Source organism: Salvelinus alpinus, chromosome 27, assembly GCF_045679555.1.
Source record: "Salvelinus alpinus chromosome 27, SLU_Salpinus.1, whole genome shotgun sequence".
In the NCBI taxonomy this organism is placed as follows: domain Eukaryota; kingdom Metazoa; phylum Chordata; class Actinopteri; order Salmoniformes; family Salmonidae; genus Salvelinus; species Salvelinus alpinus.
In genome coordinates this window covers 35,870,654-35,942,742 of record NC_092112.1, presented here as the reverse complement: position 1 = coordinate 35,942,742, position 72,089 = coordinate 35,870,654, and the positions used below count along the sequence as shown (strand labels likewise).

Sequence of the window (72,089 nt, the reverse complement as noted above, 5' to 3'; positions counted from 1 at the left end):
CTTTCCGAGTTGGTCCTGCCGTACATACCTACACGTACGCTACGGTCACAAGACGCAGGCCTCCTAATTGTCCCTAGAATTTCTAAGCAAACAGCTGGAGGCAGGGCTTTCTCCTATAGATCTCCATTTTTATGGAATGGTCTGCCTACCCATGTGAGAGACGCAGACTCGGTCTCAACCTTTAAGTCTTTATTGAAGACTTATCTCTTCAGTAGGTCATATGATTGAGTGTAGTCTGGCCCAGGAGTGTGACGGTGAACGGAAAGGCTCTGGAGCAACGAACCGCCCTTGCTGTCTCTGTCTGGCCGGTTTCCCTCTCTCCACTGGGATTCTCTGCCTCTAACCCTATTACAGGGGCTGAGTCACTGGCTTACTGGTGCTCTTTCATGCCGTCCCTAGGAGGGGTGCGTCACTTGAGTGGGTTGAGTTACTGACGTGATCTTCCTGCCTGGGTTGGCGCCCCCCCCTTGGTTTGTGCTGTGGTGGAGATCTTTGTGGGCTATACTCGGCCTTGTCTCAGGATTGTAAGTTGGTGGTTGAAGATATCCCTCTAGTGGTGCGGGGGCTGTGCTTTGGCAAAGTGGGTGGGGTTATATCCTTCCTGTTTGGCCCTGTCCGGGGGTATCATTGGATGGGGCCACAGTGTCTCCTGACCCCTCCTGTCTCAGCCTCCAGTATTTATGCTGCAGTAGTTTATGTGTCGGGGGGCTAGGGTCAGTTGGTTATATCTGGAGTACTTCTCCTGTCTTATCCGGTGTCCTGTGTGAATTTAAGTATGCTCTCTCTAATTCTCTCCTTCTCTCTTTCTTTCTCTCTCTCGGAGGACCTGAGCCCTAGGACCATGCGTCAAGACTACCGGGCATGATGACTCCTTGCTGTCCCCAGTCCACCTGGCCTTGCTGCTGTTCCAGTTTCAACTGTTCTGCCTGCGGCTATGGAACCCTGACCTGTCCACCGGACGTGCTACCTGTCCCAGACCTTCTGTTTTCAACTCTCTAGAGACTGCAGGAGCGGTAGAGATACTCTTAATGATCGGCTATGAAAAGCCAACTGACATTTACTCCTGAGGTGCTGACTTGCTACACCCTCGATAACTACTGTGATTATTATTATTTGACCATGCTGGTCATCTATGAACATTTGAACATCTTGGCCATGTTCTGTTATAATCTCCACCCGGCACAGCCAGAAGAGGACTGGCCACCCCTCATAGCCTGGTTCCTCTCTAGGTTTCTTCCTAGGTTTTGACCTTTCTAGGGAGTTTTTCCTAGCCACCGTGCTTCTACACCTGCATTGCTTGCTGTTTGGGGTTTTAGGCTAGGTTTCTGTACAGCACTTCGAGATAATAGCTGATGTACGAAGGGCTATATAAAATAAACTTGATTTGATTTGATTTTGCCAGTTTGAGCAGGCTGGATTTAGGACTGCAAAGACACCACAGATCTTGCAGAGAGGCTGTGTGAAGACAAAGCTTCTGAAAGGCTGGCGTATAGGACCAGCACGGTAAAGATGAATAGAGGCAGCTGCTGTCCGTGGTGCACTTTTTTTCGAGTTGTAAAAGCAAGCAGAGCAGAAACTGGCTACTCTTTAGTTGACTGATCTAGCTAATTTCCCTTCCTAACTGCTGTTTGACAGAAAAATATATATACAGTTGAAGTCGGAAGTTTACATACACCTTAGCCAAATACATTTAAACTAAACTTTTTCACAATTCCTGACATTTAATCCTAGTAAAAATTCCCTGTTTTAGGTCAGTTAAGATCACCACTTTATTTTAAGAATGTGTAATGTCAGAATAATAGTAGAGAGAATGATTTATTTCAGCTTTTATTTCTTTCATCACATTCCCAGTGGGTCAGAAGTTTACATATACTCAATTAGTATTTGGTAGCATTGCCTTTAAATTGTTTAACTTGGGTCAAACATTTCGGGTAGCCTTCCACAAGCTTCCCACAATAAGTTGGGTGAATTTTGGCCCATTCCTCCTGACAGAGCTGGTGTAACTGAGTCAGGTTTGTAGACCTCCTTGCTCGCACACGCTTTTTCAGTTCTGCCCACAAATGTTATATGGGATTGAGGTCAGGGCTTTGTGATGGCCACTCCAATACCTTGACTTTGTTGTCCTTAAGCCATTTTTCCACAACTTTGGAAGTCATTGTCCATTTGGAAGACCCATTTATGACCAAGTTTTAACTTCCTGACTGATGTCTTGAAATGTTGCTTCAATATATCCACATAATTTCCCTTTCTCATGATGCCATCTATTTTGTGAAGTGCACCAGTCCCTCCTGCAGCAAAGCACCCCCACAACATGATGCTGCCACCCCCGTGCTTCACGGTTGGGATGGTGTTCTTCAGCTTGCAAGCATCCCCCTTTATCCTTCAAACATAAAGATGGTCATTATGGCCAAACAGTTCTATTTTTGTTTCATCAGACCAGAGGACATTTCTCTAAAAAGTACGATCTTTGTCCCCATGTGCAGTTGCAAACAGTAGTCTGGCTTTTTTATGGCGGTTTTGGAGCAGTGGCTTCTTCCTTGCTGAACGGCCTTTCAGGTTATGTCGATATAGGACTCGTTTTACTGTGGATATAGATACTTTTGTACCTGTTTCCTCCAGCATCTTCACAAGGTCCTTTGCTGTTGTTCTGGGATTGATTTGCACTTTTCGCACCAAGGTACTTTCATCTCTAGGAGACAGAAAGCGTCTCCTTCCTGAGCGGTATGACGGCTGCGTGGTTCCATGGTGTTTATACTTGCGGACTATTGTTTGTACAGATGAACATGGTACCTTCAGGCGTTTGGAAATTGCTCCCAAGAATGAACCAGACTTGTGGAGTTCTACAATTGTTTTTCTGAGGTCTTGGCTGATTTCTTTTGATTTTCAAGCAAAGAGGCACTGAGTTTGAAGGTAGGCATTGAAATACATCCACAGGTACACCACCAATTAACTCAAATTATGTCAATTAGCCTATCAGAAGCTTCTACAGCCATGACATCATTTTCTGAAATTTTCCAAGCTGTTTAAAGGCACAGTTAACTTAGTGAAAAATTACTTCTGTCATGCACAAAGTAGATGTCCTAACCGACTTGCCAAAACTATAGTTTGTTAACAAGAAATTTGTGGAGTGGTTGAAAAACTAGTTTTAATGACTCCAACCTAAGTGTACGTAAACTACCAACTTCAACTGCATATTCCCAGTGTTGAGCTAGTAGTGTAACTGACATGTTACAACGTTAGCTAATGTTTCATCCCCTCTCGACTGAAGTGAATGAACTACTAGCAGCTAGCTAGTAGCTACCACAGCCAGTTCAGCTCTAGTTAACCTCTAGCTATCTGTCAGGTAGCAGTATCTAACAGCTGTTGTGTGTATGGAAATGTTTTGTAGCCTTTGTTTTGTCTTAATTCAACAGAAGTAAATGTGATGATGTACCATAGCTAGCAGAGCTAAGTTGGTTAACGCTAGCTAGCTCACTAACTTTTGCTATTATTTTGCCTCAATCACACTAGACCTGAATCAAACGACCATGCTTGACAGATGGCGTCAAGCACTCCAGCATGTTTTCATTTTTTCTTCGTCTCACGAATGTTATTCTTTGTGATCCGAACACCTCAAACTTAGATTTGTCTGTCCATAACACTGTCCAGTGTCTGTGTTATTTTGCCCACCTTAATCTTTTATTTTTATTGACCAGTCTGAGATATTGCTTTTACTTTGCAACTCTGCTTAGAAGGCCATCATCCCAGAGTCGCCTCTTCACTGTTGACGTTGAGACTGGTGTTTTGCGGGTACTATTTAATGAAGCTGCCAGTTGAGGACTTGTGAGACGTCTGTTTCTCAAACTAGACAATCTAATGTACTTGTCCTCTTGCTCAGTTGTCTACCGGGGCCTCCCACTCCTCTTTCTATTCTGGTTAGCGCCAGTTTGCGCTATTCTGTGAAGGGAGTAGTACACAGTTGTACAAGATCTTCAGTTTCTTGGCAATTTCTCGCATGGGATAGCCTTCATTTCTCAGAACAAGAATAGACTGACGAGTTTCAGAAGAAAGGTCTTTGTTTCTGGCCATTTTGAGCCTGTAGTCGAACCCACAAATGCTGATGCTCCAGATACTCAACTAGTCTGAAGAAAGCCAGTTGTATTACTTATTTTAATCAGAACAACCGTTTTTAGCTGTGCTAACATAATTGCAAAAGGGTTTTCTAATAATCAATTAGCCTTTTGGATTATTTTGGATTAGCTAACACAACGTGCCATTGGAACACAGGAGTGATGGTTGCTGATAATTATCCTCTGTACGCCTATGTAGATATTCCATAAAAAATCTGCCGTTTCCAGCTACAATAGTCATTTACATCATTAACAATGTTACACTGTTTTTCTGAGCAATTATTTTAATGGACAAAAAATATGCTTTTCTTCAAAGACAAGGACATTTCTAAGTGACTCCAAACTTTTGAACGGTAGTGTACATTTGAAAACACTTAGTTTAGAATATCTACATAAATTCAACAATTGCATTCCTCTCATTACTCTGTAGGCTACTGACATATTCAAAGCTTCCTCCGGCATCTCACCATACATCTGCCTGTAGTTATTGAACTCAACCTGCAGGAGGATTGTTTGTTGTGATTGAGTGAGGGGAAACAGCTGCGGGCAAGGTTCTGACAGATGGGTGTGACGTGGTGGTGGCAAGAACATATCCAAGAAATATCCACATCAAACAACACCCACAAGCCAACTCACGTTTGGCTTCTATCATGGTCGCCAGCTTTTCTTGAGGAGCAAGCCAAAACAACAAGGCCATATCGGCGGGTGCAGTTCCCCTTAAAGCTTCGGGTGACATTTCAATTGATACATGCGTAGGCCTACAGTAAACTCATGATACTCCAAATACAGCATGTTGTTCCAAATGCTAGCTACACTATATATGCAAAAGTATGTAGAGACCCCTTCAAATTTGTGGATTTGGCTGTTTCAGCCACACCCGTTGCTGACAGGTGTATAAAATCGAGCACACAGCCCTGCAATCTCCGTAGACAAACATTGGCAGTATAGTGGCCTTCCTGAAGAGCTTAGTGACTTTCAATGTGGCACCATTCAACTGTAAATGCTGTTATTGTGAATTGGAAACATCCAGGAGCAACAAATGCTCAGCCATGAAGTGGTAGGCCACACAAGCTCACAGAACAGGACCGCCGCTGAAGCGCGTAGCATGTAAAAATCGTCTATCATTAGTTGCAATATTCCCTTCTGAGTTCCAAACTCCCTCTGGAAGCAACGTCAGCAAAATAAGTGTTTGTTGGGAGCTTCATGAAATGAGTTTCCGTGGCCGAGCATCTGCACTCAAGCCTAAGATCACCATGCGCAATGCCAAGCGTCGGCTGGAGTGGTGTAAGGAGAACGCCAGGGGAACACTATCCGCCCCAATGCATAGTGCATACTGTAAAGTTTGGTGGAGGTCTTAATGGTCTGGGGCTGTTTTTCATGCTTCATGATTGGCCCCTTAGTTCCAGTGAAGGGAAATCTTAACGCTGCAGCATACAATGACATTCTAGACGATTCTGTGCTTCCAACTTTGTGGCAACAGTTTGGGGAAGGCCCTTTTCTGTTTCAGCATGACAATGTCCCTGTGCTCAAAGCGAGGTCCATACAGAAATAGTTTGTTGAGATTGGTGTGGATGAACTAGACTGGCCTGCACAGAGCCCTACCCTCAACCCCATCAAACACCTTTGGGATGAATTGGAATGCCAACTGTGAGCCTGGCCTAATCGCCCAATGTCAGTGCCCAAACTCACTAATGCTCTTGTGCTTGAATTGAAGCAAGTCCCCGCAGCAATGTTCCAACATCTATTGGAAAGCCTTCCCAGAAGAGTGGAGGCTGTTACTACAGCAAAGGGGGGACCAACTCCATATTAATGCTCATGATTTTGGAATGAGATGTTTGACGACGAGGTGTCCACATACTTTTGGTCATGTAGTGTACTTCGCTAACGTTAGGCAAAAGGAACAACACGAAGGGTCACTGTGTGGGGCTACAGACGATACTTTCCATATGACACTGTAACTGATCCTAGAGCTCTGACTTCCCTGACTGTAAGATCACCGAAGTCACAATTTTTCCCAGTCTGAGTTCGTTTTGTCTAAACGCTGCCTAAAAGTAGTACATTTTGCTTGTGGCATACTGAATACTTTTTACTAAACAGTATGTGCTAAATCAGGGGTGGGCAACTCCAGTCCTCGAGGGCCTGATTGGTGTCACACTTTTTCTACATCCCTAGCAAACACAGCTGATTAATCAAATTGAATTCTAAACTAAGATCATGATTAGGTGATTATTGGAGTCAGGTGTGTTAGCTGGGGCTGGGACAAAACTGTGACACCACAATAGTACATTGTACGATTAGTACACAGTATGCAGTTGAAGTGGTAGTAGGCAAGCCAGATTTCGAGACACAATCCCTGTGTCTGGAATGTGTTTCAAAGACACTCATTTTACAACGCCTTGCTACGTTCTAACAACGCCTTGCTACGAAAGTAGCTTGCAACTTACTTTCAACATTTTCTCATGTCATGCAACTGTGGAAAGGATATCAACTACTGCAAATTGAATCCCTGTGGTCCTCAGTCAGCTCAGCAGTCCCACAACACAATATTCTATAACGGGCTAGTTTTGCCTTGTCCTTCAAGTCATTGCATTTTCCTCAATTGGATTGAGGTCGGGTGATTGTGGAGGCCAGGTCATCTGATGCAGCACTCCATCACTCTCCTTGGTCAAGTAGCCTTTACACAGCCTGGAGGTTTTGGGTCATTGTCCTGTTGAAAAACAAATGATAGTCCCACTAAGTGCAAACCAGATGGGATGGTGTATCGCTGCAGAATGCTGTGGTAACCATGATGGTTAAGTGTGCCTTGAAATCTAAATAAATCACTGACAGTGTCATCAGCAAAGCACCGTCACACCTCCTCCTCCATGCTTCATGTGGGAACCACACATTCAGAGAACATCCGTTCACCTACTCTGCGTCTCACAAAGACACGGCAGTTGGAACCAAAAATCAGACCAAAGGACAGGTTTCCATCGGTCTAATGTCTATTGCTCATGTTTCTTGGCCCAAGCAAGTCTCTTCTTATTGGTGTCCTTTAGTAGTGGTTTCTTTGCAGCAATTTAACCATGAAGGCCTGATTCACGCAGTCTCCTCTGAACAGTTGATGTTGATGTTTCTGTTACTTGAACTCTGTGAGGCATGTATTTGCGCTGCAATCTGAGGTGCAACTCTAATGAACTTATCCTCTGCAGCAGAGGTAACTCTGGGTCTTTCTGTGGCGGTCCTCATGAGAGCAAGTTTCATCATAGCGCTTGATGTTTTTTTCCGACTGTTCTTGAAATTTCCTTAATTGACTGACCTTCATGTCTTAAAGTAATGATGGACTGTTGTTTCTCTTTGCTTATTTGAGCTGTTCTTGCCATGACATGGACTTGGTCTTTAACCAAATAGGGCTATCTTCTGTATACCACCCCTACCTTGTCACAACACAACTGATTGGCTCAAACGCATTAAGAAGGAAGGAAATTCCACAAATACATTTTTAACAAGGCACACCTGTTAATTGAAATAAATTCCAGGTGACTACCTCGTGAAGCTGGTTGAGAGAATGCCAAGAGTGTGCAAAGCTGTCATCAAGGCAAAGGGTGGCTACTTTGAATAATATAAAATACATTTTGATGTTTAACAGTTTTTTGGTTACTACATGATTCCATGTGTTATTGCATAGTTTTGATGTCTTCACTATTATTCTACAATGTAGAAAATAGTACAAATAAAGAAAAACCCTTGAATGAGTAGGTGTGTTCAAACTTTGATATTTGAATTGATTATTTAATTAATAAATGTGCAAAAACTTCTAAAAACCTATTTCTTCATTATGGGGTATTGTGTGTAGATTGATGACGGGGGGGGGGGGACAATTTAATCCATGTTAGAATAAGGCTGTAACGTAACAAAATGTGAAAAAAGTGAAAGGGTCTGAATACTTTCCGAAGGCACTGTTAAAAAGCCCAGTGCAGACAAAAAGTAGATTTCCCGTGTTTTATATATATTTACACACTATGAGGTTGGAATAATACTGTGCAAATTATGATAATGCCTTTTTAGTGGAAGAGCTGTTTGAAAAGAAATGTCAGTCTGTTTTGGTGGGATGCCTGGTGACATCACTGGGCAGTAAATTGTTGAATAGACCAATAAGAAAGAGAGTTCCAAACCTCTGCCAATAACAGTTAGTTTTTTATTTTTCCCTAGCAAAATTATTGCTTGAGAAATTGCTATTTGCTAAGAAGCTTCTTTTTTTTTTCTTTTTTTTTCTTGAAAAGAATCAGAGTACTTAATGGCTGCATTGTTCTTTTAACATTGTATAAGTCATGGGAAAATGTGTATAATTGCAGGAAATTAGCTGTAAAACTGCAACAACAACAAAAATGATGTAAACCAAACATTTTTTACCATTCGTGAATAAAATACTTTTTCTGAGGATCCCTCTGTTTTTAATCCCCGTGCTGGGTTAATGTGTAGTGGCTAATTGTATAGTTAATAGGCTATATGTTTGTAGATTGACTGAGGTGAAGGAAGCTACAGGAACCAGTGTGATACTGTCTGGGGTAATTTTTGCTTGTTTTTTGCAGTTCTCCAAATAGCCAGGGACCTCACCAAATCTCAGACCCTGGCTACGGCCCTGGATGTGCTCAAACTAAACAGTGGACCAAATTATTCAAATGTTTTATTTTTTATTCAACTACCATCACGCAACACGATTTTCTCCTCTCCCTTCTCGCTTTCTGTGTGTGTGTGTGCGTGTGCGTGTGCGTGTGTGTACGTGTACGTGTACCAATGACTGTATACATTGAGTGGACAAAACATTAGGAACAACTTGGGTTGCACCCCCTTTTGCCCTCAGAAAAGCCTCAATTCGTCAGGGCATGGCTCTACAAAGTGTCTGAAGCATTCCACAGTGATGTTGGCCCATGTTGACTCCAATGCTTCCCACAGTTGTGTCAAGTTGGCTGGATGTCCTTTGGGTGGTGGATCATTGTTGATACAAACGGAATACTGTTGTGCATGAAAAGCCGAGCAGCATTGCAGTTCTTGACACACTCAAACCTACTACCATACCCCGTTCAAAGGCACTTAAATCTTTTGTCTTGCCCATTCCCCTTCTAAATGGCACATATACACAATCCATGTCTCAATTGTCTTAAGGCTTACGAATCCCATTTTAATCAACATGTCTTCTCCTCTTCATCTACACTGATTGAAGTGGATTTTACAAGTGACATCAATAACGGATCATAGCTTTCACCTAGTCAGTGTATGTCATGAAAAGAACAGGTGTTCCTAATGCATTGTACACTCAGTGTATATGAATGGACAAAGCCATCGATCATGTGACACCATTCATTCCTATGTGAAGATTCAATACCGCGTTGAAGCCTAATGAGGTCGGTTAAGATGGCGTCTCATGGAGACACAACATGGTTGTCACTAGTTACTACAGCCACAAAGTCATAAACCCTGCCTATTTCTTCAATTTCTTCATTTTAAGCCTAACCCTATCTTTAACCACACTGCTAACCTTATTCATAACTTTAACGTTAAATGAAGACCAAAAAGCTAATAGCCACTTTGTGACTGTGGTAACTAACGGAAACAACATAACATGCTCAGTTTGAGCTACTTTAGGAAGTGACGTTGAGGCTAGCTCAGTGCTGCCACCTCTCATTGGGTAACTCAAGTTGAAGGCCAAACAGGGTATTGCAGGCTGCAATTAGCAACTACATTAGCCTTCCAACTTCTTCTGTGTGCGATTTAAATAGAATCATCGGTTCAAGCACATACATGTGGTACCAATTATTGCTTCTAATACACCATTGTCTTCTGAATTTGTATTTATTTACACGAAGATTGACCACGAAGATGGCTACTTTGCCATTCCATATAATGGAGGATCCTGTTTTCTGCTAACAATGCAGTACCGCGGTCGGCCTTAAATTTACGTGGCTTCAATGACAGTGGGCAGTCGTTCTCCCTTGGTGTGTATTGTGTGTGGCCCAAACAGAATCTCTGTGGTATGGCCAAAGTGCTGTTACCACAGCAACGTCAGAGACTCCACTCAAGGAATTTAAAATTACTTAACTCCACACTCAGGCAGACGATCTGCAGATTGAACATGGTGAGATTGTAGACTCGTAAATTGATAGTGCAGTTTGTTTAGGAGATATCACAGCTAGGTAGCTACTTCACATGCTGATATTGACTTTGGTATTATTGTGTTTAGTTAAGTTTGCTAGCTAACTACCTAGCTAGCTTAGCCTGGTTGCCAGTCACTGTAACATTACACTCCTTGTTGAACTGGTTGCCAGTCTGTTTCGTTAACATTCCACTCCTTGTACTGCATGTCATGTGCCCAAGAGACTGACCTTTCGGTAATCTCAACGTTCAATATGCAGCTGGATTGTGTGTGCGATCACTGATTAGTTGTTAACATAAATAATTCCATGACAAAATGTGTGATGAATTTCTGTGTTCATATGTGTTAGAATTTGAGAGAGAGTTCAGAGTTCCACCCTGGCAAGAGGAAATTCCCAGTCCCCCCTTATGATCCATGTGGGTAAAGGCAGGAGGCACTCAGGGCGAAGAAGTTTAAGTACCACCTTTGCCCAATCCTGATACATCCAAATAACCAGTGATGAAAACCCCAAAAACTGAACTAATAGTGCTCAGATCTCACATATTCCCATTCAGTCCTGGCAGATTCTCTCGATCTACATCCAGAATCTGCCCATTAGAATTATAACAACAAAGTCAAAAACAATAATTTCGCTGTTAGCTAGGCAAGTTGTTTTATTTTGCGGCTTAAAATCAAATCTAAACTGTTTTATGGTTGGAATTGCAGTATGTATTTAGTTTGAGAATGTTGATGTGAGCTAGCAATTTTTGACAGACTATTTTCATCTGGACCAACAACAAATGGTTGCCTAGCAACTGAACACCAACATGATCTGTGAAAACCAAAGATTTATATAATTAACCCAAGATACACCACAGCCTGTTGTTTCCAATGGGAGCAAATTATTAATAGTGGGCAGAACAAGCAAGGAGGTGGGCAGAGCAAGCACAAGAGATCCTATTGGCACTTTCTAGCATGTATTTGCATATTTCCGTTCGGGAACGCCCACTCTGAAGTGCGCTTGTGCAATAACTCAATTTGCCCTTGCACTCCTTCTAAACAACACCATTCTTTAAAGCTTTGGCAAAGGGTAAAGTCTACAAAACAGTCCATTCTGTTCGTAACAGATTCTAGTTTTGGGAACAAAAACTGTATTGTGATCAAATGTTTAATCAATGAGAAAATGTGCAGAATGTCAGCCAAAATCCATCTCGGTCTATCTTCTCCCACTGCCGGCCACTGGGCTTCCTCTCATCATCATATTTGGTGGTGAGTTGAAATGTCAGCCAGATGCTTCATATTTATACATCTGGTGAAACATACACGTAGCTGTGAGTGTTATTGAATCAAGATCAAATCCTCTGTTCTCCTCAAGCTCATTAATGAGAAATTGTTCATATTCGAAGATTGCAGAAAGGCCAGTGGCAAGGAGTGGAATGATAGCTAAACAGACTGGTAACACAGAGTTTCTAAACCCAGAGGCGCAACATTGCGAGACTTCTGCGAACACTTGCGAAGCAGACTCGGCAGATTAGATCGATGTTTGAGAAGTCTGAGAGTAGTGAAAAATCTTTCTTTAGTTGTTAATTTTCTTGATTTCTAAAGGTACAACCTAGACTCGCGCCAATGTCTTAAGTAGCTGAACTTGTTATTACTCCAACCTTGTGAAAGTGACAAATTGACACGTTTTCATGATTGCCAAAAACAACTTTGGGTGTGTTCGAAAATTCACTCTGGAGTGCATGAGCACGCTCAGAATATGCTCTGGGTGCCCAATCCAACTGGCTAAAGTTGGCTAGCTTGCTAGCTATATCCAGACACAAATGAGAGAACACCTCACTCTGACCATTTCACTCGCCTTAGCAGAGCTGGTTAGGCTGTTTTCATGTTATCTAGAGCATTGGTGACTGTAACTGTGCTGCTGGCAACAATTTTAATTAAAAAAAAAATTGCAGACGTTGACTGACGTCGATCATATTCAACGGGTATTGTTTGCTCGTAAATTCCTCAGTTATTCTGCGCTCTGGCACACAGATGAGAATGCTCTGAAATCGGAGTAGATAGCATGAGTGAATTTACAAACACACCCTTTTATATTGAAGGCGTGCCCTTGATTTGACCGCATGCACATGCAAAGTTTTTTTTTATTTTTTATGCACATGCAAAGTTTGACAGGACCGTTCGACCCGATGACGTGTTTCTGCCTATGAGTTTAGCTAGCTAACGTCGCCATGACATCGCCTACAAGCGTGGTCTGGGATTTCTATTGAAGATCCAGTTTCTAGATATCTTCATACTAAACCCTCTTTGCTGGTACCCAGACTATAGCTAGCTAGCTAGCCAGTCGAGAGAGACTATAAGGACACTGCTGAGGCTTAAACCAACTAGCAAAAACCTCAAACTAACCCTTACCTTACCTTAACCAAACCCTTAACCCTGACTCTAACTTAATTTTTATCAATTCTGAAATTAAATATTGGTTTGGGCGTCAGGCGTGTCCTTATAGACGGGTTGGCTGTTTAGCAACAAAACCGACTTGTGTGCAACTATAGGACAAAACAGATGGGGTTGGCTTAGATTGTTGAAAACGTGTCAACTGTATTTCGTCTTCAATGTTTATTGAAAACATAAATACATTTACACAATGAGCGCTTGTTGTCTCTCAAATACATTGTTACAGTTGTTGGAATTTTTGCCATATTAGCATAGATGTGGTCCCGTGTGGCTCAGTTGGTAGAGCATGGCGCTTGCAACGCCAGGGTTGTGGGTTCATTCCCCACGGGGGGACCAGGATGAATATGTATGAACTTTCCAATTTGTAAGTCGCTCTGGATAAGAGCGTCTGCTAAATGACTTAAATGTAAATGTAGATGTAACAACAGACAAGACATGGTATCAAGAACAAGATAAAACTATCTGAAACGAACCACCTATCCAGAATCACAACACACAGACTTCTGCCCCATTGAAGCGTGCGCTTCGTTTTCGTGGTGTTTTCAGCTAACCCTTTTCCCTAGCCTTTTCCTAGCCAGCTCAGAGAGACAGCATTGCGATGTGGGTTTTGTAGTCAACTTGAGCTGCAACAGATTTTCACAATGATTTTCACATGTTGCTACCAACCTTATTATAATGACAAGATTAAATATTTGTTCACAAAAAAGATTGTTCTCACATATTAGTGTTATTTAACATTGTGTAAATCATAGGAATTAGTGGTTTTCGTTTAAATGTAATCATTAGGCCAGTTACACTAGTTATAAAACTGTAGATAATTGGTGGATCAATTTTACCAATTCGTTCACCGCCTTTCAAAGTGTGTTGCATTATAGGGATAAAAATTGCCTGACTTGTGTCTACACGTCAACTGCATGAACTTTACAAAAACCATGTGAGCAAAGGTTGTGCAGTTTTTGATTAAATCGCCTTCAAGTCGCTGCAGTTGCTTCTCACCAAGCAGCACCATCCAGCCATCCCCTGGCTAGTCAACCTGGTCTCAGAGCATTTAGTATTATTCTGTACATAAATCCGAGACACTACGTTTAGTATGATATGTTACATTTGGTATGGTTACATAAGACAGATAAGACTTAAGGCAAACACAAAAGTAAGGTGGCTGGTCGGGCATAAAATCCAAAGGTTGAAAGTTCAATTCTCATCACAGACAACTTTAGCATTTTAGCTAATTAGCAACTTTTCAACTACTGACTACTTTTTAAATACTTTGTAACTACTTGGCATGTTAGCTAACCCTAACCCTTTTAGCTAACCCTTCACCTAACCCTAACCCTTTTAGCTAACCCTTCCCCTAACTCTAACCTTAACCCTTTAACCTAACTCCTAAACCTTTAATCCTAACCTTAACCCTAACCCAGCTACCTAGACACAGCTAGAATTCATAACATATCATGCGTTTTGCAAATTCGTAACATATACGTTAGCAAATTAGTAACATATTGTATGTTTTGCAAATTTGTAACATATATGAAACAGGAACCAACTTTGTTGTGATTCTAAAACCTACACGGGATACAAATGAAAGTGATATTTAAGACCTCTCCCGAAACAATTAATTGTACACCCATTATGTTTTCAGTTTGTGAGTGTGTGATATGGGGTATAGAACAGTTTATTAACACATGTATAAAGAAAAATATTTATAACCAATAACAGCTATGGTGACACTGTCATGTTGATCTGAGTTTTGCTGTTGGAAAACCACTACAGGGTCCGCCTTTCGGCTATCTGCAGATGCACCTCCCCCGACTTCCCTGGTCGACTTTAGTCTAAAGTCAGCTTTGTTAGCCTTACTACTCGAACACACCCAATGTGAGTCATTCATTAGAACAGTACTCCCTATGTATTTTATTCATGTATTTCTATTCAGTTTCACCAAAATACTCTTTACACAAGCATCCTATTCAGGGACAACTAGCTCAGCGAGTGGATGTAAGGGAATCTTTTTTTCTAATTCAAATAGGAACTGCCTGTATGAGTCTCCTTGGAAAAATCCTTGACACTTTTCCTTTTTGCTAATTGCTCAAGGCCAAAGTCCTCTACACACAGGTAAGGTAATAGGTCACGGGGAAAGAAGTCGTCACGGTTTCACCCACTACAGGGAGAGGAAGAGGCGAAGCAAGAGGGTTTATTCTGCCAATAATCTGTCCATTAAAATATAACCACGAATTGAGGGATTTTTGTATGGAGGTCAATGGGATTGTCGAATTTGGTCAACAAAAAATGTAATTGCTAATTTGCTACGTGAGGCTTATTTGATCGAATAGTAGTTTTGTAATGGTTAGGTTGTTACGAATGCAGTGATATACTGTAAGTGGAAGCACGTGGTATTTTGTCAACAAAAAAAAGACTATCGAAGTTGTGCCTGTTGTTGACGCGCGTATCTGCCCTCTCATTGGCTAGAATGGTCCCACCTGATCTCGCCTGCTTTCATCTTTGAGGAAATGCTAAAACTATTGTTTTGCCACAAGATGACCTGTATTTCTCTATGGTAGTCTCATATTACATCATTTGCAGTGGGCGTCTCCCACAGCGCCACTTGTAGTTTTTTTATTTATTTTTTATTTCACCTTTATTTAACCAGGTAGGCTAGTTTAGAACAAGTTCTCATCTCCACCCTCGGCCGTGGCCAAGATAAAGCAAAGCAGTGTGACACAAACAACAACACAGTTACACATGAAATAAACAAACATACAGTCAATAATACAGTAGAGAAAGTCTGTATACAGTGTGTACAAATGTAGGATAAGGGGGGTGAGGCAAAAAATAGGCCATAGTGGCGAAATTGTTACAGTATGGCAAATTAAACACTGGAGTGATAGATGTGCAGAAGATGGGTGTGCAAGTAGCGGTACTGAGGTACAAAGGAGCAAAATAAATAACAATATGTTGATGAGGTAGTTGGATGGGCTATTTACAGATTGGCTATGTACAGGTACAGTGATCTGTGAGCTGCTCTGACAGCTGGTGCTTAAAGCTAGTGAGGGAGATATGAGTCTCCAGCTCCAGTGATTTTTGCAGTTCGTTCCAGTCATTGGCAGCAGAGAACTGTAAGGAAAGGCGGCCGAAGGAGAAATTGGCTTTGGGGGTGACCTGTGAAATATACCTGCTGGAGTGCGTGCTGTGGGTGGGTGCTGCTATGGTGACAAGTGGGGTGAGATAAGGTGGTGCTTACCTAGCAACGCCTTATAGTTGACCTGGAGCCAGTGGGTTTGGCGACGGATATGAAGCGAGGGCCAGCCAACAAGAGCGTACAGGTCGCAGTGGTGGGTAGTATATGGGGCTTTGGTGACAAAAACAATGGCACTGTGATAGACTGCATCCAATTTGCTGAGTAGAGTGTTGGAGGCTATTTTGTAAATGACATCGCCGAAGTCAAGGATCGGTAGGATAGTCAGTTTTACTAGGGTATGTTTGGCAGCATGAGTGAAGGATGCTTTGTTGCGGAATAGGAAGCCGATTCTAGATTTAATTTTGGATTGGAGATGCTTAATGTGAGACTGGAAGGAGAGTTTACAGTCTAACGAGACACCTAGATATTTGTAGTTGTCCACATATTCTAAGTCAGAACCGTCCAGAGTAGTGATGCTGGACGGGTGGGTAGGTGTGGGCAGCGATCGGTTGAAGAGCATGCATTTAGTTTTGCTTGCATTTAAGAGCAGTTGGAGGCCACGGAAGGTGAGTTGTATGGCACTTGTCTGGAGGTTAGTTAGCACAGTGTCCAAAGAAGGGACAGAAGTATACAGAATGGTGTCGTCTGCGTAGAGGTGGATCAGAGAATCACCAGCAGCAAGAGGGACATCATTGATGTATACAGAGAAGAGAGTCGGTCCGAGGATTGAACCCTGTGGCACCCCCAAAGAGACTGCAAGAGGTCCGGACAACAGGCCCTCCGATTTGACACACTGAATTCTGTATGAGAAGTAGTTGGTGAACCAGGCGAGGCAGTCATTTGAGAAAGCAAGGCTGTTGAGTCTGCCGATAAGAATGTGGTGATTGACAGAGTCGAAAGCCTTGATGAATACAGCTGCACGGTATTGTCTCTTATCGATGGCGGTTATGATATCCATATGAACCTACTCAATAGTCTGCTAAACTTAAATTGCTCTCTTGTGCTGGGCAACGGGTTTAGTAGAGAGTGCTGGTGACTCCTTACTCCACCCATTCATTCACTGCAATACAATACACTCTATATTGGAAACTTACTGGGTTGTAAAGAAACTACTACCTCATATAAACTGGCTTGGGAAATACTCAGTCGGGTCTCCACTAACCAAATACGTTTAGTTTTTGAGGGGGATTGTGTCGCACGGCCCACTGCTGGCTTTTCGCTCCGCCCCCTCCATAACCCACAATGCAATTCACTGTTTTAGACTGTATACTTTTCAACCTGTCTCAGCTAAAGTGGGATTAAAAATACTCAAATATGGTTCGTTTTGTAAGAGGGACTGTGTCGTGCATATCCAGCAGCACTTCAATATCCACCCCCTCCATAGCCTACAATGCAATACACTATAATATGGCATACATATTAGGTTGTAGAGATAACTTTTCTACTTATGTCAGCTAAAGTGGGCAGGGAAATACTCAGTAGGGTCTCCGCTAACCAAATATGGTTCATTTTTTAGGGAGACTGCATCGCACGGCCTGCTGCTGGTTTTTCACTCAGCCGCCTCCATAGCAATTCACTTTAATAGAATGTACATGGGAATGGGATACATATTGGTTGGAGAGAGAGAACTTTTCTACCTATCTCAGCTAAAGTCGGGTGGGAAATACTCAGTAGGGTCTCTACTAACCAAATATGTGTAGTTTTGGAGGGGGACTGTGTTGTATGTACCTAGCAGCACTTCGTTCTCCACCCACCGATACAACACGATACACATCGTGTTGGAGAGAGAACTACCAACTTTAGCTAAAACGGGTAGAAAAGTTTTCTCTCTACAAGCCAATATGTAACCCATGTACAGTGTATTATGGTGTATTGCATTGGGGGCTATGGAGGGGGTGGAGAACGAAGTGCTGCTGGATATGTACGACACAGTCCTCCTGCAAAACTACACATATTTGGTTAGTAGAGACCCTACTGAGTATTTTCCACTGCACTTTAGCTGAGACAGGTAAAAACGTTTTCTCTCTACAGCCCAATATTCTCAACATACCAGTGTCAACATTGTATTTTTTAATTATTGGTCTTAATACATTTTTTCTTCATAAATTACTTATTGGATTTTCTTGTTAGCACAATAAAAGTGGCCTTTGATTAAAATTCAATGTCTTTTGAATTAGTTATCCACTTTGCAATGTTTTGAAATGCGTCCTTTTATTTTGAAGGCTTCTTCATTACCATACGAATGTGACGTCGTTGTTTGTGCTGCTGGCAGAATGCTAGTGCCGGCATTAACGGAGAAGAGAAGAGTCCCTGGGTGAACAAGTATACAACCGGGATATTCAAGCGAATAAATGGCACCAAGTATGACTGAGAGCTCGGCGAATAAGTTGATAAATGGAGATGTTTGCCACCGGACCGCAAACGGTAAAAAAACTTCGGGAAGGAACGGTTTCGTGAAGAATCATTGTTTGTTCCAACAACCGCAACAGAAGAAGTATCGGCGCCCGAGTGAGAAGGTGAGGCCCACCCGTCAACGCTACATAGGAATAGGGAAGAAACACTTGCCTTTGTATACAAGTAGATTGAAAAACCACAGCCCAACGAAGTATCAAACAGTTAAAAAATTCGCTACATTTTGGAGCTTTTATTACCTAGTCGTAGTTGTATTATTATAAGTTTGATAGGGTGGATGTTTTCTTACTAAATGATCAAGCCTCAGAATTTGTGTGTACTGAGGGATAGGTTATGGGTGTTGTCAGATAGCAGCCTATGATTAGGCTATGTTTCATTGATGAAAGTGAATATGAAAGTTTACAGTACACAATCGACCACATCCGTGACTAATTTTGAACATTGGTTTTATTTAGTTTTCCCAAAAGCCATTTTTAAACTAATCATTGACATCATAAATTCACTCTTTTAAACTCAAAACACCTATGTTTTTTTCTACCTGATGACGTGATAATACTGGTATGTGTGTATTAGTACAGCACTTAGCAATAACTCGTGTGTGTGTGTGTGTGTGTGTGTGTGTGTGTGTGTGTGTGTGTGTGTGTGTGTGTGTGTGTGTGTGTGTGTGTGTGTGTGTGTGTGTGTGTGTGTGTGTGTGTGTGTGTGTGTGTGTGTGTGTGTGTGTGTGTGTGTGTGTGTGTGAGAGAGAGAGAGATTGTAGAAGGGCTGGTCTCTGTTTACACTGACACTACTATGGAGAATACCAGTCAGCATGGGGAGGCAGAGCTTTTGTTGTGTAACAACTAGACAGGAGTACTTTGTCTCCCAGAAAAACACACACACCCCTCCCCGGGCAGCACACAAGGCTGCACCTGGGGAGAATGGCTGCTGGCTATGGGAGTGGGCCCTGGCAGTGCAGGAATGTCTCTGAGGAGAAAGATATGGAAGAGAGGGACATGGTGGCAGTTGAGACAAATTAGTCATTGAAGTTGTTAGGTTTGTGTCCCATCCTATATCCTGATATTACCAGGTTCTGACCACTAAATGGTGCTGTTTCTACTTTTAGGTGATATTTGTTATCAGGATAGTTCACCCAAATTCCAAAATGACATTGGTTTCCTTACCCTGTAAGCAGTTTATGGACAAGGTATGACAGCAACCTACGCTTTGGTTTTGTTTACTTGGACACTGTTTAAAAAGCTAACTTTTAAGCGTTTGTGGCACAAATCCAATGCAAGTCGATTTCTTTTGACCATGTCTTTGGATTCCTTGTTTCTAACTCATTGTTAAAAAAAACGTCAAATTGTATGTCAGATATTATATTTATTTAATATTATATGAATCCTCTAAATTAAAATGTCAAATTTGGGTGCAGTCAATTAGCTTAATTTCTCAGAGACAAAATAATGTTGCAGTAATGCTAATCTTATCTGTTTCTAACAACAGAAACGATTTCAGAACAATTTGAGATGGTGGATGTTGAAATCCTCTTGTGCTTTTTGAGGTGCAACGGCCCACATACTGTACTGTAGGCTACATTTGCAGTTTCCACCCCAGGTTCAAAGCAGTCTCTTCTCACATGACAGTTGGTCTTAGGACCGTTGCTAATGCACAGCTATAAATGGTGCTCAAATAAGATCTGTCTGTTTTTAGTAGTCTGTGGTAGTGGACGTAGGGCCTAGGACACTAACTGCTTTCTCTGAAAGGCATTTTTCACTTTAAACTGAAGCAACTCTCTCTGTCTGTGTCTGTCTGTCTCTCTGTGTCTGTCTGTCTCTCTGTGTCTGTCTGTCTCTCTGTCTGTCTGTGCATTTCAGTTAGCTTAAAGGTCTAGTTGTTAGCCGTCAGACCTCAGGGTGTATGTTGGTTAGAGGGCTATTTCCTCATGTTCGTTCCCCGTGGGAGACTGACCTGGTAGCCGGTTTGACCAGTTCTGAGCTCAGTTGAGCACAGCCTGTACGTGTGCAAACACATACACCACAAAGGTATTTCAGAGAGGGGCATGACTGGGTCACGTGTGGTTGCTAAGCAGCCAGGGGTTTAATGGGGGACGAGGCTGACTGACTTCAGGTCATTTGATTTCAGAGTATAGTTTTCAGGACAATAAGGCACAGTTCAGCTCAGCCTTAATTGGAAACCTATGGATAACCCTCTGAGCCTAGGGGCTGTGTGATCTGGCTTTTTACGGGGGGGAACAACCGCACTCATTCACTTATGTTTTTATTTTTATATTTTTTTTATTATATAACTTGAAATGGTCTTGGTCTGTTTTTGTCCCTCTGTGTTTTTAACAAACGATCTCTGAATAAAGAAGACTTGGGCCTATTTTTCCTCATGTTTCCCACTGAGTTGTTTTAATGTCCATAGAAATGCTCGACAAGCCTCTTAAATGTTGTTGTTAGACTCTCTCTTGATCTGGAAGCCAAGCTAAACACCTTTTTTAAATGTTCACTCTCACAAATCACACTAGAGTCTATCCCTGGCCTATGTAATCAAAGAGATGATAAGTTCACTCAGATGTCACTCGTTAATATTTTTCTCACCTTGGCTGTCACCCATGGGACAGAAGTAACTTCAACTGCCATTAGGGTACGCTTTGCTAAGCAACAACTAGGCCTACCCCAAAAACAATGGTGGTTCCGTGTCACCTTGTTTGGCGTTAACCGAATTTCATGCAAAGATCAACACAAAATCACTTTGAGTAAGTAACACCACCGTCTTTGTCCGTGTATTTCTTCTTCTCCAGAACAACCATGTTGTGCGTAACGCCAGCCTGTACAACAAGCCGTTTGTGGAGCAATTTGAGGAGACTCCTCTGCTTGTGGCGGTTCTCACCTACGTGGGCTACGGCATCCTCACCATCTTCGGGTACCTCAGAGACTTCCTGCGGAACTGGGGCGTCGAGAAATGCCACGTGGCCAGAGAGAGGGACGAACAGATGGTAAGAGATGCAGACACTACTTATGTTATATTTACTGTTGCATTTTGGTCATTTATCCAGACTCTCTATACATTTTGTTTGTATTTTTCTAAAGAATAAGGTATTTGCCACTAACCACTGATCTGGGATCAGATTACCTCACCGGCCCACCCCCCAATCCTAACCTAATTAAGATCTGACCCTGTATCAGTGGTTAGGGATAACTTCTACAGACTCCCTTCTCACCACTCTCACTCTGCTCCCACCCTAACTGGCTTTTACTGGATTCGTTGCTTTGATGTAGACCCAACTATTACAATTCTAATATTTACTCAAGCGCTGTGTGAATAAGGTGTGTCTCCTTGGCGACAATCCTATTCGGATGTGGTAATATTAGACATCTTTCAATTTTAACTTCATTGAAGTTGGTGGCTACTACTGGTTTCAGATCTCAACCGAGAGAAATTGTCTGCCCTGTTTTGTGTTCTGGTAAGGGCTCTGAGTGATGTCACGCACCCAAGAATGCTCAACCAATCACCCGACGGACATGACTTTTCTTCCGGCTATCCTACGAAAGGAAATGTTGCCATGTAACACAGGAATGTGTGAAAAAGCTAACTCAAGGCAGATTCCACAAGAGCTTTTTCACGACCATTATGCTCAGTGCAACCGTTATGTCCTAACAATTACTCAAGGAAGGTTATAGAACAGAGTAAGCGTTTCCCAAACCTGTTATTTGTAAACGGCAATGCTCAGTGCAAGCGTAAGCTATGTCAAACAAACTCTCTGAAAGCGTGAATGAAAGACACACCTGTGCACTTGCATTGTTCCAGACCTAGCTAATCATTCTAACGTCTGACAGTGATCTCTCTCGCTCACTCTGTCTGTGTTGTAGGACTTTGTTCCGCTGTACCAGGACTTTGAGAACTTCTACACCAGGAATCTATACATGCGTATCCGTGACAACTGGAACAGGCCTATCTGCAGTGTCCCTGGAGCCAAGATGGACCTGGTGGAGAGAACCTCCAAAGACTACAACTGGACCTTTGAGTGAGTTGCGCACCCTAACATCCCTGACAGGGCTTACTTATAGTGTGTGGGGGCTACTACGAGACCATTAGTTTGTCGCTGTAGCCTAGGGCCCAGCGCTAGAAAATCATGGGAGTAGCTCGGGGAGACAAGATGTGTGTGGATGGATGGGTTGGTTCTTCTATCCTTGTGGGGACATAAAATGCCACAAAAGTAAAACAAGGAAAATTCTCCCTTGTGGGGACATTTCCCACATCCCCTTGAGGATAAAGGCTATTTTAAGCTTAGGTTTAGGGTTACAATTAGGAGTACAATTAGGGTTAGGGTAAGAGGAAGAATAGTGCTTATGGGTTGGGTTACTGGTTAAGGTTTAGAGTTAGGGAAATAGGATTTTGAATGGAAATACATTTTAGGTCCTGACAAGGATAGAAGAACAAAATGTTGGTGTCCTTACCTACCTATGTCATGGAAGGCATGGCTCTATCATGCCCCCTCTATCACCCTTCAGGTCGTTGCCCTACTTAAAGGGCAAATCCACTCAAAAACGATATTTTTTGGTAAGTTTCACTGGTGACACTTGGCTTCTTGGAAGAGTATTTTAACTTGACTGCTGAAATGCCAAACATTTTAGGACCGTATCAAAAGACTAATGAAAAAAAAAAAATCAAAATAGATATATATTTTTTTGCTTTTTGTGAGGGGAGACTGTCGGGACAAATGTGCTGAATAGAAACCACCAACTGTATTTAGCACATGTTATTGTGTGTTAATGGTTGACCTCTTTCACTCTTAGCTAGGCCCCATTTGATTTATGAGCTTATTTTCACAACCAAATGTAAGTGTTCGGGAACCCATCACGTCAAGATGCAGTTAAAAACCAAACCTATTCAAACACGTTTAGCCAGTAAGGTATTTCATTTAGCTGCCTGGCAAAAATGAGAAGTACTGTATAAAACAAAGGAAAACCCTTCATAGTGTCATGGGTATGTTCTCTTTTTTGACACTGGTTTGTTTAATACTTCCGCCCATGTCTTGTCAGAGTTTCTCAAAGTTGTCTTTGTCTGCCAGACACACAGGCAAGGTGGTGAAAGACGTGATCAACATGGGTTCTTATAACTACCTGGGCTTTGCTGAGAACACTGGGAGGTGTGCTGACAGTGCCACCGGGTCGACACACAAGTACGGTGTGGGAGTGGGCAGCACCCGCTCTGAGATGGGTAAGACATGGTTATAATAACCTTCTTGTGGGGGGAAAAGGGACATTTGCTTCGATACACTCATATCTGTGGACCTCTGTAGCTCAGGTATAGCATGGCCCTTGCAATGGCTGTATGGTGGGTTCGATTCCCGATACCGCCCGAACACAGTCTCTTCACGCATGTCTGTAAGTCGCTTTGGATAAAAGCGTCTGCTAAATGGCATATGCTATCTAAAACGAAGCACAGATATGAAACATGCACTAGTACAGACAAGCTGCTCCGCTCATTTTGTTGTCGGTCTGTTTCTCCCGTATTCTTTGTGGTTTTGTCATTTTTTAAAGAAACAAGGAAACAAAAGGCACGTCATCTGTTATTATGTACCACACAATGACAGAGCACCGAATATAATGACATGTTGGATATACACTGAGTGTACAAAACATTAGGAACACCTGCTCTTTCCATGACCGTCTGACCAGGGGAAAGCTATGATCCCTTATTGATGTCATTTGTTAAATCCACTTCAGTCAGTGTAGATGAAGGGGAGGAGACCAATAATCTGAACTAAAAACCACACGTATTTTGGAATTTCTGTGCATCCTTGACAATATATCCGCTAATCAATATCTAAAAACAGCCCCCTTTTTTTTTTTTTTTTTTTTTCTTGAACTTGCACATCATCTCCTCTCTTTTGTGGCACCAATGTGAAGGTTGGGAGGGGAAACGGTGTTGCATTAGTCTAGTGTGTGGTGTGGGAATAATGACAAGCGACTCTGGAGAGCTTTGCGTTCACATTGCCCTAAAAAGGGAATCGGACCGCAAACTGACATCCGACTACCTCCGAGATGGTCTCAGTTCGGTTCAAGGACTCTTTTGAGTGATCCGAGTTCCTTTTGAAGTGTACACACTGCACAAAAATTGTCTGAAAGGGACCAAGTGTGAAAACGCCCATAGATCATCACTGTTACTGATATGGATAGTTATGTTTGTGCATCTTTATTGATGTCATGCACTTTATGTTGACATGAACACTTGTTCATAGACTCAGCGATATGATGTAGATGCAGTGAGTAAACAGCATAGGGGGTCAATTTCAAAGTGGGAGGCTCAACTTCTCCTCTGTTTTGGTGCCCTGGCTACCACGCTGTGAACCTGTGCACATGCGTAGATACTGTGTGAGAGCGAAGTCTTGCATCTCGCTTATCTCAATGTCTGCGGTGCTGCTGGTGGCAATGTCATTTAGCTGAGTTTACCTTTTTAAAGTAAGGCCTTATTCTATTGACATGTTCTGCTGTCTCCAGGTAACCTGGACATCCATGAGGAGTTGGAGCAGTTGGTTGCTAGGTTCCTGGGGGTGGAGTCATCCATGGCGTTTGGGATGGGCTTCGCTACCAACTCCATGAACATTCCTGCTCTCGCTGGGAAGGTAGGAATTCGGCTGGAATGCCTCGCCACATTTCCATCCACAGTTTTAATGCAAGTAAAGTACTACCATATAAAAAACACGAAAGGTGTGATGGAAGTTTTGGTACACTCTTTTTATGTCGGTAACATTAATTATGCGAGAAATAGCGATGGAAGCGCCTTTATGCTCAAATATTTATTTAATGACCATCATATCGAAGTAAACTTTGAGTCACGCGATCTGGTGTGTAGTACGCTTACTACGATTCAGGAAAGCATGCAGTTTATTAGGCTACAGATTAAATATATGATGATGAACTTCACAGGGAGGTGAAAGTGCAAGGTGATGAGCTTGATGCTCCTTTCCAATAAATATCCAGGGTCTTATTCTGGTGACATGATGATCGATGCTTTTCCATAATAATCTCATCATGTAGACTACGCTCACAGCCTATCCGCTCACAGCCTATCCGCTCACAGCCTATCCGCTCACAGCCTATCCGCTCACAGCCTATCCGCTCACAGCCTATCCGCTCACAGCCTATCCGCTCACAGCCTATCCGCTCACAGCCTATCCGCTCACAGCCTATCCGCTCACAGCCTATCCGCTCACAGCCTATCCGCTCACAGCCTATCCGCTCACAGCCTATCCGCTCACAGCCTATCCGCTCACAGCCTATCCGCTCACAGCCTATCCGCTCACAGCCTATCCGCTCACAGCCTATCCGCTCACAGCCTATCCGCTCACAGCCTATCCGCTCACAGCCTATCCGCTCACAGCCTATACGCTCACAGCCTATCCGCTCACAGCCTATCCGCTCACAGCCTATACGCTCACAGCCTATCCGCTCACAGCCTATCCGCTCACAGCCTATCCGCTCACAGCCTATCCGCTCACAGCCTATCCGCTCACAGCCTATCCGCTCACAGCCTATCCGCTCACAGCCTATCCGCTCACAGCCTATCCGCTCACAGCCTATCCGCTCACAGCCTATCCGCTCACAGCCTATCCGCTCACAGCCTATCCGCTCACAGCCTATCCGCTCACAGCCTATCCGCTCACAGCCTATCCGCTCACAGCCTATCCGCTCACAGCCTATCCGCTCACAGCCTATCCGCTCACAGCCTATCTGCACTGTATCTGCAAGCTGTTGGCTAGAGTGAAGTTGCCAAGGCCGGAGTAGACACAGTTGCTAATTAACGCAACAGTTTTTGTGACAAAACTATCAGTAGGGTTGAAACGTGCATATTTCTTTATGCGGATTGTAGGATATTTGCACGAAAATCTGTCGCCAATTGGATGTAAACCTAGCTTATGTATCACTTTTATCCGTCGAACTGTCTCTGCGTGTGTGTGTGTGCCTTTCGATCTCACTTTCTCTCTCACTCTTTCCTCTCACTTTCTGTAAGTCAATGTATTAAAGTAACCTTTCCTTCCCTGAAATGATCGCTGTTGGGCACACAGCGTATTTCCTTTTGGTGGTGAAAACATGTTATGTTTTCATTCACCAGTTGTACGTTGGTCTTAAAGGGTTAACGCCATTCCAAAACAATCTAGTTTCCTCCATGTGTTCTCAAAACATTGAGATACGGGGTAGTCAATTGTCATAATGCCTGACGACACCAATGGCCCTGAGGGTAGTAGCATAGGAAGTAGGGTCGGGCGACGTTATGATAGCATCGTCGATCAACGATGATTGACAGCCATTGTTGATGGTGACGACTTTGTGATGTGACAGACAATAGTTTAGCCTATTTGAACTTGACTGGCGCTGCTCAGTAAAAAACGGAGTCTCGGATTGCAGGGCAGTACCCAAGATACAGTTGAAGTTGGAAATTTACATACACCATAGCCAAATATATTTAATCTCAGTTTTTCACAATTCCTGACATTTAATCCTAGGTCAGTTAGGATCACCACTTTATTTTAGAATGTGAAATGTCAGAATAATAGTAGAGAATTATTTATTTCAACTTTTATTTCTTTCATCACATTCCCAGTGGGTCAGAAGTTTACATGCTACCAAATACTAATTGAGTGTATTGCCTTTAAATTGTTTAACTTGGGTCAAACGTTTCGGGTAGCCTTCCACAAGCTTCCCACAAAAAGTTGGGTGAATTTTGGCCCATTCCTCCTGACAGAGCTGGTGTAACTGAGTCAGGTTTGTAGGCCTCCTTGCTCGCACATGCTTTTTCAGTTCTGCACACAAATGTTCTATAGGATTAAGACAGGGAATTTTTACTTCGATTAAATGTTAGGAATTGTGAACAACTGAGTTTTTAAATGTATTTGGCTAAGGTGTATGTAAACCTCCGGCTTCAGCTGCATCTCCTACTAGGCCTATAATAAAAGCCTTAAGACAACTTAAAGTTATGAACAGTAGCTTATTTCCCAAATATTCTAGGCTATATTAAGGTGTTGCCCTAAAGTTGTTGTGACTTTCAAGAATGAAGGTCTATAGCCTAGTCATAGGCTTCTCAATCACAGCTTTATGAGAGATGGCACAAACAAGTATTCATTGTTCTATTATTTTGAGGCAAATAAAGCCCATGATGTATAACTTAATTCTCTACGGTAAGACTGTAACTCATCAGACAGTCACTGCTCCATCATGTGCGTGCCACGCACACACACACCCGTTCTGCTTTTCCACCGGAAAGGAATATTTGAAAACATTTGCTATTGCCTGTACTTAGCCTCTTCCCAGGCTTTCAACAACATTATATTTCACCATGATTTGTCCAGTTAAATTCGATTTCGCGCTACAGCCTAACTGTCGTTTTAGCCGAGCTTTTTGGTTATGTTTGAGTTTTTTTATGTATTGAAATGGCCAATGGGGGCGATGGCATCGTATATCACTGATTTATGGTACACAATCATCATCGGACAAAGGTTGACATCGCCGAACCCTACCTCCTTGCTCTGACTCTACTCATAACTACGTTATTGAGGAAAAATGTACTTTATATGCCTGTGATAAGTGGTTGTCCCACCTAGCTATCTTAAGATGAATACACTAACTTTAAGTCTCTCTGGATAAGAGCGTCTGCTAAATGACTACAATGTGAAATGTAGGAAGCGCTCTGTGTCAGACACATTCACTCTCTCGCTCTGTGTGTGTGTTTTGACAGAAAGTAAAATTAAATGACCTCAGGGTACTTTAACTGTGACTTTTCGGGAGACTAAAGAAAAGATGAGCACTCTGTTTCTGTGTAAAGCTGATGTATTTATTAACGGGACAAACAAACAATAGGCTCACGTTTTGCCATGAATCCCCTTCATCAGAGCCTTGAGAAGGATTTAGGGAGGCACCTATATCACCTCGCAGGGGAGTGTCCCGCTCGTCATGTCAATCAAACATGTCAGTAGTAACAGCAACTACACAAGTTATTCAAACAATAGTATGATTGATTCAAGATTCCTACACATACATTCCACTTGAGTAACAAAAGACGGCGAAGTAAACAAAGAAAAACGTCTTTACAGAAAAAGATGAGGGAGAGCTGTTCATTCAGACCATTTGGCTCGACGCAATCTATGCAGTCGATCCAAAGTGCCTCTCTCTGTAACTATTGCCTCCTCTGGAGGAAAGAGAAACCGTCTCAATTACCCAGAATTTCAAGGTTGAGACTGCACCGTGATTGGCATTCACGTATTTATTATTTTTATTTTATTTTACCGGATAAGTTGACTGAGAACACATTTTATAGCAACGACTTGGGGAATAGTTACAGGGGAGAGGAGGGGGGATGAATGAGCCAATTGGAAGGGAAGCTGGGGATGATTAGGTGACCATGATGGTATGAGGGCCAGTTTGGGAATTTAGCCAGGACCCCGGGGTTAACACCCCTATTCTTATGATAAGTGCCATGGGATTTTTAGTGACCACAGAGAGTCAGGACACCTGTTTAACGTCCCATCTTAAAGACCGCACCCTACATAAGGCAATGTCCCCAATCACTGCCCTGGAGCATTGGGATATTATTATTTATTTATTTTTGGACCAGAGGAAAGAGTGCCTCCTACTGGCCCTCCAACACCACTTCCAGCAGCATTTGGTCTCCCATCCTGGGACGTAGTGCCGCGCGATCGCACAGTCCGTATTTTTGGTGCGGATAGCTGTTTTGTTTTCAGCTACTCTTCATTTGAGTGAGTGTTTCATCTGACCAATGTGAACAAGCCCACATGGGCATTTGAGCGTGTAAATAGCATGTGTTGTACCCTCTCTTACACACACATGGTCGTCCTCGTGAGAGTAAAAACACACATTTCCTGTCCTGACGGACATCGGAACCACTAGTTAGAGAGGAGGTAAAGGTCCAGAAGTCTTAAACCCAGTCGGTCTCTCTCTCTCTCGTTTTTCCTCCTTTCCCCGCTTCTTCTTGTAAATTGCGTCATTGAATAATGAGCTCATTCTGCTCAATCATTCATTCACTAGATGATTAAGTTGTGTAACCTGTCCTGAGGTAACTATGCAACGGTGTGTGGTGTCATGTGTCGTCGCGTGATGGCTGAAGTGTCACTGACTGTGAGACTGTCTGTAAAGCCAACCCCTTCAGGGAAGCTGTCCTCTATACCACTTTAGTTCTTCAGTATATTGTAATACTATGTAAATACATTTGATTAATATTAAGTCATTCTAGGGCTGTTTGATGTAATATATTGTATGAGTTACTTGATTTAAGACAATGGCTCCTATAAGGAGTCTATGCCATTGAATGTCCTCCATCGCTCTGTAAGGGGCAAGGTTGAATATGTTGTATGAAATACTTTCTGTAAATTCATTTGTTATTTCCAGGGCTGTTTGATTCTGAGTGATGAGTTGAACCATGCCTCTCTGGTGCTGGGGGCCCGCCTCTCTGGCGCCACCATCCGCGTCTTCAAACACAACAGTGAGTACACCAAAACTAGTTCAACTCAACTACCCCCAAGGCCACTACACACTGGGGGAAACTAGACATTAAGAATTCCACAAAGGCTCTGTGCTTTGGTGTCGGTTTTACCTTGCACAGTAGTGCCCGTTAGCGACACCCGTCACACACGTTTACCGCTACATCATCTACTGTTCCTCCCTTTGTAATCAGTTAGGTGTGTCACGTAATAGAACCGTTACCGATAGTCTGCTCCTTTTCATGCCAGCGTTTTTGTTTTCGACTGCTCTGAGACTGGGTGCCAGTCTGTGTTAGTCAGTTGGTTGTCTTATCATGGATAAAATGTAGCATTGTTGAACGTCAAAAAAACGTTCAGGTATTCCGGCTGCATTATTCACACCCTGTCTATGTCCTAGTCTTCTCTAACACCGATCTGTCGGTCTCCGCTCCCAGATATGGTGAGTCTAGAGAAGCTGTTGAGAGATGCCATTGTTCACGGCCAGCCCAGAACACACAGGCCCTGGAAGAAGATGCTCATTCTGGTCGAGGGAATCTACAGGTAGTCTACTTTTTTTTTTTTTTTAAGACTAACAGATTCTAACCCTTTGAACTCTCATATGTAGGGCAAGATGGATTCTGTGGAGGCATGTTATTTATAAAAAATAAAAATAAAAATACAGGTGAAATGAATCAAACCGATTTATGCGGATACGCTCTTTCTAGCACCCAGAATTGATTGATGTAGAGTGAATCATACTGCAGTGCATTCAGACTTTGCGTAGAAGTGGACATAAAAAGTGTGTGGCTTGAGTTCTTCGTGAGGTACTTACCGTAAAAAGTCAACCAATCCATAATGATCAATATGGTTGTTAGTAAAGCTGCCTCTCCCTAATCAATATAATTCACTAATGTGTAGTTAAAATGGTCTGACACACCCTTAGGGAACTTAAGATAAACAGTCATTGTCTTCCCACTGCAAACAAAGATCAAGGAGTTGCAAATAAGATACACTCAGTGGCTAATTTATTTGGTACACCACGCCGTTCCTACAGACGGAGTCATTGTGGCCGAGGCTTGGTGTATAAAGCAGGTAAACAGGCATGGAGGCATTCAGTTACTGTTCCATTGAACGTTAGAACAAGTGACTTTAAGCGTGGTATGATAGTCTGCGCCAGGCGCATCGGTTCCAGTATCTCAGAAACGGCCTCCTGGGCTTTTCACGCATGACAGTGTCTAGGGTTTACCGAGAATGGTGCGACAAACCAAAACGCATCCTGTCCGTGGCTGAAAACAGCTTGTTGATGAGAGGTCGAATCAGAATGGCAAGAATCGTGCAAGCTAACAGGCGGGCCACAAACAGGCATATAACGGGGGAGTACAACAGTGGTGTGCAGAACGGCATCTCGGAACGCACAACTCGTCGATCCTTGTCACGGATGGACATTGCAGCAGATGACCACACCGGGTTCCACTCCTATCAGCTAAAAACAAGAAGCGGCAGCTCCAGTGGGCACGCAATCACCAACACTGGACAATTGAGGAGTGGAAAAACATTGCCTGGTTCGACAAATCCCAGTTCCTGTTGCGTCATGCTGATGGCAGTCAGGATTTGGCGTAAGCAGCATGAGTCAATGGCCCCATCCTGCCTGATGTCAACGGTACAGCCTCGTAGCGGTGGTGTAATGGTGTGGGGAATAAACATCCTGGCACACGTTAGGAAAATAATTCAGGCTGTTCTGGAGGCAAAGGGGGGTCTGACCCAGTACCAAATGGGTATACCTAATAAACTGCCCACTGAGTGTACAGTACATTGTTTAGAGACTATACCTAGGGTGAACTAATCATCCGTCTTTGTAGGTGAATTAACATAAGGTGAAAAGTACAGTTAACTGACCCATCGTTTTAGTGTGCATGTGTTAGTCTTGAACGTGTGTGTGTGTCTCTCTCCTCCCTCCACCTCTCACCATTCTCCTCTCCTTCCCCAGTATGGAGGGCTCTATAGTACGTCTGCCTGAGGTGATAGCCCTGAAGAAGCATTATAAGGCATATCTGTACCTGGATGAGGCCCATAGCATCGGAGCTCTCGGACCACGAGGTGGAGGGGTGGTGGACTACTTTGGTCTGGACCCCAAAGACGTTGACATCATGATGGGAACATTCACGAAGAGCTTTGGTGCTGCTGGAGGGTACATCGGAGGGAAGAGGGTGAGTTTGTTGTCTGCTCTAAAGCAACCTTGATTTCCTGCTGTCTTCACATCTGCCAATTCTGGTAACAGAGTGAATACGAGACTAGGAAGTAGGGCAACGTGTGACTCTCACCAAAGGGTCACGGGTTAGGAGAAATGTTCTTGGCAGGATACCAAGGTTCCCAAAGCTATGTTCAGGGCAGTAAATGTTCTAAAACATTCCATTACAACAAAGCTAGGTGTGTGTGTATAGATAACAGGCACTGACACTGACATCATATTTATATTGACCTTTAAGATTTCCGGGATGGTTTCTGATACAGTTTACTGGGACAGTTTTAGGTGTGGAGGTTTAGTCATCAACAAGACAAACTGGTTTTATCATTGCCCCATGATGTGTGAAATTCTCTAAGGGCTGAATCCTATCTTGAGATCCTAACTCCGAGTGTCACATATATCATGCTTTCACATCAATAGGAGACTTGTAAAGAAATTTGAGACTTTCACGATCTGAAGTTCGACCTTTTATGTAGTATTATTGTAACTATAAAACCCATTTTATATTGACAATGGTGTTTTATTGTATCTCTCCCCCATAGGAGTTGATAGACTACCTGCGCTCCCACTCCCACAGTTCAATCTATGCCACGGCCATGTCCCCTCCCGTGTCACAACAGATCATCACCTCTATGAAGATCATCATGGGAGAGGACGACACCACTCTGGGTGAGTTTACACAGCAAGCCTCCACTTCAGCTGGGACCACACTGTGTTGTTGATTGAAAACTAGTTTAGTATCCGTTTAGGTAGTTCTTTTCATCTCTGGTCCTGGAGAGCTACAGGGTGTTATAAACTGGGTAGTTCGAGCGTTGAATGCTGATTGGCTGACGGCCGTGGTATACCACGGGTGTGACAAAACGCTTATTTTTTTTATAGGCTCGTGTTCTTGCCTGGCACTGAAAAACATGATTCAATCATCAAACGTTTGATGTGTTGAATCTAAGCCAGAGGGTTGATGACTGCTATACAGTACAAAAGGTATTTCGCTTGCATTAGGCAGTAACTGACACCACAGTGTCATTACCATCAGTAGCCACAAGATGGCAGTATAGACCTGGAAAGCTTAGGAGCTGTTTTGCCCACTGTTGAGTTGACCTAAACCCTGCTGCTTGGTTAATCTTGTCACGCGAAGTCATTGCCCTCTCCAACAGATGACAGCTCAGAGGTGGGAGCTTAATGTCATGTAGGGTTTGTATAGATTTTCCTCACCAGCTTTAAACTGGTCTGATCTGTACTTTGACTCAGGGAGTGGCAATTACTCACCTACAGCCAAGTGATGAAGGCTGTATAATACATTTCTAAGTGGCTAACAGAGAAAGGTAAACAAAGGAGAGTCTGGATAATAATCCTTCTAGAATGGCACATATAGTTGCCATGGCACTATTCCTGTTTGGACTCCCCCGACAGACACAGACAACCACGCACACAGCCTTATTGGTGACTAAAAGTAAAGTGGCCGACGTTGAAAGAATCTATTTCCCTGTTCAATAACAGCAGATTTTAGCTCATCTCACTCAGGCTAGCATTAGTTGTTGATCTTGTTGTTGTTTATGTGGATAGGTAACTGAGGGAGAGAGCGCCAACCTGTTCATGGTTGTTTGATCAATAGGCGTGTGAAGATCCCTAATGTAAGAGGACTATACTGGTATTTTCATATTTGCAGAAATCCATTCGGGTGTATTTTGGCGATTTCTTTCTAATGATCTAAAGTCGTGCTCTTGCTACTGCCTGTAAAATGATGTCAGGCAAACGGATTATTTGCATATAGGCCTACTGTAGCTCTGATTGGTTATGACGTGCTGGTCCTGGACAAGACTGATGTTTTTATTGGGTTTAATTTACTGCAGTGTCTAATAATTGTCCTAAACGCAACGCCGCTTTCCAACTCTATATTGCTATAGAATTTTCACAAATGCCTGACTATGCATCATTCCCAAACATTCTATGAATTTATGAAAATGTGAACATGACCATCTAAGTGGTCGTTTTTTTTACTGTACTTTTTGCCTCATTTGACAACGAAATCTGAAAATACTGAAGATGCGTTCACTAACATGATAAGAATGTTCTTGGAGAATTTTGGGGTAGGTGTCACACAAGGTAAAAAACAGTGACAAGGGATTGAGTGAGAGGTCTAACTGGTGTCTCCAAGTGGCCACCCACCTCTCCAAAGTGTGCGCAGTTCCTAAGTAATTCCAATACACTTTTATGACTCAAAGATGTTTTGTTTGGAACACAGCCCCGCATCACCGCCTTTACACAATTACCGTTGTTTACGCAATCCAAAAACAGTCCATTATAAATCGCAGTCTGGGTCAGGGTGGGCATAATTTGAAAGCTTGTTCTATTGCCAACATGACTAGCTACATTTTCAAATACAATCTTAGTGTTAGGCTTTCACTAGGCAATTCAGAGTACCAAATTGTATACTGAACAAAAATATAAGTGCAACATGCAACTATTTCAAAGGTTTTACTGAGTTACAGTTCATATAAGGAAATAAATTCATTCGGAACTAATCTATAGATTTCACATGACTGGACAAGGGCGCAGCCATGGGTGGGCCTAGGAGTGCATAGGCCCACCCACTTGGAAGCCAGGCCTACCCACTGGGGAGGTCCTCAGCTGGCATGGTTACACGTGGTCTGCGGTTGAGGCTTATGGTAGAGAAATGAACAATCAATTCTCTGGCAACAGCTCTGGTGGACATTCCTGCAGTCCACGTGCCAGTTGCACCCACCCTCAACTTGAGACATCTGTGGTATTGTATTGTGTGACAAAATTGCACATTTTAGAGGCCTTTTGTCCCCAGCACAAGGTGCACCTGTGTAATGATCAGGGATGTAAACAAATTTGTGCTCAATTTGAAATAAGCTTTTTTGTGCATATGAAACATTTCTGGGATCTTTTATTTCAACTTTACATGTTGCGTTTTATAATTTTGTTCAGTTTAATGTTGGTGCGTATAGAATGGAGTCGTGAGTGCATTCGGATGCCTGTTTCCGGGGGAACTATTTTTTACACAATAAACAGGTTCATTCTGTTCAGGACAACTGTCAACACAACCCAGTGTATAACGCCATGTTGTCTTGTAACTGGACATGTAAACATGGTGATCATAAACGATGACACGGTATATGACATGAGCTTTATGATATGGAAATGTGAAGTGTACATTTGGACTCATGGGTCTTTGGCTTGCTTGTATGACATCCAAGCGGTATTTATTATAATCCTCAACATGTCATCTTTCAAAATACTGTACATCGAGTTCTCAATGTACAGCATTTCCCTGACTCAGACGACAAAACATTAGCAAAAGTTGCCCAATTAGCAGCAGGGATTGGGGCAACTTCTTGTCACACGCGGTGCTCAAGTTCAGAACAGCTGTCAGTCCAATCCCATACAGCGCTGTGGAGCCTGAGGTCTGACGTCATGTATAGCATGTTACTGTGAAGCCACTGCGTTCCAATTTAGGCGCTTATCAGTGTCCAAATCTGCCATTTTCAATCCGTATACAGGTACGAGTGTAAAGGGATACGACCACCAACTATCACTCAAAAACTAAAGGCAATGCATGTTAAATGGAGTGGAGTTAAGGAGATCAACTGTGTTGACAGTCACTCCTACACACACAGCAGAGCACATCCCCCTCTCAGTAGCACCAGGCTGGGATAAAACCTCCGGACAGTCCCCTGCATCCCTCAGAGGGCTCTGACTGATTGAAGCCTGTGAAGTGGTAGCATGGACTTTCCCCACATAGAGCTTTAATAGGTTTCAGATGTCTGTGTGTTGGAGCTCCGTAGTGTCTGTGCAGAAGTGTTTGTCTTCTATCTGGGTACAAAGCAGCCTGCCGCTGGGGGTTAGAGTTCTAGGTGGCTCCCCTGACCTTCAGGGCTTCAGAGAACGAGCTGTGGTAAAACAGATTCAAACAACATAGCCCAGTGAGGGTCCGGGTCACTCCAGGGTTGTTACTATAACAGGGAGGTTCCTCCCGTCTCCCACCAAGGTACAAGTTGCGTTTAACCACAGATCCAGGATCAGATTACTCTATAGCCCAACATTACCCATTGGGGGATGAAAACATTATCTCACCCGGTATCAGTGGATAGGGACAAGTTCCTCCCAGGTGGGCCACAGTACAGCAAGGTTGTATTCATTAGGGCATGCAATGAGAAACGTTTTACAACGGGAAATGAACAATTCCTATTGGATCAAGTCCAAGTAGGGCCTCACAGTTTCAGTCCATTTACTTCTGTTTGGTCCTCAATGAATATGAGCCTGATCTAGCAGCTATGTTCAAACCATCACAATGCTCCAGACCATTCTCTGACAAGCAGATGGATGGAAATGGCTGATCTCACGGCCTTGTCTAAATCACTTGACAGTTTTCTCAGGAAAGAGTAACATTGGCAGTTCGATGGTTCCCAGCTCCATGCGGGTTTGAGATTCAAGCCTTTGAAGTGTAGTCACTGCCAATAGCTGCATAACTAGCAGTGGCATCGAGGCTGCTAACGTTTTGGCCGGTGTGTCATGTGCCAGAATGACTGACTGGGGTTCGACGCTTGGAGAGTTAATAAGTGTTGAGTGTCTCAGGCAAGGTTGCTCATCATATTGAGTGTGGTTCAGGGAACCACCTCCTTAACCCAACCAGAATTACTTTATCTGGTTTGAAGCTCAAATCAAATATGTGGATGAGACCGGAGACAGGACATTCCTACCAGGGAGCCCCTCAATATGAAAGGAATTTCAAACAAGTGGAACGCAATTCCTTCTCCTGATAGCATCACTCTCTTTTTTTTCAGCCTATACGTTTATCATTCTACAATTCTCTCAGAATGGCTTTGAATTCCAAAGCCAGGGCCCAGGGGAAACGACTGTCTGTGTGAAATTAATTTCATTTCAGACTTGAGCCTGGAATGCTTTACGTTTTCAGCTCTGTGTTTCAAAATGAAATGGCAGATGCTGTTTTTTTGAGTTTGAGCTCCTAGATGTATCCCGTCCTTTCAGTCAACAAGGAAGTTAGGCCTAAGGTTGTGGGCTGAAGTAGTGTGTAAATGCCACAGTCCTTTCAATGGTTGTGGTTTACCTGTTCATGTTCTTACTAGTTAATGGTTGTAATCACTAATGGTTTAACAGGTTAATAGATTAATTAGCTAATTTAATTGGTTGTTAATGGTTCCAGGGGCGGAGCGTCTAAAGCAGTTGTCAGAAAATACCATATACTTCAGAAGGAAACTCCGAGAGATGGGATTCATCATCTACGGAAACAATGACTCTCCTGTCGTACCCATGATGCTCTACATGCCCGCCAAAATAGGGTAGGTCTGGTAACCGCTAGTTCGTGATGTTTACAAAAACACAAACCTCAGCTAAGATGGAGTAGGTTTGATCAGTCAGCCAAGTCACACATCTTGGTCAACTAACACCAGTTGTTGAGTAAATAACCACAGTGAACATGATCAGATTGTTTCTGTTATATTCACTTTTCTCTCACACGATCAACATGACATTGCTCAGTCAGCCAGCCAGCCATAGAATAGGCAGATTGTTAACACATTGGTCACGTGGTCCATAATCCTGATCTCTGATTGGTTCGCTCTCAGGGCGTTTGGCAGGGAGATGCTGAAGAGGAACATTGGGACGGTGGTGGTTGGCTTCCCTGCCACACCCATCATAGAGTCCAGGGCCAGGTTCTGTGTGTCTGCCGCACACACCAGGGACATGCTGGACACGGTGAGTCACCGATCAGAGACACACACACACACACACACACACGCATGCATCAGACATGCTTGACACAGTGAGTCAACTAATCACAGTACAGAGTAGTCAAAGGACTCCTCCCTCTCTCCATGGAGCCATCTCTATCTGGCTCTCGCTGGTACTTTTTCAAAAGTGTAGACTTGTTTTGTCAGTCTGTCTCACTCAATAGGATTTGTGTTCAGAATTATTTATATTCTATTCAACTCTCTTTTATCTTAGTATAGGATGAAAGGAGGAGGAAGGATACTAGGTGAGGAGACTACATTTAAGTATTGAGATGTACCCAAAGTTTCTATGTGGTCCTAGAATTGGGTCCAGTCCAATTGATGGGAATGGTTATGGTTAGTTACAAAAGTAGGTGCATTGTTAGAATGTATGGTGAAGACTTTATTTTTCCCTTGAGACATCACCATCATCCTTTGATAGCTGATGGAATTCCTCCACATGTCTTCGTCTCCTCAAAGTAGTTACAGTGACTGACAGACTGACTGTCTCCCAGCAGTGAGTCAGTCATGCCTGGCTTCTGACTGTCAGGGCTGATGTGCTGCAGGCATGGAGGACAGGAAAGGCATTTCAATACATGCTTTATTAGAGGGGCGGGGGTGTGAGAGAACACCTGGGTTCAGCAAGTGTTTGTTTTCTTCAAATACTTAAGCTGAGCTCGCCTGGCGCAACAGAACCAACAAAATCATCCCACCCATCTGGCAATCCCAGGGAGACTCAATTATGTGTTCAAAGTATTTGGAAGAACACAAATACTATTTGAACCCTGGTGTGGGAGTCTTGGAAGGAAGACCGCACAGTGCCATAACTATGGTGGAGCAGCAAGCTCAGATTTAGTTTTATTTGGGCATGTGCGTTGTCTGTCCAAGGACAGTCATTTATCTTTTGGAAGAGCATGTCAACACTGTTTTTAATGCTCCATTTAAAGCACATCAGCTTCACTTTGTTAAAATGCATGAAGCCACTTTTTTTCTTCTTTGGAAATCTCTTCTCCCTCTTTACTCAAAGTTCAGAGAAGGTGTTGGAAAAAAGAGAAAATCAAGGAAGGTAAATTGTTTCCAGGTGGGTTGCGGACCGATGGTATCGCAACACAGAAAGTCTCTTGTGGAAAGTGGTGTAGGCCAATTTAGTTTTTTTTTGTTCTCAGTTGTGTTTTAGTTTTACCCAAGTAGACTCCATTTTTCTCCACTAACAATTTCGTCAGGTGAATGTCATGGTTCAGCAACCCTCACAATGGTGTAAGAAGCACACCTCTCCCCATTCAGTCTCTATGATCAGCAGGAATTACTCATGGTTCTTAATACTCACAATATGCTGCTGTTGTGAGCTACTCAACCTCTCCCCTCTTTCCTCAGAATAGAATCCCACTTCTGACTCCAAGTGTAGTAAACATAATGTCTTCTGTTGTTATCTTCTCATCTCTCCTTTCTTCCCCCAGGCATTGGAGGCCATCGGTGAGGTTGGGGATGTGTTGCAGCTGAAGTTCTCCAGACATCATGATTTCCCCTCCTCCCTGGGTCCATGGTCCTCTGCGGAGAGTCTGCTCCTGGAGCCCAGCCACGTCAAGTCTTCTTGTCATATAACTAACTGAACCAGCTACACCAGGCATACTTGCACGTTTGTTTGTTTTTGCACTTACCTGGTGCACCGGCTCTAAATCAGTCCCTGACTAAAGAATGAAAATGTAGAAGTGGAACTTAGTGGATTTGAGTATCTCTTGACCTACACTACAGTGGGGCAGGGATGAAAAAAGTCACCAAGGTCCTATCGTGTGTGTTCGTTTCGAAGTGTGTAAGCCCCTATCGTTGTCTTAATGTATCTTAACTTATTGTGAATTCATTTTTTTGTGTTGGACCTAAATGTTGAATCTTATTTCCGTGTGCACACTGCATTATGGGGGCTTCTAGTGCAATAATAACAAGATGGGGAGGAAGAGTAGAACAAGACATGGATTTCTATTGCCATTCAAATATACAATTTGTTTGGTTGTACCAATGGAGTTAATGATTCAGAGAAATGGAATCCCTAGAACCGGGATCTACATTTTGTTCTAGGGATTATATTTCTAGGATAACAGCAGAAGTTATAATGCAAGAAAGAAGTAAATAAATAATATATATCATTCATGACTAGTAGGGCAACATATAGACTTCATATCAAATGAGGTACATCGTCAAGTGTAGCTTATTTTATATTAAACTTCCCACTCTGATCGGTGTGTTAGACTATAATATTGTCACTGGGGTTCTTTCCCTGACCATTGTTGATATTATCTGCTGTTTACACAGTAAATGAACAGGTAAAATCTCAATGTCTTAGACCTATTATCAGAGCTAATCCTCTCTCGCTCTCTCTCTCTCTCTCTCACTCTGTGTGTGTGTAAGCTACATATTACACCTGTTTAGAAGAATAGGGTAAGAACCCTTTTGAATAGCTGCCATGTTGTGAATATTTCTTATATATATATATTACAGCTTTTTTCCCTATGATTCTTCAGCCTTTAATATTTAGTGTTTATGCCTGCACTCGAATGACTTAAGCCCAAATCTCTTAAACATTTCTATACGCTCTAGAGTATTTAACATATCTATACGCTCTAGCGTATTTAACATATCTATACGCTCTAGCGTATTTAACATATCTATACGCTCTAGCGTATTTAACATGTCTATACGCTCTAGCGTATTTAACATATCTATACGCTCTAGCGTATTTAACATGTCTATACGCTCTAGCGTATTTAACATGTCTATACGCTCTAGCGTATTTAACATATCTATACGCTCTAGCGTATTTAACATGTCTATACGCTCTAGCGTGTTTAACATGTCTATACGCTCTAGCGTGTTTAACATGTCTATACGCTCTAGCGTGTTTAACATGTCTATACGCTCTAGCGTGTTTAACATGTCTATACGCTCTAGCGTGTTTAACATGTCTATACGCTCTAGCGTGTTTAACATGTCTATACGCTCTAGCGTGTTTAACATGTCTATACGCTCTAGCGTGTTTAACATGTCTATCGCTGAAGAGTCTTTCATATTTCTATAAGCTTGATAAGAGTCGTGTGAAGTGTTTCTCTTGGGGTTGGTATCACAGACACTGATTTTTAGGCTAGTCCTGGACTGGAAAACGATTTGAAATGAGATTCTTGGCTTAATCTGTGTCCGGGAAACTGATCCTTACTGAAGAGCCACGTGGTTTGAGTCTCTAACTGTATATCTTCTAAGTGCTTATGTTAATAACCAGCGTTGATGTCTTAGTAAACTATGACACGCTGGCCATAATATGACCCACCTGTTTATCTGTATGTATGAAGATGATGCATCCTAGCCATGCTTCTCTGATGTACAGATATGTCCTTATTTGGTAAAACTTCCTATTGATACCCTCATCACAGTGCATTATAAGTGCATTTATAGTGCCTTATGAGCTATATATAATGCACGACATAGACATACAGGAAGTTTTACGCCTTTATTTATTACAAATGTCATATCGTTTTTCAATCTGCTCTATTTTGTGGAAGATGTTTCTAATATAATGTCTCTGTGGCAGCTCTAAATATTTTCTACACCTTTTTTGGGGGGGGGGTTTACCAAGAACCGTAAAGGGTTCTTTGTTATTTCTGTATAATCCTTTTTTGGTTCCAGGTAGAACCTTTTTTTTGGTTCCAGAACCTTTAACCAAAAGGTTATTTTGAGGGTTCTTTATTGGGTGAAAGAGTTCTGCCTGGAAGCAAAACGGTTCTACAGGGACAGCAGAAGAAACCTTTAGGAACACTTTTGATGGAGTATGTGTGTCTTTAATAACAGACGGACCACGTCTTCAGTGCTAGTACTACTGACAGGCATTGGAAATGCACAGATGATGTAGCCTCACTGAAATGACAGGCTTTACGGCTGGCTAACTGACGCTGGGTTTAAAGGAAGCGTCTTTTCCCGCCAGCTGTCTCTCACAATGATTCTTCTCTAATATGGCATTCCAGAATTCGCTGATTTTTGTTTTAATTTGAGTTTGTTTTGTTTAAATGTTATGTTTGACTTTCCATGGCTCAATTTATGGGTCAGTTCAAGTATAATATTGTCTTTAGTCAAATATCCAGTTTGTAGTGTGTGTGAGTACATCATTTTTTATTTGTATTGGAAGTAGAAATATGTGGAACAGAGCTGCGGTTAGCACTGTGATCATTCCACTACTACAAACTCCTTATTAAACTATGGCTGAGATTTAAAGTGTCTATAATTTGTCCAGACGTAACATTTTAAACTTGCTACTTGTCTGTTGTGTTTAGTTAAATCTGGGTGGGCCCATGTAGTCTGTCTTCATCCCAAATGGCAATATTCCCTATAGTGCAGTGCACTACTCTTGACCAGAGCCCTAGTCAAAATGGTGCACTATACTGGGAATAGGGTGCTATTTGGGACTCACCCTGTGTATCCTGTTCCCATCTCCTTTCTATTGAGGCATGATGTGATTGCTGACATCCAGTAACATGACCATTTATCTCAGGAAGGCTGTTTAGATTTCAATAATACTATAAACATATGAAATTAATCATTATCTGACTCAAAGTAAATGTTTTTTTAAATGAAAAGATTAAAAATCCCTTTGATGTAACATTACATCGTTTAACTTGCAATGGAAAGAGAGCTGTGATCTGACCTACTCTGTAAATGCATATACACCTGTATGTTATCAGTCGGCTTTTACTCTTGGCAAGTTCAATGTTTGAAGATAAACCACTTGATGGGGTTTTTGAAGCTATGGTTTGTGTTGACTGTGCTGTTGGAAACAGTGCTGAGATTAAATCAGTCTTTGTTTGTTTCACCTCTTGGTTAGATTTGTCTTCTACAAAGGTCTATCTATATACATATACACAATGTGTAACACGATCTATCGGGAAGACTTTACACAATGAATAGCATTAAATGACTTACCACTTGTTTCTATCTGAAAGAAAGCATATGATTTATCCTGTTTATATAAAAGTACACACACAGCAAAGAGCGATAGGGAGAGCGTGGACACACAAAAGCCAACCTCTTAAATATATTCATATAGTAAAATAGGTGAATAACTGGGGCAATATCGGCATGTAAAACTGTGGATCTGTTACTGGAGAGTGACGCCTCTTGCCGTGAAGTTTGCGTTGACGCACCATATTTTTACATGAAGAGTAGTAGTGTGAAAGTAGACCTATCATCAGCTGTGATCAGCGCCTTTGCTCAGAGGGAATGTTTTCTTGATGTGTGACACCTAATGTGCCTAATGAATGTGTTGGCTCCCTGGTAATCCGTTTAATACAGTCTACAAAGTCACTTATCTCCTCTTCCATTATGCGCGTGCCAATTTATCAGTCGTTTCTGAATCCCGGTCACATCTCCAAAGGGCTCTCTCCCTCTCTATTTGGATAACTAGATCCGCGAGACACCCCCTCTTAAGCATCACTCTTCTCTTCAACAGTGTAGAAGGTGTGAAGACGTGCGTATCCGAACCAGTGCGACTCAGACACTGATTGATTTGGACAAACCTGCGTTGTGGATAATCGACTGACTTCAATTGGATAATGGATTAACGCGTCAGAGATAACGCAAACAGGCTATTCTCAACTCCAGATGTCAATGTATTGGAAGAAAGCACTCACCCATCCATAAGGAAGTGTACCCAACTCTTTTAACCTAGTTGAATAAACCGTTCACCGGTGCGCACTGAGAGAGTGCGTGGGTGTGTGTGTCTTTTGTACTTATAGCCCAAGTTGGTCTGGTTAAATGGGGAGGCTTGAAGAACCTAGACATTGACCTAGACGCAACATACAGGCAGGCAGACAGACAGTGAAAGGATAAATCAGTCGCTTTGAGAGTCGGAGTGGTCAGAGTTGCGTCGAAGTGCGGCAGAGGGATATGGATTGTGCGTCGGATGCCATCGGACATCAGCGCGCATCTCTATCAAGAGGAAGACTCTAAAGCTGTTGTTGCTGGTCGAATAGGTGACCTGCTCGTAAGGAAACAAGTTCTGGAAAAGAGAAGCTCTGATGAGGACAGAAAACAACGTTTCTCTCGCTACGTAAAGAATATACAAGTTAGGGATAGATTGGAGACTTCAAATTACTTTTTAGTTCTCACTTCAATGGAGAAAATGATTCAAGTCGGAGGGAGATGTCTGACAATATTGATGATCTTTTTAGTACTTTTCGTTGGATTGGTGATGGGCTTTCCCACCAAACAGCACAACAAACTGCATAACGGCGTGTCTTTGGAGGTAAGCAAATGTATTTTCTTGATTATTTTCATATTCAAAGATTTGGCCAATTCCGTGCCATGCGTTCCAAATGTAACAAGAGTTAAATGTGATGCAAATTGTATTTAAATTAATTGAGCAAATGTCAATTATTTAATATTTAATTACTACAATATTTGAATATATTACAAAATCATGTCTACATGTAAATTACAGTATGACTTCTTTTGATGCCATCATGCCAATTATTTATTTAAGTCAAATTAAATGTGATAACTTAATTAGTTTCCAGAAAAGAACTACTGCTCTCCTGCCAAAAACATTCTGCATTATCATTCACATCATTCAAAGGTTTACTTGATAGCAAACCATAATCACGGCATCACAGACAGACTTACAATGCTGTGCACTCATAGCAGACTGTCATTGCCCATTCCCTGTTCATGAACCTAAGGAAACTTGTTTCAATAAAGCTCTAGGGCCTTGGGGCAAAGTGTTGTTCTGTGTTTCTCCATGTATAGTAAGGTATCTGAGCATCCAGAGAAGGTCAGCCTGAGCTAAGCAGCATAGCATTACACAGCAGCTACAATACATTCAAAGGCTGTATTCCCTTTGAACACACACACCTTGCTCACATCTGTAACCGGATCCAATAGAGGTATTTGTGCGGCTCATGGACGTGTGTGTATAGAGGGCTTGAAGGTCACCATGAACAGAATCAGATGTACGAATGAAAGAAAGGTGCAAACAGACAGATTCCAGATCTGTGTTATGAAGTCGTTCCTTTGTACTTTCTCTCCCCTGGCTCTCCTCCAGTGGGTGCCCTATTGATGTCCCGATGCCTATAACTGATGGATGATTCATGTCAGTTGGATGTCAAACTAGGGAGAGAGAAACTGAGAGGGAGGGAATGAGAGACAGAGAGGAAGAGTGTGACTGGTGGTGCTGAATGTGCGTTTTGGGCACCAGCGAGTATGACCCTATGTCACCTTTCTGTGTGACCTGTTAGATGCCTGTGTAAGTGGATAGAGGAGGGGCTGGTTTGTACAGTAGGGGGACAAGAGGCACAATAACAAGGGCTTACATAACCAAGTGGGGTAAAAGGAACCCTCAGCAGCTCTCTCTCACACTGGAATAAGGTCAGAGGTCAGGCTGGTTGATTGTTTATGTTGGCTCTTTACTGAGTTAATGTGGAATTTCCTGTTTTTGGTTTCCCCCTCATCATGGGGGGCAGAGGAGGGGTGTGAAGTGTGCGTGGCCTCATTCCCAAATATTGAGACCTGTTTGCTTTATTTATCTGTTCGGTTTCACCCCCCTCCTCTCCTTTCCTCTCTCCCTCTTTCAAGCGCTTGCACTTGTTTTTTCTTTTTTCTTTTCCACATTTTCAGAGGCGATCAAAGGACCCCATAGTTTATTGTTCTTCTGTAATGGTTTGAAAATGGCCAAGTGCAGAGGCCTTTGATATCTGTGGACACATAAATCAGGCCTGCCTGCCTGCCACACCACCCGCCCGCCTGCCTGCCTGCCTGTTTTCCTCTCCTCTGCTTCATCATCCATACAGTACTGTACATCCACCTCCCCTCCTTTCCTCTTCTGTCCCCGCTGAATGTGTGTCACCACCGACTACTAGGCCGACCTAAATGCCACCCCCTACAAAGGACACTAAGCTTTGTTTCATGACGGAAGAGGAATTTATTGGTAATTCCTTTGTTGTGTGTCGGAAAGGCCAGGGCTCCCACTGCTGCACATCCATAGTGGCTCGTAAAGACAGACCGCATACCATCAACCAATAGGCCTTTGATCATCAGGGGAGCCCCTCTGTAGAGAGAGAGAGAGAGAGAGAGAGGAGAGAGTGGGATCAGAGAGAAAGAGGAGGAGGGAGAGAGGAGGAGGAGACTGAATACAGAATCCAGATGTGTAAAAAAGACAAGATGAGGAAGGTGTGAAAATATGTGGTCCTTCATGACTCCAATCTTAAAGTCTTGTCGGTGTATATCTTTGTGTGTCAGGAGTATCTTATATGAGCTCCTTTAACTAGATCTAACTTCTGACAATACTTCTCTAGTCAGACTATGATACAAGTGGTAGAAACGATGCAATGAAGATCTTTTAATGCTAACCTTCAGAGGGACCTGCCTAGACCCCAGGGGAAGCCTTCCTGATCCCCCTCTGACTCTCTCTCCTCGTCAGAATCCTCTGTTTACTCTTTCTCATTCCCCTTTCTCTCTCCCCGTCTTCCTCTCCGGTCCTCATGCTGTTTGACAGGAGTTACCTCTAAATGGTGACCATGTGTTCTCATGGTTGGATCTGATTTGATGGACTTTTTTTATGGGACAATTGCAGCCACTGAAAAAGTATGGTCTGTTTTCGGCCCCATAACCACAATTGCTCAACCGTTTTGTCACAGCTCCAGATTTTTTCCCCCCTCATTGTTTTAAATGGCACCACATTTTCGACCGCAAACTGGCATGGCTCCAGACACTGAGGCCCCGTCAGATGTTTGGGCTATTTATTTATAGATGCTGGCTGAATTAAAAGCTTAGAGTAGTAGAAGTTACCCTTAGGCATTGATCTAGAATCAGCTCACCCTCCCTAAATTCGAACTTTAACTATAAGAGTGGAGAAACGTCAAACTGACCTTAGCTCAGAATTAGGGGAAAACTTCATCCTACTTTCTGATGAGCTTCAATTTAGAAAAAGACATAGACAGGTGTCTGATGGTTGGAATCTGACTGGGGAGGACCCCTACAGCATGTGTCTGTTTATAGCGGGTAGCTGTGTGGCAGCACGGCAGGTTGAGACACACAAGGCCAGCCTGCCCACCGTCCCAGGGGTCCCACGACTCCGAGGCTCTCTCATTAAAACTAGAGAATCTGGCACAGTCTCCTCTTTGTCAAAGACCTGGATGCCAGGGCTTTGGCTGCTGTGGGAAAAAAGAGAAATGGATGGACTAGGGTTGGTTGGTTGGTTGGTTGGTTGGTTGGTTGGTTGGTTGGTTGGTTGAACTCATGGTTTTCAGAACGGTCTAACAACATGGACAGTGGAAACATGATAGTAACATGGTGGAAATGTTATAGGGGGTTGACAATGAAAACCCCAATGTTTTTAAGCTTCCACATAACAACCTGCTAAATTAAACTAGCAAGTTAACCTATGTAGCTTTAAACCAGCCAGTAGCAAATGTACTCACTGTGTGTTATTCATGTCAGCCAAGTCTTCAGAATGGTCCAATCCACTGTGTTTCATCATGATGCTTAATTGAGGTCTCCTATCTTTTTACTCAGACTCGTGCTCAGTCGCCCGTCAGTGGGGTCCATCGTGGACTGGAGGCCCTGGAGCAGCAGAACCAGGTCCAGAGCCTCCTTCCCCCTGACACGGAGCACCGCCACAAGAGGAGGTGGTCTCACTCTCAGCATCGCTCCGTAGGGGTTCTGCCCCAGCCTGAGCCGGAGGAGGAGATGAAACCCTTCGTTCTGGACCTCAAGAACTTCCCTGAGCTCGCCAACGCAGACATCAGCTCTCAGAACCCCAACATCCAGGTGAGTGGGATGATTATTGATTGGATATTTGAAAGAAATTCTCACTCTCAAAGAGATTTTTCACTCTTTCCGTTGTAGGGCGGGAAACTCATCCAATGTGTGGCGGAGTGCCCACTTGGTTAGGCAGTATAGAGATCTGTTACCTTAATTCATTTCTATGGTGTTGATTTTCTCTGTGGCATGATGAGTGGGATATTTCATCAAATTTCAGCAGAAGGACAAGTCAGCTCCACATCACATAAATCTACCTCTAGTAGAAAATCCGCTTCATTCCTCCCATTTCCTGTGATTTCTCCAGCGATTAGCCTCAATGTCTTCAGCATGCCCTTCCGTTCAACTCATCTCAATCTCACGGTAGTTGGTTACATCTTCTGGTTGATTCCAGGATGTGGTTAGCAGGAGCTGCATGTAATGACCTCAGGCTGGCTCTGCCCTCTAATGGGGATGGAAGTCCCTCGCTATAGCCCCCCTGTTGCCTGGTCCTCACATCCTCTACTATGTAGACTGTGGCCAAAATAGCACCCTATTCCCTGGGGCTCAAAAGTAGTGCACTATATAGAGGATAGGCTGCCAATTGGAGCTTTAATGTACAGGATGAGTCTTACAGTAGTCACCGATCAGTCTAATGAGTAGTCATCTACCAGTCTAATGAGTAGTCACCTATCAGTCTAATGAGTAGTCATCTACCAGTCTAATGAGTAGTCACCTACCAGTCTAATGAGTAGTCACCTACCAGTCTAATGAGGAGTCACCTACCAGTCTAATGAGTAGTCATCTACCAGTCTAATGAGTAGTCATCTACCAGTCTAATGAGGAGTCACCTACCAGTCTAATGAGTAGTCATCTACCAGTCTAATGAGTAGTCATCTACCAGTCTAATGAGTAGTCACCTACCAGTCTAATGAGTAGTCATCTACCAGTCTAATGAGTAGTCATCTACCAGTCTAATGAGTAGTCACCTACCAGTCTAATGAGTAGTCACCTACCAGTCTAATGAGTAGTCATCTACCAGTCTAATGAGTAGTCACCTATCAGTCTAATGAGTAGTCATCTACCAGTCTAATGAGTAGTCACCTACCAGTCTAATGAGTAGTCACCTACCAGTCTAATGAGTAGTCACCTACCAGTCTAATGAGTAGTCATCTACCAGTCTAATGAGTAGTCACCTATCAGTCTAATGAGTAGTCATCTACCAGTCTAATGAGTAGTCACCTACCAGTCTAATGAGTAGTCATCTACCAGTCTAATGAGGAGTCATCTACCAGTCTAATGAGTAGTCATCTACCAGTCTAATGAGTAGTCACCTACCAGTCTAATGAGTAGTCATCTACCAGTCTAATGAGGAGTCACCTACCAGTCTAATAAGTAGTCACCTACCAGTCTAATGAGTAGTCATCTACCAGTCTAATGAGTAGTCATCTACCAGTCTAATGAGTAGTCACCTACCAGTCTAATGAGTAGTCATCTACCAGTCTAATGAGGAGTCACCTACCAGTCTAATAAGTAGTCACCTACCAGTCTAATGAGGAGTCACCTACCAGTCTAATGAGGAGTCATCTACCAGTCTAATAAGTAGTCACCTATCAGTCTAATGAGTAGTCACCTACCAGTCTGATGAGGAGTCACCTATCAGTCTGATGAGGAGTCACCTATCAGTCTGATGAAGAGTCACCTATCAGTCTGATGAGGAGTCACCTATCAGTCTAATGAGGAGTCACCTATCAGTCTAATGAGGAGTCACCTATCAGTCTAATGAGGAGTCACCTACCAGTCTAATGAGGAGTCACCTACCAGTCTAATGTGTAGTCACCTACCAGTCTAATGAGGAGTCACCTACCAGTCTAATGAGGAGTCACCTACCAGTCTGATGAGGAGTCACCTACCAGTCTGATGAGGAGTCACCTACCAGTCTGATGAGGAGTCACCTACCAGTCTGATGAGGAGTCACCTATCAGTCTGATGAGGAGTCACCTATCAGTCTGATGAGGAGTCACCTATCAGTCTGATGAGGAGTCACCTATCAGTCTGATGAGGAGTCACCTATCAGTCTGATGAGGAGTCACCTATCAGTCTGATGAGGAGTCACCTACCAGTCTAATGAGGAGTCACCTACCAGTCTAATGTGTAGTCACCTACCAGTCTAATGAGTAGTCACCTACCAGTCTAATGAGTAGTCACCTACCAGTCTAATGAGGAGTCACCTACCAGTCTAATGAGGAGTCACCTACCAGTCTAATGAGGAGTCACCTACCAGTCTAATGAGTAGTCACCTACCAGTCTAATGAGTAGTCACCTACCAGTCTAATGAGTAGTCACCTACCAGTCTAATGAGTAGTCACCTACCAGTCTAATGAGGAGTCACCTACCAGTCTGATGAGGAGTCACCTACCAGTCTGATGAGTAGTCACCTACCAGTCTGATGAGGAGTCACCTACCAGTCTGATGAGGAGTCACCTACCAGTCTGATGAGGAGTCACCTACCAGTCTGATGAGGAGTCACCTACCAGTCTGATGAGGAGTCACCTACCAGTCTGATGAGGAGTCACCTATCAGTCTAATGAGGAGTCACCTATCAGTCTAATGAGGAGTCACCTACCAGTCTAATGAGGAGTCACCTACCAGTCTAATGAGTAGTCAACTACCAGTCTAATGAGTAGTCACCTACCAGTCTAATGTGTAGTCACCTACCAGTCTGATGAGGAGTCACCTACCAGTCTGATGAGGAGTCACCTACCAGTCTGATGAGGAGTCACCTACCAGTCTGATGAGGAGTCACCTATCAGTCTGATGAGGAGTCACCTATCAGTCTGATGAGGAGTCACCTACCAGTCTGATGAGGAGTCACCTATCAGTCTGATGAGGAGTCACCTATCAGTCTGATGAGGAGTCACCTATCAGTCTGATGAGGAGTCACCTATCAGTCTAATGAGGAGTCACCTACCAGTCTAATGAGGAGTCACCTACCAGTCTGATGAGGAGTCACCTACCAGTCTGATGAGGAGTCACCTACCAGTCTGATGAGGAGTCACCTACCAGTCTGATGAGGAGTCACCTATCAGTCTAATGAGGAGTCACCTACCAGTCTAATGAGGAGTCACCTACCAGTCTAATGAGTAGTCACCTACCAGTCTAATGAGTAGTCACCTACCAGTCTAATGTGTAGTCAACTACCAGTCTAATGAGTAGTCACCTACCAGTCTAATGTGTAGTACACCTACCAGTCTGATGAAGAGTCACCTACCAGTCTGATGAGTAGTCACCTACCAGTCTGATGAGGAGTCACCTATCAGTCTGATGAGGAGTCACCTATCAGTCTGATGAGGAGTCACCTATCAGTCTGATGAGGAGTCACCTACCAGTCTGATGAGGAGTCACCTACCAGTCTGATGAGGAGTCACCTATCAGTCTGATGAGGAGTCACCTATCAGTCTGATGAGGAGTCACCTATCAGTCTAATGAGGAGTCACCTATCAGTCTAATGAGGAGTCACCTACCAGTCTAATGAGGAGTCACCTACCAGTCTAATGAGGAGTCACCTACCAGTCTAATGAGGAGTCACCTACCAGTCTAATGTGTAGTCATCTACCAGTCTAATGAGGAGTCACCTACCAGTCTAATGAGGAGTCACCTACCAGTCTAATGAGGAGTCACCTACCAGTCTAATGAGGAGTCACCTACCAGTCTAATGAGGAGTCACCTACCAGTCTAATGAGGAGTCACCTACCAGTCTAATGAGGAGTCACCTACCAGTCTAATGAGTAGTCACCTACCAGTCTAATGAGTAGTCACCTACCAGTCTAATGAGTAGTCACCTACCAGTCTAATGAGGAGTCACCTACCAGTCTGATGAGGAGTCACCTACCAGTCTGATGAGTAGTCACCTACCAGTCTAATGAGTAGTCACCTACCAGTCTAATGAGTAGTCACCTACCAGTCTAATGAGGAGTCACCTATCAGTCTAATGAGTAGTCACCTATCAGTCTAATGAGTAGTCATCTACCAGTCTAATGAGGAGTCACCTATCAGTCTAATGAGTAGTCATCTACCAGTCTAATGAGGAGTCACCTACCAGTCTAATGAGTAGTCATCTACCAGTCTAATGAGTAGTCATCTACCAGTCTAATGAGGAGTCACCTATCAGTCTAATGAGTAGTCATCTACCAGTCTAATGAGGAGTCACCTATCAGTCTAATGAGTAGTCATCTACCAGTCTAATGAGGAGTCACCTATCAGTCTGATGAGGAGTCACCTATCAGTCTAATGAGTAGTCATCTACCAGTCTAATGAGGAGTCACCTATCAGTCTAATGAGTAGTCATCTACAGTGAGGGAAAAAAGTATTTGATCCCCTGCTGATTTTGTACGTTTGCCCACTGACAAAGAAATGATCAGTCTATAATTTTAATGGTAGGTTTATTTGAACAGTGAGAGACAGAATAAAAACAAAAATATCCAGAAAAACGCATGTCAAAAATGTTATAAATTGATTCGCATTTTAATGAGGGAAATAAGTATTTGACCCCCTCTCAATCAGAAAGATTTCTGGCTCCCAGGTGTCTTTCATACAGGTAACGAGCTGAGATTAGGAGCACACTCTTAAAGGGAGTGCTCCTAATCTCAGTTTCTTACCTGTATAAAAGACACCTGTCCACAGAAGCAATCAATCAATCAGATTCCAAACTCTCCACCATGGCCAAGACCAAAGAGCTCTCCAAGGATGTCAGGGACAAGATTGTAGATCTACACAAGGCTGGAATGGGCTACAAGACCATTGCCAAGCAGCTTGGTGAGAAGGTGACAACAGTTGGTGCGATTATTCGCAAATGGAAGAAACACAAAAGAACTGTCAAACTCCCTTGGCCTAGGGCTCCATGCAAGATCTCACCTCGTGGAGTTGCAATGATCATGAGAATGGTGAGGAATCAGCCCAGAACTACACAGGAGGATCTTGTCAATGATCTCAAGGCAGCTGGGACCATAGTCACCAAGAAAACAATTGGTAACACACTACGCCGTGAAGGACTGAAATCCTGCAGCGCCCGCAAGGTCCCCCTGCTCAAGAAAGCACATGTACATGCCCGTCTGAAGTTTGCCAATGAACATCTGAATGATTCAGAGGACAACTGGGTGAAAGTGTTGTGGTCAGATGAGACCAAAATGGAGCTCTTTGGCATCAACTCAACTCACCGTGTTTGGAGGAGGAGGAATGCTGCCTATGACCCCAAGAAACCATCCCCACCGTCAAACATGGAGGTGGAAACATTATGCTTTGGGGGTGTTTTTCTGCTAAGGGGACAGGACAACTTCACCGCATCAAAGGGACGATGGACGGGGCCATGTACCGTCAAATCTTGGGTGAAAACCTCCTTCCCTCAGCCAGGGTATTGAAAATGGGTCGTGGATGGGTATTCCAGCATGACAATGACCCAAAACACACGGCCAAGGCAACAAAGGAGTGGCTCAAGAAAAAGCACATTAAGGTCCTGGAGTGGCCTAGCCAGTCTCCAGACCTTAATCCCATAGAAAATCTGTGGAGGGAGCTGAAGGTTCAAGTTGCCAAACGTCAGCCTCGAAACCTTAATGACTTGAAGAAGATCTGCAAAGAGGAGTGGGACAAAATCCCTCCTGAGATGTGTGCAAACCTGGTGGCCAACTACAAGAAACATCTGACCTCTGTGATTGCCAACAAGGGTTTTGCCACCAAGTACTAAGTCATGTTTTGCAGAGGGGTCAAATACTTATTTCCCTCATTAAAATGCAAATCAATTTATAACATTTTTGACATGCGTTTTTCTGGATTTTTTTGTTGATATTCTGTCTCTCACTGTTCAAATAAACCTACCATTAAAATTACAGACTGATCATTTCATTGTCAGTGGGCAAACGAACAAAATCAGCAGGGGATCAAATACTTTTTTCCCTCACTGTACCAGTCTAATGAGGAGTCACCTATCAGTCTAATGAGTAGTCATCTACCAGTCTAATGAGGAGTCAAAATCATAATAAATGCTCAGGAAGTAGGACCATCTGATTGAGTGCTCAATGCATATCTCGTTTCTGCCTGGCCAAGTCAGAGCTATAAATTAGGCAGGTCAGTTTCCCTGGTACTTCTGGAGGTTGGGATTATTTCCGAGGAGTTTGCTCAGTCATATCTTGGTTTCATTGTGGCTTTCGAATACACCCGCTTTATATAATTTAAAGAGCTTGTCTTTTTTTCTTTTTTTTTTTTTTTACATAAAAGTAGGTCTTTGTACAGACTTTGTGGGCACGAATACACCAGAGTATGTAGAGGTTGCCAGTTTAGCATGTGCAGATCTTGGATACCAAGCTTGTACGTTTTTGTAATAACATTTACTAACACCCTCTTTCCTCTCAACCTGTCTCAGGTGACCATTGAGGTGGTGGATGACCCTAACATAGAAGTGGAGATGGATCTGGTAAAGGACAAGGACTGGATCCCTCCTTCCTCCCCGTCCACTGTAGACTGGCTGGGCGGTAAGAAGCTGTTCTGGCCCCTGTTCTGGGGCTACACAGACGCTGACTCCAGTGAGGATGGGACGGGCCGCTCAGGACTGGAGGAGACTGAAGAGGAGGAGGGGGAGGAGGAGGATTACCTGTTGGAGTACGGTAGTGAGGAGCCCCTCCCAAGTGGAGTGGGGGGAGACTGGGACAGTCGTTGGAACGAGGGTTGGGACGCCACTCATAGCTACTATGGTGAGGCTTCTTGTCTTCGCTAAGACTAAGTTTACACAGGCAGCCAAATTCTGACCTTTTGCCAATAATAGTTTTTTTTTGACCAATCAGATCAGATCTTTTGCCAATAATTGGGCAAAAGAACAGAATTGGGCTGCCTGTGTAAATGCCTAAGTGGTACACTGTCTGTTTAGCTGTCACACCAGCCATCTTAGTTAACACCTAACTTGGGATCACTTTGAATACAATAGAGTCAACATTTCTCTACATGACAGTTGCAACTGATAATCTAGGCAATCATTTTGGCTTCCAGGCAACGGTTCTGGACCAAAGTCTTTCCAAAAATCGTTCTAATTGGAAAAACTTTCATCTTTGTTCCACTGGTCTTTGGCATGCCTGTCTGAGAGTAGTTGATAAAATGGCATCCAAAAGTTGGGGATGTTTTGAAATGGTGGGAGATAAAGAGATTTATAGGAAGTTAATGTAGAAAAGTGGTACAATATAGACAGATAGAACACAGAATTGAGAGAGATAGAGAGACAGAAGTATTGACTGAGCATGCGAGCAAGAGAGCTCTCCACTCTGCGAGCACTCGACCGGCAGGCCCATTGTGGAGCCCAAGCCTTTGAAGTGGACACTGGGTCCCAGCTCGCAGCTCACTGTGGAGGCCTGCTGTCGTTTGAAGATGGGCCCGATGCACTCGCTAATGGCAGCGTGAGCCTGTTCCCCCTGACAGACAAAACAGCTCACTGCTTGTGAACAATTAGAGGGCAGATTGGAAAGAGGGGATGACAGGGGCCATTCGGCTGGGTCTTTCATCCCCCCTCCGGGACCCCAGGCCCCCAGACCCTGGCTCGGCCCTCTGCCCTGGGCCCTAGGCGGCAAGGCCTTTTGAGACAGTTCAAGAATTCGGCGGCTTTCAGGGCTGTGCAGAACATTTACTCCTCTATTGTTTTTTGTTTCTCTTAATTCTCCTCAGTCTGTTTTCTCCTTCTGCATGGTGGGAAAAGAGCAGCATGCCTTCTGGTTACACAGGCAGATAGCTTTATTCAGCCCCGCAGAGCAGAGCCAATGAAAAGAGAAGGGAAGAGTATGGATGTGGAAACTAGTGGAAACTTTAAAGGAATGGAAAAGACAGTGGGCTGGGAGAATCCGGCCTAGGAGGATAGACAGAGAGGGGTTACAACTTCGTAGTTTGATGAATGTTTACGTTGATAGTGCACAGGCAGAGGATCTCCCTGTTTAATTCTAAGTCACTCCTTTTAGCCAGTGTGCCCTTTGCCTCTACCCTTCAGATCAGACAAAGGGATTGATTTCAGACAAAAGAGACTGACTGTTAACTCTGGCAATTGCTCTTAACCTCAAACCTCAATGAACCAAAACACAGCACATTCCGATAACATAGTCAGTTGAACAATTTCACTGAGTATAGGATGTGTATGCACATGTGCAGCTGGCTTGAACGTTGCTAAATGAGGTGTATGTTGGTTAGGAACAAGGCGACCATGTCTATTAAGTGGTCAGATATAAAATAAGATTGTAGTGAACATAAAGTATGTATGCCAGACTAGCGTAATGTAACGTTGGGGCTTCCCTTCTGTAATTAAAACGCTCCTGTACTGAGAAGAGTCTATTCCTGTGTTCTGGCCACATGGTGAGCTGGCAGTGCCACAAAGGCCCAAGCTGCACCGCCAACAAAGCTGCCATTTCTGCGCCCACCTCGTCTTGTCTGTAATCGAGGGCGGACATGTTTTCGGTATCATTAACACCAGACTCAAACCTCTCAGAAGCAGATGGAGAACTTCAGCCTCATTGCGGAGACTTGTCTCTAATTTGTCAGAGTCTACATTACAGGACTATGGGGCTGGGAGAAGGTTAGACCCGAGGAAGATTATACTGTTGCCTGAGATAGAAAACGTATATACAGGCCTTGTTATGGCTTAGCTATAATAGCAAATATTAACATTTAGTCGATAGATTTTTTTGCAGATAATATTATTTTAGAAAAACTGCTAATTAAGGGCTCTTTGAGAGGGAAACGCTACTCCTGTGTAAGAGTCTACAGTATGTTCCGGCTTATACTTTGGTTCAGGAAAGGCATCTAAACCTAATCTAGCATTGTTTCCCAGCAGCACTATTTACTATGCAGAGTTTCCCTTCGTGCCCACTCCTAATCAATCCTTTCAAGTTGTTGTTTTCCTTTTCCGTGATAGCTTGTTAAATGTATGTGGTGAACAAACCAAATGCTTTTAATGGGAGTTCTACACAGTTACGGAACCTAGTTAGGGAACCCTACAGCTGGGAGAGGAATTCAACTCTCTGATTAGAGAGTGAGCATTAGGGGGATTCTAGGGGTGTGTAGTTGTGGTTCCTACACATCCGTTATGGAAGGAGTGAGATACTAGCTTACTGTGACCAGACAGAAGTTTTGCTAGCTAAACCAAAGGTGAAACAAAGAAAAGGATTAGTCTGGTCCCAGGCTAATGAGTTACAGTTACCCCACAAAATGGAAACCACTATGTAAATCCAAATCCTTATCATTAATGAGTTTCGGTTTTGTTGTTTTGTCTTCCCCCCGTACAGAGGAGGGGACGGAGGAGTGGAGTGCCTGGTCTCTGTGCTCAGTCACCTGTGGTCATGGAGAGAGGAAGAGGACACGGTCCTGTGGTTACAGCTGCACCCTGACAGAGGCCACCAAATGTGACATGGAGCCTTGTCCAGGTGACCTTCACACACAATGTTTATTCTAGATTCCGGTCACCAACTCCTAGTCCTGAGCCACAGGATGTACAGGCTTTTGCTCCAGCCCAGCACTTACACACCCAATTCAGCTAATTTAAGTTAGTTGATCGACTAGTCGATTAGCTGAATCATCTGTGAATGTGAGCTAGAGACGTGATCTAACTAAATGGTACCGTTCCTGTCTCTGCAGACGATGTCAACACAGTGGCTGAACCTTTCCCCTTCGAGATGGAGAACGGAACTGAACCGTTTGGCACAGGTATGTCGAATCAATGTACACTTAGCAAATGGTTAAGCAAGTAGGTTAATCAAACTAGCAAACATGGGTAGTTAGAATGTACCTACTGATCTAATTACATCTAGCATGGTCTCTCTCTCCTCTCCCTCTAGATGTGGACACATGTGAGAAGTGGCTGAACTGTAAGAGCGACTTCCTCCAGAGATACCTCAACCAGGTCCTGTCAGAACTACCCAGCTGCCCCTGTGCCTACCCCTCGGCCGTCGCCTACACCGTGGTCAGCATTTTCGACGAGGGACACGACCGGACCTTCCGTTGGCATGATGCCAGTGGCCCTAAAGAACGCCTGGACATCTACAAACCCTCTGCGAGGACTTGCATCCGCTCGGCCCTCTCTAGCGATGTCGCTACGCTCGGCGCCCAGCACTGTTGCTACGACGACCGTGGCTGTCTGATCACACGGGGTAAGGGTGCGGGAACGCCCAACCTGATCAGCACGGATTTCTCCCCGGAGCTCCACTTCAAGGTGGACGTGCTTCCCTGGATCCTGTGTAAAGGGGACTGGAGCCGCTTCCACGCGGTGCGGCCGCCCAACAACGGCCTGGTCTGCCCAGAGAACCCCCACCATGACGTGTTCATGAACGAGCTGGAGGAGGCCCGGGAATACTGAGAACACACACAGCAGCCAAAACTACACTACCCAGAATTCACCCGTACAGTGGGGCCCAATCCTAACTTGAGAAGGGAGCGCGTGTAGGACTGTTTTGCATAGCTTTTTGCATTTTGCATATAAGGAGGTATGGCGGTTGCAAGGTTGAGGTGCAAGTTGATTTCAAGTTAGGATTTGGCACATTAAACACCCTGTGACCAGACCCAACAGAACAGAACTGAACTTCATTGAACTGAACAACAACTAAAAAGACGCAGTCCTGTCAATGCTTGCCGACGTGTTTCGCATCCAGCATGGTACCAAGCTCTCTGTCTCTCTCTCGCTGTCTGTCCCTTAGTCTGGTATGCACTTCTGTCTGTATGTAAGCATGACATTGTCGTCTAGCCTGTTGGTGGCTTGTTGTAGGTGTTGTGGCTCTGTGTGACTGACGATAGCAACATAAACATCCCAAATGTACTTCCTGATTTGATTTTGCTGTGTGAGATGTTTGATACTGTAGTAAGTCTTATTTTGAAAAGGGGATTGTGGAATGTGTCATGCCCAACACATGAATATAGTCATAACTATGCTGCTATGAGAAGATTAAGTTAGATAGGTACTGGAGGGGGATATATGATTGAACAAACATGAATTTGCTGAAAGGTTATTCTTAAAAAATATAATCTAAAGCTGAGGAGAGAATTTGGTCTAAAGAAAGAAGTTTACAAGCACGAACAACCACACCCAGCACCTCATGCTCATTCTTGATAACATGCCAACAGAACAACTTCTTAGAAGCTTGGAGGTGGAGACAGTCATCTGGTCTGGACTGAACTTCTCGTCCTCTGTTTCAACAATGACAGTTTGAGAACCTTCAATCATGGATGTTTCTACAGTTTTCTCAGGGGGACTCATATTGTTAGAGATTATAGCCCATATGTACCTCAACAGTGGAGCAGCATTGGGAACCACTACTTCAGAGTGCACTTCGGACTGTACTTCAGAGCGCACATTAAAGATGAGAATGGTACCTGTTACGGAAACGAAAAAGTTGGATCTACAGTGTAAATGGATGAAGAGCGGATAAATACAGTATTAATTCAGATAAAGTTATGAAATGATGCCCTTTGTGCGGTTTTTGGCAAGCCATTTTTTCTGTCAATGTAATTAAAGTTGAATAGCTGTTCTATTCCATTGCGATATGTTGCATTGTTTTTGCAAAGACTTCATAGGAGTGGGAACTGTTGGCTTGAAGTCTTAACATTTATGCTCCAAACCTCTTTCAGGAATTCATTATTTTTTTTTATGTGTGCAAACATGCATTACATTTTGAAATCACATGTTGTTGTTTTTTTAAAGGAAGGCACTTTATTTAAGGTATATATATATATACAAATGATGGCATGTATGAAAATCAAATGTTTATATGTTATAATGTTATAATTGTGAAAGGGTAACTTGCCAGAAATGCTGCATTGTTCATTTGTAAAGTATTATGTGAGTGAGTTTCTGTGAGTTTCTGTTTAAAAGCATGGTTGATATTTTGTGATTTCTTAAACTAGTATAACTATACTCATAGGAAAAAGGTGCTATCTAGAACCTAAAAGGGTTCTTCGGCTGTCCCCTTAGGAGAACTCTTAGAATAACCCTTGTTCGTTCCAGGTAGAATCCTTTTGGTTCCAAGTTGAACGGTTTTGGGTTCCATGTAGAACCTTTTCAACAGAGGGTTCTACATGGAACCCAAAATGGTTCTACCTGGAACAAAAAAGGGTTTTACCTGGAGCCAAAATGGGGACAGCTGAAGAACCCTTTTGGAACCCTTTTTTCTAAGAGTGTACCATATTGTCTTGTACAGTATTTATTGTCAGTTTTTTTAAGTCTGCTAAAGCTTTGAAATGACTCTACTAAAACCCACATGGTGCACTACTAGGGTTGCAAAATTCACAACATTCACTTTCCCAAAATACCCAGGTAAAAAAAATCCTGGCTGGAATATTTCTGGAATCAGCAGGGCATTACCTGCGAGGGAATCATCCAACCTGGAGTTCTTCAACTGGGATTTCTGGAAAAATCCTGGAATTGTTTCGGGAAAGGTTCTGGAATCTTTAAAACCTACTTCGGACTGAGACACTCTGACACCCCGGTGACGTCAGAAGGGAAACGACCTGCCTCACATGATATGACCACTCCAGCAACAGCAACTCCATCAAGTGTCTGTATCGTTTTATCATTTTGTTGTACTTCTGTGCTATGAAAATATGTTGTGACAAATACAATGAGGAATATAAAGACGTTTGCATTGATTGTCTGGCTCATGATTGTCCTTGTTCTGTCCTTCTGTATACTATCAGATGTCTTTGAAATCTGCGTAGTTTCTCTGTGTAGTCGACTTCCTCATCATACACAAATCCACAACTCATCTACTAGATTTCAAAACACAGTAAAGCATAAGAAAAGTTGGCCGCAAATCTCTCTTTCTAGAGGTGCTTGAGTTTATTGATGTTTTGGCCCAAGGTCTTCATCAGAAAAGGCTGTCGACTACCCCCCCCCCCCCCAAAAAAAAAGGTTGAGAGGCAACATTGGTGAACTTTTAACGGCCCTGTGTTTTACTCAGTAGTATCACTTCCAAATTGAACGTTTTCACAAGAACCTGATCCGTGGAGCATGCCCCCTCTCTCTCAGGGTCTCAGGCAGGCAGAGAAGAAGAGAACCTGATCCGTGGAGCATGCCCCCTCTCTCTCAGGGTCTCAGGCAGGCAGAGAAGAAGAGAACCTGATCCGTGGAGCATGCCCCCTCTCTCTCAGGGTCTCAGGCAGGCAGAGAAGAAGAGAAGCTGACTGCGTTTTGATGTCTTTGTTTTTCCACTTGCTGTGCCTTAACCAGGGCCATCCAGGCATGGCCTGCTGACTGATCTTACAAGGCTGAACCCCAGCCTCAGCATGTGTGGAGCAATCTGCTTTCAATTGGAGACCAAACGGCCTGAAACGTTATACATTTTAGGACAGGCAGAATGTTTTATTTTTACATGTTGGTTATTCTCGGAGCGAGCTCCTCTATGTTCTGCTGGCAGCAAACAAAAAGGCAGGATCAAAGAGGCTTTTGTCTGTCGTTGTTGATTTTGTTAGTAAGTGGGGGATTGGAGAATGATTGAGTAGACTATTGAGGTGAGCTCTACTCTCTACCTCCAAATCCTGAACTTGAGCTGCAAGACACAAAGCAACATTGGCTCATAAATGTATCTTTATTATGTCGTTCAATGATCCTCTTTGGAAACAAAATGAAACGTTAGTTCTGTGCCACGTCAGTCGTGACTATTGACTCTCTATACTGAAATGATGAGAAGCAGGGTTAAACTTTGCACCCTGATTCAATCACATATGGATGAAGAGTGCTCGGACTGGTTACGTTATTACATTACCGTAGTGAAACACCATGGATCAACAGAATCACACTCAATTTGCTTCGTCGACTGTGTCCTCCAGATGGCATCAATTTGTTTTCAAAGTCCAACCCAGATTTTGGAGAACCCGGAGTTAATAACGGAACGAACGCTTCTTAGACCAAAACATGATGACCTATTAATTACTATAGAAATCACAGGAACCTCATTCTCTTTCTTATTGACACAAGGAAGTATCAAGTGCAGGGATGATAATGTGGTTTCACTTGCTATAGGGTGAGGAAGGCACATCACATCCGCATTGATTGTTGATTCTGTAACTCACAGATGGCATCATAGACAACAATCTCATCTGTTTTCTGGGTTGTTCTCGGTTCTCTAATCTATACATAATCATGTCTGTCCGTAACTCCGTATACTCTTACAGGGGGGTTAAATAATGGAGATTCAGATGTCAGGACAATGCAGATTCACAGGCGTATCATTCCTTCTCAAAAGGAAGGTACAGTCTTGAACTTTCTGTTACTTCTACTTTTTTGTCTGTCTAGTGTACCTCAAGTATACTTTTTTTTAAACCATTTTTAGATTCTCTTAATTCCTATAGGTCCTCACCATAATTCATAGCATAGCATTTTTTCCTGACTCTCTGTCACCTGTAAGAAACGAGAACACCAGAGGAACACTGATACTTCTAGAACGGAACATTAGGTTGCTCATGGGTCAGGGTGGCAATTGAGTCTATACTGATTTGAAATATGTATAATTAAAAGCAGGAAAAGCGTAAAGAAGAAACACCAGTGTTGGTTTGCTCATTCACACAAATGCAGGACTGGTTAATAAGGAGTTGATGGTGTGTGTGTGTGTTCTACAGTTATATTGTTCCAAGTTTCAGTCAACTTTATTTTATAAAGCCCTTTCTAAGGCAGCAGTTGTCACAACGTGTATTACAGATACCTAGCGTAAAACCCTAAACAGAAAGTAATGCAGAGGCAGAAGCACAGTGGCTAGGAAAAACACCATAGAAGCAGGAACCTAGAAAGAAACCTAGAGAGGAACCAGGCTCCGAGGAGTTGCCAGTCCCTTTCCGGCTGTACCCAAAATTGGTATGTGAAAGTATGCACACATATAAATGCAGTATGTGAAGATTTGTATGTATTTGAGCTGCCGCTAGAATCGTTTAACGATTAACAAATCTGTGTGAGATAGCGTTTTACAGTTAGTTCTAGTTCTAAGTTGACTACAGATGAGCTGTCTGTGGAATGCGTCCAGACAGATGCTGACCACGTTTGTTCTCTGAATAATAGATAAATATCCACAGATGTGAAGACAGAACAGAGAAGAAGACATGGCTTCAAATACTCTTTGAAATCTTGACTGAGGCTTGACTGAGGTTGCCTGGCTTAATGGACCAATAGAATAGTCCCACAAGTGTAATCCCTGCCCATCTGGCACTCTAGGCAGGCTAAAACAAACGCACAACGTATTTGAACGATTTTGAATAGTATTTGAACCCAGGTCTACAGAGAAGGAGAAAAAAAATGCTCAAGGAAAGAGATATAAAAGGATTGGAGACATTTTTGGGACTGACTAAAAATGTTATCTGAAATCTTGAATCATGCAAGAAAGAGGTGTTTTTCAATGAGCTGCATATATTTGCTCAACTCAACATGAGCGCGACACGCACATCATCTCACGGCATGGTTCTATCATTTCCATATTTCACCAAAACACAGATGTTCATAACAGAACTAGACATTCATTTATGGATCTTGAGTTCAGAATACACAATTCACTATGCAGTTGCTGTACACTGTAATAGAATCTTACAATACCATGCATGATAAATCTTTGTGAAGCAAAGGGTGGACGAAGAATAAGGGGGAATAGAAAAGGCTACTTGTAAAAGCGACGTTACAGTAGGTGAGGCATCGGAGAGGAAGCTGTGCAGATAGATGACTTGAAAGTATATGGATGCAGTCTTAGTCATGGCTGGCCAGGCCCAGAGCCAGGACTTGGTGGTTACGCTCCTGTTAACTCTGCTAGGCTGACAGGAATATGAGATTTCCTCAGCATGTTTAGTGCACCGCAGTGGACCAGGACCGGCATATAGTGGACTAAGTTCTCCACCACTACACTCCCTATATTCCCAACACACACTGTGGCCCGCATATGAGAGTAGTACACAGGCCACACATGCACACACACTTAGACACAAATACGGATCAATTACTAGAACTGACGCCATTGGAGACTGTCATACAGAAGTGATCTACTCCAGCTAATCTGTAACCCCAGGAGACCTGTAAACATCTGTGTGCCTCTGAGGCGGTGTTTTATGATTTACATGCATTTAACAAACAAACATAGCAACGCACACAGTCAATCAAAGGTACACAGAAAGACAGGAATCAGGGGTTGTTTTTTAAATAAAAATGGTTCACATCCCTTTTACCCTGCATGTTGTTAGAATGATGTAGTTGAGTATGTGTGAGGTCTCTCTTGTGGTCACATTTCCAACAGACAGAGTTGGTAGATGATTGCACATGGTCTCTGATCCAATGTACCATCTCCTGCCATTGTGCTCTTGGGCAAGGCACTTAACCCCCCACAATTGCTCTCCATCCAGGGGCACTGCACTGCTGCTGATCCTGTGTCTCTCAACGTGTGTCCTTCCTAACCAATGGATAATAAAGTTGTATTCTATTCCATGTATTCTATGAGTTCTGGAGAAGTTGGTAAAGCAATTGTGGTTGACATTGACATACCTATATAGTGGCATTACTTCCTACAGTGGAGTGATTCCAATACATTGTTTGAGCAATTTTCAGCACGATGATCCCAATACGGGACAGCAATATCCTCCTTAAAAAAGTCCCCCAAAAAAGGACCAACAAATTCCTCTGTGGAATCAGACTCCAGAAACGTTTGTTCTGATGCTGTTTTCCAGGGGGATAATACATTTTCTCTCTCTGTGTCTCTCTCTTTAGTGTTATCTGCTCTGTCTCTCTCTTTCTCTCTGTATCTCTTCCTCTCTCTCCCCGCCTCTCTCTGTCTGCTGTTAATGTAACCACAAGACGAGCCAAGACAATACCCTGCAACATGATGAGTCTCAGCCTTGCCTAGAGAAGAGAAGCCAGCCTAGTGATACTACTGCGACGGCAGTGAGCCAGCCATAACAATAACAACATTGAACAGCCTCCGGTGCTTACAGCCTTACACTGAGCCAAGGACCAGTTCAAAAATATGATTGCTCCTTTTTTCCCTCTGTGAATAAAGAAAGCGGAGTACTACTGAAGTTATTGGGAACAATATGTACAGGTATGAAGTTGGCATAGAGGAGAATGAGATTTAGTAGTTCAAGGTGAAGTATAACCTACATACTGCCTGAGTTGATTTTGGATTTCATTTTACCTACCCTGTAGTCTGTATGGCAGGTATGGCCGATAACGTATCATTGATACGTCACCACACAAACAGTTCTTCAGAGAGGGGAAATCTACAATCTATGGGAGGTTGTAAAATATTGATAAAACATGAATAAATATGGTAATAACTCATTGGTTAATCTCATCCACCAGCCAGCTCACTCAATTGAGCCTGGGGACAAGGTTACTGATTGATTGAAATTGTGTGATTGAGAAATTGATCTTAGATCTGGGAGCAACTTCATCCTATTCCCTAACTCGGTGGTTCTCAACCTTTTTTGGTTACTGTACCACCAAGTACATTTAGCTCTGTTTGAAGTACCCCTGAAGTACCCCCTCATGTGCATTTTACCAGTAGGCCTATGGTCTAATGAGTCTTCTCAAGTACCCCCTGTGGATAGGCCAAGTACCCCCCAGGGTACTGTTGAGAATCACTGCCTTAACTAACCTATGTAAGTGAGGCAGTGCAAAGGCCCTCAGCATGACACTAGGAAGGAAGGATCTTCAAAACCTAACATAGAGTGACCCCTGCTGTTGGACATACCTCAATACATCACTGACTCATGGGCTGCATCTCAATAGTCTAGTGAGACGTCCTCTGTTGGACATACCTCAATACATCACTGACTCATGAGGGGCTGCATCTCAATAGTTTTAGATAGGCGTCCTCTGTTGGACATACCGCAATACATCACTGAGCCATGGGCTGCATCTCAATTGTCTAGTGAGGCGTCCTCTGTTGGACATACGTCAATACAGCACTGAGCCATGGGCTGCATCTTTTTTATTATTTTAGATTTTTTTTTATTTAACTTTTATTTAACTCGGCAAGTCAGTTAAGAACAAATTCTTACTTACAATGACAGCCGACTCCGGCCAAACCCTAACCTGGACGACGTTGGTTAGGGTTTGCGCCGCCCTATGGGACTCCCAATCACGGCCGGTTGTGATACAGCCTGGAATCAAACCAAGGTCTGTAGTGATGCCTCTAGCACTGAGATGCAGTGCCTTAGACTGCTGCACCCCTCTCCCGAGTGCATCTCAATAGTCTAGAGAGGATTCCTCCTCTCCTCTCCTTTATTAATAGTGATCTGAACTGAAAACACTGCTCTTCTTTTTCACCTGAATTTACGGTTCTGTCTGGTGGGTGGCTGACAAATTAAAATAGAGTTCATCCTAAGCAAGGATGATAATTGTATTTCCATTACCAATCATGACTTGTCGTAGGTAGGCTACAGGTTTTATTATGAAACAGAGAGCCTCTCTTGTGGAACAATGACTTTCTTAATCTGATGCACGAAGACATTAGAAGTGATCAACTTTATTCCCTTGAAGAATCACAAACAGCAAGAACTCCCCTGATATCCTGTCGAAATAAATCATGACCATGAAACTTCATGTTTAGCCAACAGATCCATAGTCATCCACTGTCTGTGCCCTTGCCTCTCTTCTCCCCCCAACCACACATTGAGACAGCACTTCACAATGCATTCAACAAGGAGATATAAACATAGTCAGAGCAACATACAGAACTATTCAACCTTCACATTGACAATGTTCATGTGCATCACTGCTTCCTCCTCCACAGTGAATTGCTATTTTGAATTCACTTTTGAACTCACTTTGATATCTGTTGACTCCCACAAATGACTCCCACAATTACCCCATCATCAGGGTGTAATTGTATTTCTAAGGGATGCCCGCTCTGCTCTGCAACCGAGAGGGATAGGTGTTTTTAGGCAGTGAAGTGTGGGATTAGTTAGCTCTACATACACCATTCTACGCCTGGCTAGCATAACAATGCTCCTATTTTGAGCCAAAGAAGGAATTCCCTGCCACTTCATTGGGCAGAGAGAAGACACCCACACACACCTCTGCGCGCGTGCGCACACGCACACACACGCACACACACACACACACACACACACACACACACACACACACACACACACGCGCGCGCACACCCACACACACACCCACACACACACACGCCCAACTGTGGATGAGAGGATATGGAGGTCTAACTCAATGAGAAGTTCAGAGACATGGAACATTATAATTCACCTCACTTAACACTCTATTAGAGGGAAATGCATGAGCAGATTTTTACAATGCAACAAGTGCATGTCACGTATCTATGACACATCAGTTAAGCCTAGGTTATATTTGAGCACCCAGTATATTCACATGAGTCATACTCTCTTCTCTCAATTGATTAAGCTGGAAGTTGGAACAAAGCTTTTAAAAAGCCTTTTTTTGATCAGTAGTGCAGTTTTGTGACTCCTTGGAACTCCTCGGAACTCCTCTCACAAGAGACTCAAAACTCCATCATGATCACATCATCATTTCTATCTCTGTGACCTGTTATTACCGTCTTATATACATGTCATAACATACATAGGGCTATACACATGTTATTATTGCACCATAATAAAGCACTCGCTTACTTTTAGTCAACTAAAATGTTGACTAAATCCTCTTCACTACTATGTGAAAATTATGATAGCTATACTCATCCATACACTTGCATATTGACTCAATTCAAACAATGGATACATTGTTTATAAACTTTTGACTGGCCTATAGTAACATCATAGCTGAACAGAGAAGACATTTCACACTTGGCTGAGTTTAAACAATGTGAGCATCATACAAATCTAAGTATCATTCTTACACTTGCAATTCAGTCCACACGTGTCTAAAATGACACCCAAAGTGAGTGCAAAATACATCACATGTAGTTGGTTATCTTCCGCAAGTTCTCAGCGACCGTGTGTGGCAGACCTTTTTTAATTTTAGGCTCCAGCGAGGATCGAACTCGCGACCCCTGGTTTACAAGACCAGTGCTCTGCCACTGAGCTATAGAGCCGGTTTCAGCACATAGAAACTACATTGGTAGTGTTTTCTGATCTTTTGAACGACCAAATATCAAATCGTAAATTTAATGACATGAAGATCACTGACGTCATGATTTGACCTCGTTTTAATCTGAATTCCCAGTTGTCATGAAAACACCAAGAGTCCACACAGCGAGAGCCTATAAGGAAACGCCTTTTCAAAGATATTTATAACTAACCCCCTTGTCTGTGGCATGGTGCCCAAATTGAAATAACTTGTAGTATTGGGCACCATCTGGATGTCACCGTGACATGCCAATTAGCTAGCGTTAGCCATTATTATTATACCTCAGTGAGATGTAGGCTAGCACATATCGATGGCTATAGCTAACGTGGGCACTTTGTTCCATCCCACTTGATTTTATTTCGAGTAGGATAGCAGCCTACACGACAAATAACTTGTAATATTGGTAGTAACCATCTGTATGTAGACTGTCAGCATACAGTCTACTGCTCAATGGGAAGAGTTTGCGCTGCAAGCCGGTGTTGTGCCGAAAGTCTCCCCCCGACAGAACCCCCCCACCCTTCGCGTGAACGCGCACACACTCAATTCTTTAAATGTCCTTCGCTCCCGCTTGCCGCTGGGAAGCAAGTAGCTAGCTATATAGTGTAGCCAATATCAAGCTAGCGTGACAGCTAAAGCACATTTATTGTATTGATTTACCGAAAATGTACAATTACGGCATTAACGTCTACATTTTTGTACAAAAATAAATAATAATAATGCAACCAATTATTCTGAATACTCCCAAGTCCCAACTTTGGCGGACAAGTTTCACATTCTCGCTGAAGTTTCTTGACACAAGCATACACTCGCTAGCTGGGAAGGGCAGTAGGACGACTGAGCCGAATCCGTTCGTCTCGACTCGCTTCGTGACATACTTCATCATTTAGGGCACCAGGCGTGTCCGTATAACCTTTCCCGTCTACCTGATCCTATACCTCAGTGGTCAACCCCGCATTTGTCTCATGTCAGATAGGGTTTTGTCTAAATGGATACAGGGTTTCGTTGCAGTTTTAGCGAATACGATTAAAGTTCGGAAAGGGGCTAGGGTTAGCTAAATTGCACAGAAAAAATATATACTTTTGACGTCAATTTGACAAAAGCTATATCTAGACATCAGATAGCGCGAAGGAAAAGATTATGGATACCAGACAAGACACATGTATCTCCGCCCTAACAATGTAAGTCTTTGTCCACAATGAGGCTCGTCTATCCTTTCTTTGAATTGGTGGATACATCTCATTGTTGTAATCTTTTTTTAAATATTGTATGAGGGTTGTTTGCCTGTATTCAATGATACACTATGCTACTAGCTTCATGCCAAGAATATGCATATGTGACTTTCCTGGTCATAGTGAGTCAACACAGGAAGGAGTAATGGATGGATAGTTAATTTATTTCCAAAGATGCAATCGTGGGACACACAGTATAGTATGGATGGATGATGAGTTGTCGACGGGATATAAATAGCACTCCCACAGCAATTCTCCATAAATCTGCTGTATAATATACTAACAAAATAACAATTGAAATGTCTATCAAAGTCATTGTATAGTGGCTTTAACCATTTCTAATAATTCCTAATTTACTATAATACACATATTTTGTTTCCATGTGTCTCATATTCACAACATCAGAATAAACTATCATCCATTTTAGTATTCAAAATATATCAAATGACCCTGAAAGATTACTCACGTTACACTCTTGGGGCGAAGAAATATATTACACATAGAATGTACCGCATATTTTCCTAAACTAACAAAACCAGGATAATATGCTGCTAGCTGGTGCTCATGAATTTATAAAACATATACTTTATACATTTGTCATAAATTACCTGCAATCGTGGGACACACACAGTATGGATGAATGATGAGTAGTGACGGGATATAAATAGCACTCCTTAAGAAGATGTATTTTCGAGTTAGCTACCAACTTCAGAGGGAAATTTAGTTAGCCGTAAAACCCATATGGCAAACTGAGATTTGGCAAATAACATATAGTGGTTTATTTGACACCAAACCAACAACAGTAATTACTAATAGCATAAATTGATCATGTACGATGTAAAAGGTGGATTTTATGATGTAATGTCAACTTTATACATTTCTATCCCGGGACCATTCAATTTTCAACTCACACACAGCAATTCTCCATAAATCTGCTGTGGATTACCCAGAATCCCATACCTTTATCACTGAGTGTATTAGACAATGTAAACACACTAATCCACCACGAGGTGGCATAATATCCATTTTATGCAGAAATGTAACAATTTATTTACACCGTTACACATAGCCATCTCGAGATAACGACGATATAAACGTTGTTTTTTTTCAAAGTTAATGGGATGTCAAGTGTCCTATTTATATCAGCACACACATAAAAATGTATGCTTTACGAAACTTCTATTCAATCAAGTAAACCTCACATAGCAAATAAGCCATACATTTGACACTAATTTGCCTCGACACAAAAACTTGCTTGGTGGGCGAAACAACGAAAAAACACCACCTGCTGGAGCAATACAGATTTTCCGCCCATCTGACAGAAGACATTGGGCGCGTTTGAGTGGCAAGGCGAAAGCAACAGACTGTAGACGAAAGCCGGGACACTCGGTTTTCCAACAGCAAGGCTCAGATCAACGGAATTACGGAATTACCTGGAAGGCCCAAACTGTACAGCAAATGCTCTCGTAAACAAACAGAAAACACCATCCAATCTGGAAGTGAGTGAGTAATGTTTAGTCTGAAGCCATATTTTATATTCAAAAGCCAAGAAGAAAAATACATTACAATGATATATTTTACATTATGAGGACTGAATGCTGAGTTGGACTAACAAGCTTGCTAGGAAAAGGAGATACAACTTCAATTAGCACTGACGTGTCAAGTGAGAGGAGTCAGAGCCCTTAGCCCAACAATGGCAGGAGAATCAAACAGGCTACTTATGGAAAATAAAGAGACACTTTTTGCTGACTGTTATAAAAATGGGAACATAAGCAACTTAATCTTCCACACAGACCATCCCCTGGCATGGCACAGTGCTATATTAACACACTACCCCTCTGTTATTGGTCCAGGCAACCCCAAACAGTTTCAGCTGGACTTTCGCCTAATCAAAGAATTAGCCCAGCAGGAGAAGCTCTCCCTTGAGAAAGATACCCCCACCCCGAGCAGGTCAGACCAGACATCTTCATTATATAACCCCACAGGCGAGCAACCCCAAGCGGAAAGTCAACCTCCCAGCACAGAGTACTACTCCCTCATTGAAATGAAGGATAAATTCCCCCAGCTGGAGGTAAGGCAGGTGGAGCTGGAACAGCAGGTGATTACACTCCAGTCAGCACAGACCCAGACAACAGTCCAGCACAACAACATGCCCTTTAACTAAAGCTGGAGGTGGAGAGAGACATATCTGTACTCTGGACTGTAGTGAGACAACATCTACAGGAGAAAGAGCAGGAGCAGGAGAAGAACAGAGCACTAGAGGAGAGGATCAGACTGGAGGAGAGGGTGAGGGGGATGGCGTGTGACAGAGGAAAAACCTACTAGAGAGGTGGCAACCCCCACAGAGAAGCCAGCAGAACAGCCCACCTCAGCTCCAGACAAAAGTCTAGACACCATGGCAGAACAGTCCACTCCTGACCATAGTATCAAAATCACAACGGAACGGACAAATTAAGAACCCCAAGCCCAGGGGATGTCACCCCCTCTGAGCACCCCCCCCTGATAGCCCTCCTGACATCCCCCACACCCACTGAGGACATACACAAGACACAGATTGTACTCCTCATGGACTCAAACGGGAAATATATACAAGAAAAAAAACTTTTTCCCAAACACAGTGTCTAAACTCTGGTGTCCAAACACCCAGCGCGACCTTCTGTCTGAGGACCAACTAGGGTCACCTAGCCACATAATAATACACACAGGCACAAACAACCTGAGAACACAGCAGGAAAGGGTGGCCACAGCACTCAAGGGAGTGATTGAAAAAGCTTCTTCTACTTTCCCCAACGCACAAGTGGTTATCTCCACCCTGCTACTACGAAAATACTTCTACCCTGCTACCATACAGCGGGTAAACCCAAGTATTTCCCGTGACTGTGCCTCAAAACCAAATGTTTTCCTGGCCCACCACTCCACCCTGGACTTTACGACCAGGTCCACCTATACCAGGCAGCAGTGCCCATTTTCGCCCGGACCCTAAAAGAAATCGCTCTCAAACGCAGCCCCAACACTTCACACAGGAGCAACAGATCATTAGACACCCTGCCCAGACCAGCGAGACACTCTCCCAGACTTGCGGGACCCTCCCCTGGACCTACACATAGAGGACCCAACCAATCAACACCCCCCCAAGTCAACCATGCCCACACCCCATTTAGGCCCCCTCAGATCAGACCTATGCCCCTCCTGCCCACCCCATGTCCCCCACTCCCGCAAATAGGGCCTCAATATGGAAGTCACACATACGCCCAGGCCGTGAGCGGGCAAACAGGCCCAACCCCCACACTTACA

At 43.2% G+C, this 72,089-nt stretch overlaps 2 protein-coding genes and 1 non-coding gene across 3 annotated transcripts; 2 read left to right on the top strand and 1 right to left on the bottom strand.

Moving 5' to 3' along the window:
- Positions 1-18,107: 18,107 nt before the first annotated feature.
- LOC139556482 (serine palmitoyltransferase 2-like) lies at positions 18,108-42,567 on the top strand. Its single transcript, XM_071370480.1, has 12 exons — positions 18,108-18,363; positions 21,045-21,239; positions 22,114-22,268; positions 23,316-23,464; positions 24,748-24,872; positions 29,650-29,743; positions 30,176-30,281; positions 31,708-31,927; positions 32,508-32,634; positions 37,154-37,289; positions 37,575-37,704; positions 39,176-42,567. The coding sequence occupies exons 1-12, from the start codon at positions 18,199-18,201 to the stop codon at positions 39,326-39,328; spliced, it is 1,755 nt and encodes a 584-aa protein (XP_071226581.1). The 5' UTR covers positions 18,108-18,198; the 3' UTR covers positions 39,329-42,567.
- A 119-nt stretch (positions 42,568-42,686) lies between these two features.
- On the top strand, positions 42,687-60,141 carry LOC139556483 (isthmin-2-like). The gene is made up of 6 exons (XM_071370481.1): positions 42,687-43,998; positions 47,262-47,516; positions 53,902-54,229; positions 56,792-56,929; positions 57,141-57,209; positions 57,341-60,141. The coding sequence occupies exons 1-6, from the start codon at positions 43,657-43,659 to the stop codon at positions 57,856-57,858; spliced, it is 1,650 nt and encodes a 549-aa protein (XP_071226582.1). The 5' UTR covers positions 42,687-43,656; the 3' UTR covers positions 57,859-60,141.
- Positions 60,142-67,459: 7,318 nt separating this feature from the next.
- trnat-ugu (transfer RNA threonine (anticodon UGU)) lies at positions 67,460-67,531 on the bottom strand. The gene has a single exon. It is a non-coding gene; the product is annotated as a tRNA-Thr (tRNA).
- Between the last annotated feature and the right edge of the window lie 4,558 nt (positions 67,532-72,089).

What these genes read in the sequence shown, in the direction of transcription:
- LOC139556482 (XM_071370480.1), top strand. Translation starts at nt 18,199, where the DNA reads ATGGCACCAAGTATGACTGAGAGCTCGGCGAATAAGTTGATAAATGGA. An exon ending in GAGAGAGGGACGAACAGATG is followed by an intron (nt 21,240 to 22,113) that starts GTAAGAGATGCA and finishes TCTGTGTTGTAG; the next exon opens with GACTTTGTTCCGCTGTACCA. An exon ending in AGAGGACGACACCACTCTGG is followed by an intron (nt 32,635 to 37,153) that starts GTGAGTTTACAC and finishes TAATGGTTCCAG; the next exon opens with GGGCGGAGCGTCTAAAGCAG.
- LOC139556483 (XM_071370481.1), top strand. Translation starts at nt 43,657, where the DNA reads ATGCCATCGGACATCAGCGCGCATCTCTATCAAGAGGAAGACTCTAAA. An exon ending in ATAACGGCGTGTCTTTGGAG is followed by an intron (nt 43,999 to 47,261) that starts GTAAGCAAATGT and finishes CTTTTTACTCAG; the next exon opens with ACTCGTGCTCAGTCGCCCGT. An exon ending in CTCAGAACCCCAACATCCAG is followed by an intron (nt 47,517 to 53,901) that starts GTGAGTGGGATG and finishes AACCTGTCTCAG; the next exon opens with GTGACCATTGAGGTGGTGGA.